Source organism: Xenopus laevis, chromosome 1L, assembly GCF_017654675.1.
Source record: "Xenopus laevis strain J_2021 chromosome 1L, Xenopus_laevis_v10.1, whole genome shotgun sequence".
NCBI classification, from domain to species: domain Eukaryota; kingdom Metazoa; phylum Chordata; class Amphibia; order Anura; family Pipidae; genus Xenopus; species Xenopus laevis.
The window spans coordinates 79,201,941-79,274,029 of NC_054371.1; the positions used below are offsets into that span (position 1 = coordinate 79,201,941).

The window sequence follows — 72,089 nt, forward strand, 5'->3', positions numbered from 1 at the left end:
GCATGAGGAAGAAGACGAATTTAAAGTGAGACGCAGAGAAGCTAAGCCCAGGCTAGCCCCTTTTTCGAGAATTCAGAAGCAGTGCCTGGGTTGTCCTAGTTACAATACTAGTTACTAATAATGACACATTGCAGGAGGTGCCATTTGTAAATGGCACTAGGTGGACAAAATATGTAGCCAAGCAGGGACTAGAAATCACACAGAAAGATTTTTTCATGCGTGTTTGGGGTTTCCAGAACAACCCCAAAAGTTTTGACTATAAAATAAACAGATTGTAACGGTCGGCACCCAACACCAGAACAGATGCCAAGCACCCTGGTCTCGGCTCGTACTTCACCAGTTAAGTGACCGCCTTTGGCCTCGGGTGGAGCCCTCGGCTTACTCAGATGCCACCTGGACTTAACGAGAGGTGCAAGGTGTAAGTTCTGGCAGGCAATGGGGCACAACTGTTTACAAGGATGCTGGAAGATAGGAAGCCACCAGGAACAGGCAGGCCGGGCCAGCACAAGCAGATAGAATAGTCGGACAGGCCAGATAGATGAGGATAGAGATCGGAGAATAGTCGGAGAACAAGCAAGGTTTCAGGATTGGAGAGAACAACGTAGTTTCAGGCAGGCAAGGTCAGGATTGGAGAGGTCAGAGTAGTTTCAGGCAGGCAAGGTCAGGATTGGAGAGGTCAGAGTTGTAAGCAGGCAGGCAAGGGTCAAACACAGCAGATCAAAACAGGAATCACAAGTAATAACACCCAGGAACAAGCTAATTGAACCTAACAATGGGCAACTTGCTGAAAACGAAATTCCCCTTAAATACTGTTTGAATTTGGCGCCATTGTCACACGCCAGCATCACTGCGCCTTTAAGAAACAAGCGCGCGCGCCTTAGAGGAAACCGGCACCAGGAAGGAAGGAGGAGCTGTGCAGCGGGCGTCCACGCCGAAGGAGCGGCGGTGGACCCCGCTGCCCACTAGACCACCAGGGTAAATCCTGACACAGATTCTATCTGCTGCGGATGACAGCTATTCAGTTAATCTCAATTTTTCTGTGAGATGCATCAACATTTTTTAACACTTCCTGCTAGTGATCTAATATCTACAAGGTTAAACACATGTAGGCTGATCTTGGTTCCATATATCTAAGTTCTATATTAATTTGACACATATTTTGTACAGTTGCAAGAGTAATTTATATGTGATTTAATGGATTATTCCTAGCAACTTTGCAATAGGACTTCATTATTTATTCTTTTGTAGTTTTTAAGTTATTTGCCTTCCTCTTCTACGTCATTCCAGCTTGCAAATGGGGGTCACTGACCCCAGCAGACAAGAAACTATTGCTCTTTGAGGCTTCAATTTCATTGTTATTGTTACATTTTCTTACTTATCTTACTATTCTGTCCCTCTCCGTTAATTATGCCAATCTTGTACTCAAACCACTGCCTGCTTGATAGAGAAAATCAGACCCTAGCAACCAGAAAGCTGCTGAAATGCAAAACTGGAGAGCGGCTTAATAAAAAGCGAAATAACTGAAAAACCATAAGAAATGAAGACCAATTGCAAATTACCTCAGAATATCACTTTCTACAACTAACTTAAAGTACCCCTTTAACCTAGATATATATGCTAGGACATGCAGCCTTACTGCATTTGTGTCTTTCTTCATTTATTCTACAGGATCTCCTGTTTCTTTCTCCCGTGCCAGATTTGTTTCAGGTCTTACAAACTACATATTTTATATAAGGACTTTACCAATGATTTAGAGAGGGAACTTGGTCTCTTCCTTTCATCTTTCTTGGATTTTTTCTTCTTAGCATGGTAACAGATGGCCATCATTCACAGGGTAGGTTCAATGGATCACATACAAAGTTTGTTTCCCTACAGAACAGAATGACAAAAGGAAAGGCGGGCATGTGCTGGAGTCTATGTAGGGGTGGGCTACCACCGGTAATAGTAACACTATTCCCCAAAAATGCCTTTAGTATTCTTCAGCAACAGGACATCAGACTGAAGAATTTGATAGCACAAGAGAACCAAACTCCTTTCAAACTATAGTATTCTTACACTAGATTGGTCAGTGGTATTCTAGCTTGTCATCTTTGCTCAGAAGCACTGCTGATTTGAATATTACTGACCATCCAGAAAAACTCACGCACTTCCAATTGCCTTCACTTCACATAAGCATATTCAGAAAATGCGTCTTGTGGGTGTATGCGGTATGGAAAAAAAAAAAATATATATATATAAACAGTGCCAGAAAAGTAATTTCCAAAACTGTTCGTAGCCCCGATAATTCACTGTTCAACTGCAAAGGAACACAATGCTTTTAGGACTACACTAAATGGACACACATAGGCAGTGTATCACTCATTGGCTTGCACTAGCAGTATTCCTTTCTCATAGAGTCATAGATCTGTTTGGGGGGGGGTAAAGGATGATAGGAAGTAATGAGTGCTATATTGGCTTTGTGGTAAGTGCCAACTTCTCTTACTGGGGTTGGCCAGTCTCTTGTGCCACCAGAACAATGGCCTCTTCCACAATTTTGAGGCCCTGTTCTACTTCTTGGTATGGGTGCAGGAAAAAATATATTTAAGACAGAGACTAAAAAATGCCTTACCCTTTAAACAAAACAGGGACTGTTTGTCCATATATTGCAATATATTTAAGCTGGCCAACTACGTCAAAGTCATCCCACATCTGGCCAGTCCTATGCTCAATTTTATCTGATTCATTAAGAATTCTATTGCTTCATTATACATTTTACAAAAGGACTTAGTTTTACCTGCAACTTATTAGCTGCTTTCAAAATAAAACTCCCAAACTTGGCTGCCCTTTTATTAGACAACAGTGGGATCACCTGACTATAGCTGGGAAGGGTGGGAGCTACAACATGGAGCTGGTCACTGCTCCTGTATAAACTATAATAAACAAGGGAAAGTTGTGCTCACCACTATTTTTTAAAACCATTAGGCGGGGAAGCAATGAGGGTGTGACCACAAAATACATATAGACAAATACAAGAGTCCTCTGCACTCAACCCATTATCAATATATTTAAGACAGGGACATTTTGTTTTATATATATATATATATATATATATATATATATGTATATATATATATATATATATATATATATATATATATATATATATATATATATATATACGTGTATATATATATATATATATATATATATACACACATACAGGGGGGCAACACATGATATGCACATTACTAGTGGGACCATACTACTTTGGAATGTAACATAAGAGTCACACAATAAAGTAGGTAGGGATAGCTATCCAGTATGTTCCTACCTTTATAGACATACTGTATATTTTATCATTAATCAAAGTCATAGATTTTCAATGTATGTAGAAATGTAAAACATAGAATTTCTCAATGTTTTGCTTCCTCTAAACTTTTTATTTAAATACTGTGTTCCCACTAACCTAAGCCGTTATGATTTTTTTGTATTCGTGGTGTCCTTCAGGATTTATGTTGATTTAAAATTCAGGCCCACATCCAAGCTTGTTATGCTGCTGGAACATATACTTTCTTATCAGAAGTAACCCATCTGTTGATAAGAATGCAGTTGCATAATAACTGTTTTCATGGAAGGATAATATCTTTTTCTGGATGTGTGCCCATTGCTACATATGTCCTCATGCAATCAGGGTTTCCGTGGACAAAGTTCAGTAAAGCTTTAAAGAGAGAAATGTACGGCAGCAGGAAAAAAACTGTCTTTATTAAATGTTTTTTTAGGGCTACACACAAACCAGCCTGGCTGCTAAATTAAATAGTAAGCTGTAATACTTCCTGCATCAGTCATGTCATATGTATGTTTCATGGATACACCATTTTATTCAACGTTATTCTGGATATGTTGGTGCTTTATTAATACTGGTTTTATTATTTATTATTATTAATAAATAATAATAATAGGTCAAAGCAGATATTGCTTGTTATGGACACTATTGTTTTACATTCACTCTGTAGAACTGGATTTAAGGATGTCCATTCACCCTGGTCATTCATTGATCACATGCACTTGTCAATGTCATCACCAGACTTTTGAACTTGAGTGAACTAAAACCATTCGGTTCTGGACAACTTGTTGCTTAGTGCAATTACTATGGACCATTGGGCGCAGTCATTTGGTTCCAGTTTGAAAACTGCTTACTGTATTGCGCAAGTGCTATTCGCATATTTGTCTTGATCAATTCATCGATTCATGTTTGTAGGACTGTAATCACATTTGAAAACCTGAATTGCTCTTTTGCATCCCATCCTATGTGAATGAGCTGTATATTTAATATATAACATTATAACCCTAAAAGTTTCAAACAAAAAAAAACCTATTTGAAAGTTCCCTGTGGGAATCTTCAATAGGTTTACTATTTTGTAATTAGCCAAAAAATAAATTTGGCATCAAATGAGCCTTGCAGCAGAATTTCATTTATAATGATGTAAGCGTGGGAGCCCGAAAGTCCAAGGAATTTGAAATGATCTAGATACAACTGAATGAAGGAATGCACGTTTTTAGTGATTGCTTAAATTAAAAGAGATTAGCAGTATAGCAAGAGGAGGCAAAATAATATATACTTTCACGCATTCTACACTGTCACAACTGCACTCTGTGTTTCTCCTTGGTGCTGGGCTGGCACATACTAATGAAAGTAAAGGATGAAAGACTGGAGGCCTTGAAATATTATTAGCAACATGTTGCACTGAATGGAAACAATAATGGAGCAAATGACTTTATAAGTGTAATTGTTTTTTGCTGGTTGAGGGGTATAGTCACACAGGAACAGTATTTAGTTTAAAGTAGATAATCTTCTATAGATTACAGATCTCAATAACAATAACAGTTTGCTATTAATGTCTCTACATTTGAGGTAAGATAACAATGATCACAAGCGAGTATGACACACGTCAATGGGATTATTTTAAGTTAGATTTCAAATTCATGAATAATTTCTACAATTGCAAAACAGGACTAAACTTTGGCATTGGATTTATGTGCTTTAATTGAATCTTAGTTAAACTAAAATGTATGTACTAAAATTATACAATTTAAATTCTAATTAAACCTTTCTAAGTCTTTCATAAAACTTTCTCCTTGATTCTACACTAGGAAATGGGTTAGAATTTATGACTTTGTATGCCTTATTTTACTACTTTGCAACAGTTATACAATGACACACCTATAGTTGTCTGCACATATATTTTACCAGTATTTTTCATTCTCTATTTCTGTGCTCATCTTGGCGGAGTAGAAGAAAACAGGTATGGGATCCATTATCCAGAAAACCCTTTATCCACCAAGTTCTGAATTACGGGAAGGCCTTATCCCTTATAACTTCATTTTGTCCAAATAATACACATTTTTAAAAATGATTGATTTTTTCTCTGTAATAATAACACAATACATTGTCCTTGATGCAAACTAAGATATCATGGGGCAGATTCACTAACCAGTGAAAATTCACCAGCGACGGCTTCGCACCCATCACTACACTTCGCAATGTTAAAATTCGCTCAGACAACGCTAATTTACTAAAATGCAAAGTTGTGTCCAGAGCGCCGAACGATGGTGAATTTTTATTATCGTTACTTTGGCAATGCGAGCAAATCAAAGTGAAGATGTGCTAGCGTTCAATTATGCCTAGCGCAACGGTGGGAAATTGTAAAGTTGGATGGACATATATGTTGCAGCAAATACATTACATTACACAAGTCTTTAATGAAGAAAATAGAGTTGTTATAATGCCCTACACATGAACCCACTGTATAGTTTATGTTCCATATGTTAGGAAATGTATGGGGGAACCCGGTTTGCAGGCTATCACTCTGAAAAAAGGAAAAGCGTTTTTTTGGGACTTAGGAAAATTTTCCACTAAAAATCTATGCACTCCAATGCACTTCGCCTGGTCTGAGCTGGCGAAGGCAAGTCTGGTGAAAGAGGTAACATTCAGTAAAATCCTCATCTTAGTCAATTTGCGGAGTAATGTCCATTCGCCAGAACGACAATTCGCCTGGCGATAGATTGTGAATGAGCGCCAGCGCCTGTCTCTTTCTCTAGCAAAGTTACGCCTGCCCATGTTAGTAAACCTGTGAAATGCCTATAAACAGTAATGCTGACGAATTGTCGCCAACGTTAGTCACTTCGCCCTTTAGTAAATCTGCCCTAATGGATCATTACTGGAGGCAACACCAGCCTATTAGGTTTATTTAATGTTTAAATGATTTTCTAGTAGACTAAAGATACAATTTATGGAAAGACCCTTTATCCGGAAAACCCCAGGTTTCGAGCATTCTGGATAACAGGTCCCATACCTGACATCCAGAAAGCTCTGGACATGGGGTTTTCCTAAAAAAGGGTCTTTCTGTAATCCGGAAAACCCCAGATCCTGAGCAGGTCCAGGCAGGTCCCATACCTGTACTACCAAGCTCAGATGGTCTATCGAGAGGCTGCAGCTTTAACTGTGAAGGAAGACAAAAAAAGAAGAAATATGAAAAAAAAATATGAACTGGTGGAACAGTTTATTCAATTGCTTTGAATCAAGGATTTGGAGAAGTTCATTTTCCATCTCACTTCATTTTCCAAATTGAACTTGTTCAGGAAAGTTCTTGCCACTGTATATTTAAGCTTACAATAACAAGTGTTGTTTTATAAAGTATGGATACTGCCAACTCGTAATTTTCAATACCTTATCAGACTAGATGTCCTTTGTTTCTTTTATCCCCAGGTTTTCTCATTACTTTGCTAAGATCCAATGGAATGTAGAAGAGAAAATCATCCCTTTGAATCGTAATAAAAGTCAGTGATGGAAAAAACATTCACAATACAAATTTTCCTTTGCACAACTTTAATATAGCTTTTGTGAATTCGGAAACTGTATAGTGACCACTTCCGACAGTAGAAGACAGATTGCACATTTTATAGTTTGCACCAGTGGGCAGTGTATATGTAATACAACTTCTTACTGAAAAATGTATGTTTGCTAAGAAAGAATATGCCAATTCAGGTGTGCTATAAAAGTGCACAATGCACATTTAATAATCACAATGCAATAACAGTCTATTGAAGAATATTACATTACATTACAAAATGCAAACTTTTAGTCTTGTTTGTGCTATTTTTTTCCCATTTACAACCTTTATTACATTTCTCCTTTCTCTAAGCAAACACACTGCACAGATAATTCTGTTTACTGTGGATACTAACATACATATTATTCTGGTTGTGCAAGGTCTGCTCAGCTTACTGTAAGGTAAACATGCCATTTTGCTAATCAGTAATCATTTCAGAGGTATACTACTGTATGGGTAGAAGACAAAAGAAAGGGACCGCTACTGCTCACCGCATGTTCCTAACCAGGTGCTCTGTCGAACAGTGTCCCCACTGCAAACATCCAATAGACTCGAAACAGGCAGACGGCACTTCTGGAATAGGTCTATTGGGGTTTTGCAGCAGTAACCCCAATAAATCTATTCCAGAAGTGCCGTCTGCCTGTTTCGAGTCTATTGTATACTACTGTATGTACTGCACATGTTTTTATGCACTATGATACTTCTTAGACATTCACTTATAAACAGATGAAGGGGAAACCAAAAGGAGAGTTTTATAATTTCACAAATGCAACCTATTTTGTTCAGCCAGAGATATGGCCTTGCTACCTAGCCACTGCGCATATAACAAACTGATTATAGAGAAGGGGGGTATATCAAGAAATATAAGTGGAGAGCTACAGGGGGGCTCATGCATATTGTAAATGAGCTTAAGCCTTTTCTTTTATTAAGTAATTAACTTAATGTTAAGATAAGCACAATTCCCAAATACCCACACAATTAGGTTTGTCTGTAATACATTTTCTAAATTGGTTTACTTTCATCCAGTAAATAAAACTCTTTTTTGATATCCCATGGCTAACAGAGCACACCACAGCACACCATGATCACTACATTCATTTTAGAGAAAAAAGGTGTTAATTATTTAAATGGAAAGACCTGGTGAGACATTTCAGTTTACAGTCTAATTTGCTCCATTTGTATGTTACACTATTTTGACGATTGTTGTACCTCCATGCTGTATTATCTTTGAAGGGATTACTTTAGACTTGACCGGACAAGTCGCAACTCCTTGCAACTCCTGGCAAAACGTGTAACACTTCCTCTCAGAGGAGCCCTCGCTAGATTGTTAGATGAAGGATTTACCACACTGACACACACACAATTGATCTTACATTAACTTGGGCACCCGTGGTTCTTGAAACAAACAGTTGATTTGGACCTAATCCAGTCTCATTGGCACAATGGTACAATAAACATTCACTTGCAAATCCCCACAATTTAATTTACTTGAGTTACACAGGCATAATGTTGGCAATAATCCAGAGGAGCTACTGTATATATAACTAATCCCCAGAGCTAGCAGATGCTTACAGTGGTTCTTTACTCCAGGAATCTCATTTTTCTCACTCTAACCACTCAAGTCCCTATTCAGGTAGGCGACCCTGCAAATTACTAACACTTTTTGTCTCCTTGTTGGAGCCTCTGGCTGCTCTACTAACTACCCTGATCCTACTGTATCTCTTTTTCTAAGGGAAAGCTATTACAGATCTTTCTTTACACTGATTCCAATTAGTGAGGTCTACCTCCACTTCAGGCTTTCCAGCACCAGTCCCCACCACCTCGAGCAAGTTGGGTCCATAGCGACTGAACACATGGGGGCAAATTCTCTAACCGGCGAAAAATTGCCAGCAACGGCTTTGCAAACCATCACAACACTTTGCCAGGTGTAAATTCATTAGGACAAAACTAATTTACTAAAGTGGAAAAGTTGCATCCAGGGCAGCGAACGCTGGCGAATTTTTCGATATCGTTACTTCGCCAACCAAATCGAAGATGAGCTAGCGTTTCCTAATTTGCATATGGCAGGAAATGATAAAGTTACATGGAAATATATGTTGCAGCAAATACATTACATTACACAAGTCCAGGGAACCTTAATAAATAAAAAAGAGTTGTTATAATGCCCTACACATGAGCCTACTGTATAGTTGATGTTCCATATGTTAGAAGATTTAGGGGGGAACCCGGTTACCCAAAAAAAAATTAAGGACCTTTGCAGGCTATCACTCTGTAAAAAGGAAAAGACGCCAGTGTTTTTTTGGGACTTTTTGCACTAAAAATTGATGAAGTCCTATGCACTCTATTGCACATCGCCTGGTCTGAGCTGTCGAATGAGGTAACGTTCAGTAAAATCCTCATCTTAGTGAATTTTCAGAGTTATGTCTGTTCGCCTGAGCGAAAATACGCCTGGCGTTAGAGTGCGAAGCAACGCTATCGTCTATCTCCTTCGCTAGCGAAGTGACGCCTGCGCCCGTTAGGAAAGTTCCGAAATGACGTCATGCTGGCGAATTTTCGCTAGCATTAGTCACTTCGCCCTTTGGGGAATCTGCCCTTTTAAAATGCTAGGGAAAACTGAAACCCTTGACCAAATACACAACTGCCAGGGAAACACTTTGACCTAGAAAGGGAAAAAGTATCTGCTCCCAACTTTAAAAAATGGCAGATCAGATGAATTTTCAGATGAGTTTGTTAGCAGGTTGGGATTGGCAGTGATCACCCAAGCATTGTTGGTGTTGGAGATTACACATATACTGTAGTCTCAGTCATACAGAGGATGCCTTTGCAGAAGCAAATAGTGATGGGTGAATTTATTCAGCAGGCATGGATTTGCAGTGAATTTATGCACTCCAAAAGACAGACGCATCAATGCACAGGAATAGACCATCCAGGTGCCACCCCTTATTAATGTTTAAAGTGTACAACCCCTGGCCAGTGGCTGCACAATAAAGTGGGCTTCTTACATCAATCAGTTTCATTTATCCCAGTTTTCCCACTAAATTAGCTAAAAGCTTGTGACTGACAACAAAGTGTTTTGTATCATGCCTTTAAATTACATTCAAGTCATGAACCCAAAGGCATTCCAATGTAAATAAGGACTTTATTCATCTAAAATCATGATGATGAAGCCAGATCCAGATTACGAATTAGCCTTGTTTTTTTTAACATTTTTAACAGTGTGCTTTTCTATTGCCAAAACAGTATACCGTAAGCATTGATAGGATTTTATATTGCATAAAAAGATGACCACTCTGCACACACACAGCTCAAAGAGGGCTTTTTGCCGTTGAATTTTATCTTTTAACCAAAGAAGTGGTAGAATTATATATTGTATATATCATGGATTTTAGTTGAATACAGACTTTACCTTTGTCAGGGAATTTTTTAGGCTGCAGTAGAAAGGTACTGGGGGTAGTAAATGTATGTGTATAGTAAAATTATATAGACACAGTCCTTAATATAACCCTATGCTAAGCTCGGTATACACATTTGCATAATGTACTGCAGTCAGAGGAGTTAGTTATAGACATAGGGCAACTTGAACACTGGAGGGCACTGATTCATCCAAGATGGATAAAATCAAGTATGCACTTGTTTTATGAAACAGTATGACAGCTCCTGCTCATGTGAAAAACACATTAAAGCAGACACATAAGCCTTGGAAGCATAACCTGGTTTTCACAATAAGGCATTTAATAAAAACAACCAAATAACTGTTTAAAGGAGAATGAAAGGTCAAAACTAAGTAAGCCTTATCAGAAAGGTCCGCCTAAATATACCAGTAAACCCTCAAAGTAGTGCTGCTCTGAGTCCTCTGTCAAAAGATACACTGCATTTTTTTCCTTCTATTGTGTACACATGGGCTTCTGTATCAGACTTCCTGCATTCATCTTACACCTCCTTGCCCCACGCATGAGCATGCTCAGTTTGCTCTTCTTCCCCCCCCCCTTCTCTGCTGTAATCTGAGCCCAGAGCTATAAGTGAGCAGGGAGAAACTCAGGCAGGAAGTGATGTCACACCAAGCTAATATGGCAGTTGCTATCCTAAACAAACAGAGAGCTTCTACAGCTTTTTACTCAGGTATGGTAAAATATTCTACAGAATAAATATAGCATTCTAGCTTGCACTATTGCAACTAATCTATTGGTAATAAAATGCCTCTGTAGCTTTCCTTCTCCTTTAAAGGTAGAATATAGCCTGCCATAAAGAAAAGGTTATTTTAATACTAAGCATTAAGGCAGCAGCCCCATGATATATAAAATACAGCCATGCAATCTGCTCCCAGTTTCCTTTAAGCTTGAACCTACATGGCCATCCTGTCTGATGTGCCTTTCTGTGTTAATGAAGAGTACAGAAGCAATGAAGGAAATCCCCAAGGTAAGTGGGGGCAGATCTCATTTTTATGCTATAATGGTATAGCCTTTTTATGGCAGACTGAAGTTGAGCTTTAAACTGATGCTATATTTTGCCATTTAAATGATGGTAACTGTGTTCAGTTTATTATCTTATCTGTAGGAAGGCTGCTTAAATGTAATAAAATCGCACTCCTTACTAACAGAAAGATTATTTAAATGGCGCATTTGTTTCAGTGTATTAACCATTTGCCACCATGCAGTAACCCATAACAGCCAATCAGCAATTAGTTTTGATTTGTCTACTGCATGAAGCATAATGAAAAGTAAATCTCTGTGTTGCTATAGGTTACTGCACGGAGCACATTTGCCCAGTGTTTTGAATCCCACTTAGTTACATGCACAGCATTCCTATAATGGTGTGTTATCTAAGCCAGTTAATACTGAGTCCATACAAAATCGACAAAAGAATGAGAAGGAAACACCCAAGATATAGCTTTACACTTGCGTTTGTGATTGATGTATAATTACCCTTATAAAGTTTACAGGAGATTCCAACAAATAGTAAAGCTCCTACTGCAATATTTTTGGCGGAAGAGATTTCTTCCATTGGCATTCCTGTATAGGCAATGATTGCCTCTGAACAAAGGACAAAGTACTTTTCCCTAGCTAGTTATTGCTTTGGCATATGGATTAATGCATCTCCTGTAGGCTGAAATGAAGTCTGAATGTAACCGACTTGTATTAGTGACCTGAGAGCTCATTTAGGCACATAAATGAGTGCAGTTGCAGAGCAAGGTCCATCAAAATCCTTTGCACAATATTATTGGCCTTCTTGCTGTTATATGTACTAGTGTGATGCACCATGTCCTGACTGCATGTCAATTTGCCACACATTTCCTAATTATACACCTCTAGAAATTAAAGAAAAGGTTGTGTCTAATTACAACAGATGCAGTTATACTGAAAATCCAAGAAGGAGAACGCTTTGCATGACTAGCATTTGCCTCCTGCATTTCTTTAGCAAACGAGACCATTAGAGTTAATATTTTACCTACTTGCTGGGTATAGCTCACTAAAGCACTCATTATGTAAACCTTTAACATGTGTTATAAAATAAAAATATAAAGACTAATGAGATTGGACCATAAAGTGCTAGTAAATTAACTTTTTTACACACCATATTATAAGAGAATAATACTGTACAAAAGTTATTCATTCTATTTTTCTGTTTTCTTCTTTATGCCTTTATTTCTGCTATTAGATAACAAACTGTATATATATATATATATATATATATATATATATATATATATATATATATATATATATATATATATATATATATATATAGAGCAGGAAACCGGCACTCACGAGAAAGAGGTCAAGCGTGCCTGGGTGCAGTCTTAGATCGATGACATCAATGTAGAAATAATGAAGATCGCACTCGCAGGTCTTAGTGCAGAAAAAGAAGTTTTATTCTGGACAGGTGCTGACGTTTCGGCTGATACAACAGCCTTTTTCAAAGTGGAAAAATCTCACAGAAACGGAAATATATACACGGTGTGGCGGGAACCAAAGAATAATTGAAACAAGTAACACCGGAGGCAGAGGAAATGACGTGTAGAAGTTCAAACAGGTGTACAAAAACATAAATCTCAAAGTAAACACAAAAAATACAAACGAACAATACAAGTAAAATAGAGTCAAAAGTCAAGCTCAGTAACAGTAAGCGAGCGTTAAGTAGAAAAAATACATATATAGACATCCATAGAAACACGATCAACGAAACACCAATCAGCACTCATACGAGTAACCTAGACTGACCCAGTATAGCAACGTGTCCGAACAGGATGGAAACTGTGTCAAAAGTAGTTACTTCGCCGGATAAAGTATCTTTAAACTAAGGCGACTATGTAGCGAACAGGATAAACAGCTCGGTCCCGACTAGGAGCAGAGTATGTATGAGAAAAAAACCGGAAAGAGAAGAATAAAGATGTGAGGACAAATACAAGGAAAGGACAGAAAGAATAAGGGTTTAAAAGCACGTAATCCAAGAAGAAAGTGTGGGAAGAGAATAAAACGTAAATATAGGGAGAGAAAATATATCAAAAATCAGATATCAAAGCCAGTGTGAATAAGAATATATATACGCTCACCCCTGTGTTCCTTTAGGAGTGGGCGAAAATGTAAGTCATAAATCAAATGGTGGAGGTGTTGCCGTATTTTAGTGGACGGAGTTCTTGAAAAAGGTCCGTGAATCAGGGGTATCAGATCAATGGTGTGGTAGTTGATCCTCTTTAATTATAGAGTCGGTGGATCGTGGGTGCCAGATCGGTCGTAAGGCAGCCGATCAGTGATCAATAGTCCAAAGTCCGGATAGATATCCCTTCAGTCTCAAGATGATCGATTAAGCAACGTACTCAACCCGTGGTCTGCCAAGGGGCTACAGTGCCCTGGAGAATCCCCGACAACCCGGACCAACTCCGATATCAGGAGAGTTGTAGATCCTTCGACATAAGCACCAATGGTGTCGCCTAGCTCAGGCGTGGGCAAACTCATCAATCAGAGGGTGAGGATGCTGTCGTATCAGAAGGTGAGGATGCTGCCGTATCGAAGTAGAAGGGGTTCCTACACAGGTCCGTGGATCGTTGGTGTCAGATCAGTCATGTGGCAGCCGATCCTGTTTCGATATAGAATCACGGGATCGTAAATACCAAATCAGTAGTGTGGCAGACCGTGGATCGTTGGTATCAGATCAGTCGTGTGGCAGCCGATCCTATTTCTTATAGAGACAAGGGATCATAAGTACCACATCAGTAGTGTGGCAGCCGATCGGGAATCAGTTGCCAGAGTACGCATGGACCTCCCTTCCGATCCGGGGTTATCGATAGTGCAGAGTGCTTTTTCCGCGATCTGACATGTTTGTCACCAGTTCATTAAGAAGCCGACATCCACTCAAGTGTATTCTGAACCCAGGAGAATCGCAGGAACTTCAACATAAGCAGTCACCGGTTGTTGCGCCTTGTAGTAGGGTGGTGCTGAACTAACCGTACACCGGGGACACCCGTCAATCCGACCCATAGTTCATCAATCGGTTAGAGGCCGTAGTTTTGTGAACGTGGATACATCGGCTTCTATTACGTTAACAAGAAAAGGCTTGCCAAAGTTCCACATGTCTGGAAACAAAATTCATTGAGATCCACAGGGGGGTGGTAAAAGACCAAAAGACCGTATCACAAGAACTAGAAACAAGGGTCACACTGGCACAATCAATAAATAAATGTACAATATACCCAAAAGGAAACGAAAAAATGTGAAAGAAAATATATATGTATATAAAAAGGAACATACATAGAGAGCCAATGAACCACACAGAAGACAGACCCCCAACGGTAACGCGATCAAGGTCACTGAAATGAAAGGTAAAGACAGGTAACATGCAGGCGATAGAAAGAACTGAGATAGTGTGAACCAAATATGATACCTACTAGTCAAGGACCAGCTGTTATGAAAGAACCATATGTTGCAAGTGCAAATTCAGAGAAGTAAAAAGAATTCCTTTACATCAGCATATATCATAAATCCATTGGCAAAAAATCTCTGGGGAACCAATCAATACGATAATATAGAAAAATATAGAAAAATATAGAAAGGAAGCGGGGGAATAATTAATCACTGGCTCACCACATTTGGGGCGTAAACCGCTAGTGTATGAACGGAGTGTAGGAAATTAGTTCATTAAGTCCATGTGGGCTGGTGGTATTGAGTTTGTGAATCCATCGCAGTTCTCGTTGGAGCAGCATCTTCTTTTACACCCTTATTCTTTCTGTGCTTTCCTTGTATTTGTCCTCACATCTTTATTCTTCTCTTTCCGGTTTTTTTCTCATACATACTCTGCTCCTAGTCGGGACCGAGCTGTTTATCCTGTTCGCTACATAGTCGCCTTAGTTTAAAGATACTTTATCCGGCGAAGTAACTACTTTTGACACAGTTTCCATCCTGTTCGGACACGTTGCTATACTGGGTCAGTCTAGGTTACTCGTATGAGTGCTGATTGGTGTTTCGTTGATCGTGTTTTCTATGGATGTCTATATATGTATTTTTTCTACTTAACGCTCGCTTACTGTTACTGAGCTTGACTTTTGACTCTATTTTACTTGTATTGTTCGTTTGTATTTTTTGTGTTTACTTTGTGTTTACACCTGTTTGAACTTCTACACGTCATTTCCTCTGCCCCCGGTGTTACTTGTTTCAATTATTCTTTGGTTCCCGCCACACTGTGTATATATTTCCGTTTCTGTGAGATTTTTCCACTTTGAAAAAGGCTGTTGTATCAGCCGAAACGTCAGCACCTGTCCAGAATAAAACTTATATATATATATATATATATATATATATATATATATATATATATATATCAAAATCCAAAGGGTAAAGGTGCACACTGGGATTTGAAATCCCCTCTTGTGATTATACCTTCTCCTATCCTGTCCTTTAAAATATTGCTGATGCTGTTTAGTTCACAAGTGCAAAATGCCATTTAACAGATCTGATATTCATTTTACATGCTGTAATAATACTGTGCTTACATTAAAATATAGTCTGCAATCATCAGACACCATCCTAACAGGTGGGTCCTGCCAAGATGAACCGACCCCCCATTACTGCTGAGGTTTAAGGGGTGATACTGGTCTTAGTAACATGATGCTAGGCATGCTCTTCAAAAAAGTAAAATAAATCCACATAAACCATAACCTTTTTTAATATTTATCAACCTCTTCTTTGTATTGGTGTTGAAGTGTAGTTGAAGGGAGATCATTACTGCACTTTTCTAGCTATGCAGAAGGCTAATCTGTATGTCTCCCTTTAATAACTGAAGCCAATCACATGGGAAGTTCTCCTTACAGAATTGATGGCTATAATCTTACATTGTGAAATATTTGTTTAATGCAAAATCTGATATTTAGCAACCTTCATGCTAGCATAGGCCAGAAAAGTATTCTGTAATTTTCAGTTTTGTATTTTATATATTCACTGATGTTGCAATATTTTTACAAAATTAAAGAACCGCTTTCCAAATATAATGTGCAACTTTGTAAAACTATGGGGTAAAAGTGCAAAGTAACAAAGATCAATTTGAACACAATGTAAGCGACTCTTTGAAGTATGAGTTCGGAGAAGGGAGGAAAAGGGCAAAAATATAATAATGCAATTAAAACCAGAGGTTTCATACTGCAGATTCTACTATTGGACAACAAGAGCAATGTAGAGTAATAGACCTGTAACATTTTTAACACAGAATACACATCTGTGCCTTTATATTTGTACTATACTCTTTATTTCATTTTTCCTTTGCTTTAGCAATAATTCTACTTGCAATATGTGCCTGCTATGGAGCAGCAGTCAGAAAGAACAACTCTTTGTATAGTGTAGTGAAGAAAGTAAGTTATAATGCAGACCTTCTAATCTGTATCCCATACTAAACTATCAAGGCATTTCAATTATAAACATCCGCTTTGAATTGAGATTAGGCAAGCAGAGCTGTTCTCAAAGCTAGAGTTCTCTGCACTGCTCTGCATACAGGGAGACAAACCTGGTAAACTGTTTAATTTGCGGAGGTGGGGGAATGTGGCTAAGGAGAGCATTAACTAAAGAAGTAGCTAGAAATGCTGTACATTAGGTTTTGGGCTTCTGTACCAGCCCAAGGAAACCACGGCCCTTTAGCAGGAAAGATATGTGTCTCCAAAGATGCCCCAGTAGCTCCTCATCTTCTTTTCTGCTGATTCACTGCACATGCTCTGTGCTGCTGTCACTTACTGAGCTTAGGGACCCACTCATAGTATACAGTACACATCAGGGCCGGATTTACATAGAGGGCACCCCCAGGCCCACTGCCGTTCGTCGCCCCTGTCCCCTCCCCTTTATTCGTGCAAATTTTCATCATCAATGGGAAAATTTAAAAAATGATTGTATCTCCAGCCCATCCCCAGTGTTTTTGAACCAATGTGGGTGTGGTTGGGCAACATGCCGCCCCCCTAAAATCCTGCCGCCCTAGGCCCGGGCCTAGGTGGCCTTTCCACAAATCCGGGCCTGGTACACATAGAATAGAAATCTTACAATTTAAGGCTGATTAGTAATTAATACAGATCATTACTACATGTCAGCACAGGAACCAGTGCAATGAGCATCAGAATTTAATAATCAGCCCTGTAGCATCAGCTTATATTACAGACAGACCTCATTTTCACTGAGCAGACACTTTTCAAAATGATGAATCCCTGTGACAAGTTTGAAGTCCTGGATCAGTGCTGCTATTGAGAAGCTGAAACTTAAGGCTGGTGCAATAAGTTCAGTATATAAAATATGGGCTTTTTAGCCATATTAATTTTTAGTGTTTAGTTCTCATTTAAAGGAGAAGTTATAATTACTATTATATGCATAATGTTAGGCACCCTAAGTGATTTTTACAGATGCACTGGCCCAGGGTATTAGGGAAGCAATAACAACATTTGCCCACCAGTGATTATAACTTTACTTCTCCTTAAGGGTCAGGGCACATGCTCAGATTCGGGAAGATTAGTCGCCCGGCGACACATCTCCACTTCTACGGGGCGACTAATCTCCCTGAACTGCCTCCCGCCGGTGATTTACATTCTAGCCGGTGGGAAGCAGTTTGGGAGCGCTTCATTTTCCGAAGCCGCCCAAAGTTTCCTCATGAAGCAACTTCGGGTGACTTCGGAAAATGAAGTTATCCGAGTGCCATCCCGCCAGTGGCCACTAACTTAATATAATGTCTAAAGCATATAGAGCAGCTTCTTTCTTGACCTTCATTTTCTGTAGCTTTTCAGCACCTGCATACTATTCACAGACTACCTAGGGGTATGGATGAAAAATGTGCTGGCCTGTAATTGCGAGGTTTTTAACACACATATGTTATAAAATGTCAGCTTTTGAGTTAGTCTCCATTAATGGTTTTTTAAAAGTAGCCTTCCATTTCTGTCCTGCATGCTGAAAATACTGTATTGCTTTTGGTTTTGTTGTTTTTTTGTAATAGCTGATTTTTCTTTTAAGTCTGTTTACTATTCATTTTACGTATTAAATTCAAAAATACTCTGTGCTTGCTAGGATAATACATTTCCAAGAGCTGCAGACAAACTATGAACATTAAAAATGCAGACCAACAGCAATTTGATTTTGAAGTCTGGCGTGCACATTACATCAATGGTTAATTTTAAGTGGAAGAACCTGATTAATCTGAGCTGGCCTGTTTGTTGCACTGATTAAATTTCTGATAAATACACGGAATGGTGTTTATTGCAGTGAATAGAGGTCATGCCTTAGTGCATGAGATTCTGGCTGGTTACATAATACTGTACATTCACAATACATACATAGTATATTTTACTGCTGCTTACTGCTCATATATAATCCAATGCAGATGTTAGTTTACAGTGAGAATTTTCTAGGTGGAGTTAACATAATACAGGGCGGTACTGGTAGGTGGTTACAATTACAACAGCTATAGATAGAGTGTAACGGTGAGCGAAGCAAGCTGTTAGCTGGGAAGAACAGACATCGAGATGGCCACTGCTGGGAAAGTAAGCAGCAAACTCTCTATTAAATATATAGATACTGTATACATGGGAAACAGATTGTAAGGGAAGCTGCAGCCAAACAGTTAACGCAGATACAGACTTCAATTAATGAAGACATTTCTCTTAATTTATCACAAAAGAAAACTATTTATCATAATTGGGTCAAACATAAGTAGTTACAAGTTTTGCACAATGCCATTGCTGACAGCTTTTTAAAGATATCAAATAAAGGAAGATAATGTTTTATTACTATTTGGCGAAGTGCAGTGTTAATCCTGAGTCTTGAGCTACGGTTAGCAAACTAAATTTAAAATGAGAAATGTGGTATTATTTATTGCTCAGTAAGACATTGTTTTATTTAGTGTAGAATTTTACAATCTGTTACCTTGTACAGTACAAAGCACTTTTCCTTTTTTTTCTGTCTCTATTTTTTTCTGTCTTGCAAGTGTAGAAATTCCATTTATCTTTTTTCACACAGTATAATGCATGCTTATGCTAATGATTCATAATCTATGTGTCAGTACCCAAATACGGGTCCCAGTGCTGTTAAAGAAGATGTATAACTAGATGCATAAATGGTTTTACACCAATTTTTAGCTTGCAAAACCAATTTCTTCCCCTAAGAAACAATGTTTTATGCCAGTATGTGCCAGTATACTTCTGTGCCATAATACACAGCATTATATTTGTGTCACAACTTAGAAGATACCTGTTTGCACATTAATGGGGACATTCTGAGAGTAAATAAACATGTAGCCAAAATGTGCATAAACGTTATATGAAACACCGAATAAAGAAGTGCAAAGCAGGGCACGCCGCTCTGTGCTCAATCAGCAAAACTTCTCCCCTGGTCTGACTGCGAATTGCACCTTGGGGTGAATAAAATGATGTGCAGTGGGGCACAGACCAGACATTTATTACATACACAGAGAAAATAGGCAGCACTCGCTTTATGCACCATTTATCAATGGGTGCACATCCATCAGGCTCCTTCCACTACTGGATCAACTTGTACTCCAATGATTATAGGCAGCACACAATTATTATAGTTAAAAAAGGCTTTATTTCCACATCATGGGCTACAGCAATCTTTCGATTCCACAATGGCTCTTTATCAAGCTTTCCATAGGGCAGGCATTAAGTACAGAGCCCCATTGCTTTTCTGCCACTCCCTGACTTGCATGTCTGAATGACAAAATTTAGGGGACTGGTAGGGACCCTACATGCACCGCTTCAAATAACTGCCTTGTTTTATTGCAAAACTACTAAAAGACCTCGGCAATTCTGCAGCAGAACAAAGTGCAAAAATTGGCACCAGTTTTCTGAACTTTGCTCACTGCCTTGGGGTCGTAACTACCCCCTTACATGTTCCTAGTAAATAACCTTCAGTGTCTCTAAATGCAAACGCTTCATCTGAAGCTTTCTAAATATTAACTTTGATGCCTGCTGCTAACTTTCCTTCCTATTTGAAGGATCTATTTCCTGCATGATACAGAGCTAATTATTAGCTAAACACTGATAATGGTTCAGTCAATCCACAGTGGGATTAATAAACAAGGCACATTAATGAAAATATAAAACAGATCTTAGCTAGTCTCAGAGCTTTTGACAAGCAAATATTTGCTTCAGCTTGAAAAATATATTGGCTCTGAGGAAAATAATTAAATTGCAACCTTTTCCACCTTGGTGCACATAACAAAATTAATTAAAACTGAGCAACTGATGCGTGCCAACCCATGTGCCTATTTACACTCTAGGGTAGTAGTTTCCAAGCGATGCAATTGCCTCCCCAGGGAGATCTGGGGCAGTGGCAGGGTAGTTCAGCATGAAGGTCCACTCAAACCCTAATCTCAAGCCTTCTGCGACTCTCAGGAACACTATTTTCAAAGTGAGTTGCACAGTCATGAAAATCTCCCTGGAAGAATCATCCTGAATCATTTATAAGGTACAAGGAGGCCAATAAATCATGCAAAGAAGCTATAAGGCAAGCTAAAATTGATATAGAAAAGGATATTGCAGCAAGCAGTAAAGAAAATCCAAAATTATTTTTTAAATATGTTAATAGTAAAAAAATTAAGCAGGAAGGGGTGGGACCCTTACTATCAGAGGGGGGTCAGCTGGTTGATGAAAACAAAATAAAAGCGCAGATTCTGAACTCATATTTTTCATTTGTCTACACAAATGAGGAACCAGTAAGTGAAGGTTTCCTTCTTAATAGTCCCAATTCTAGTAATACAACTAATGATGCATGGTTCACACATGAGGAAATTCAAAAAAAGACTAGAACATGTTAAGATTAACAAAGGTCCGGGGCCAGATGGTATTCATCCCAGGGTAATTAGCGAGCTTAGCTCTGTGATTGCCAAACCACTTTACTTAATTTTTATTAGGATTCATTGAGATCTGGCATAGTGCCGAGAGACTGGTGAATTGCAAATGTGGTGCCTCTATTCAAAAAAGGATCCCGTTCTCAGCCTCAAAACTATAGGCCAGTTAGTCTGACGTCAGTGGTAGAAAAGCTTTTCGAAGGGTTAATAAAGGATAAATACTGGACTTCATAGCAAATCATAATACTATGAGTTTGTGCCAGCATGGTTTTATGCGTAATAGAGCTTGCCAGACTAACTTAATTTCTTTTTATGAGAAGGTAAGTAGAGGCCTCGATTCTGGGATGGCAGTGGATGTAATTTACTTAGACTGTGCTAAAGCATTTGATACAGTGCCACACAAAAGGTTACTGGTTAAATTAAGGCATGTTGGCCTGGAACATAGTATTTGTACCTGGATAGAGAACTGGCTAAAAGATAGACTACAAAGAGTGGTGGTAAATGGAACATTTTCTAATTGGACCAGTGTTGTTAGTGGAGTACCGCAGGGCTCTGTACTAGGTCCCTTGCTTTTCAACTTGTTTATTAATGACCTGGAGGTGGGCATTGAAAGTACTGTTTCCATTTTTGCAGATGATACTAAATTGTGCAGAACTATAGGTTTCACGCAGGATGCTGCCATTTTGCAGAGTGATTTCTCTAAGTTGGAAAACTGGGCAGCAAACTGGAAAATGAGGATCAATGTTGATAAATGCAAGGTTATGCACTTTGGCAAAAATAATATAAATGCAAGTTATAAACTAAATGGCAGTGTGTTGGGGGTTTCCTTAAATGAGAAGGATCTAGGGGTTTTTGGGAATTATCATTCTGTGGCTACTAAAGCAAATTAAGTTCTGTCTTGCATAAAAAGGACATTAACTCAAGGGATGAAAACATAATTATGCCTCTTTATAGGTCCCTGGTAAGGCCTCATCTGGAGTATGCAGTGCAGTTTTGGACTCCAGTCCTTAAGAGGAATATAAATGAGCTGGAGAGAGTGCAGAGACGTGCAACTAAATTGGTTAGAGGGATGGAAGACTTAAATTATGTGGGTAGACTGTCAAGGTTGGGGTTGTTTTCTCTGGAAAAAAAGTCGCTTCGAGGGGACATGATTACACTTTACAAGTACATTAGAGGACATTATAGACAAATAGCAGGGGACCTTTTTACCCATATAGAGTATCACCGTACCAGAGGCCACCCCTTTAGACTAGAAGAAAAGAACTTTCATTTGAAGCAACGTAGGGGGTTCTTCACAGTCAGGACAGTGAGGTTGTGGAATGCACTGCCGGGTGATGTTGTGATGGCTGATTCGGTTAATGCCTTTAAGAATGGCTTGGATGATTTTTTGGACAGACATAATATCAAAGGCTATTGTGAAACTAAACTCTATAGTTAGTATAGATATGGGTATATATAATTTATGTGAAAGTAGGGAGGGGTGTGTATGGATGCTGGGTTTTCATTTGGAGGGGTTGAACTTGATGGACTTTGTCTTTTTTCAACCCAATTTAACTATGTAACTATGTAACTAAATAACCCCAGCTGTGCCAAGTTGGGAAATACTCACACTAATGGGCAGATTTATCAAAGGTCGAATTTCGAATTAATGTGTTTTTCTTAACTCTAATAAATTCAAATATACTTACAACTGGAATGGGAGGTTATTTAAGAAAAAACTTGAACATCTAACACTCAAACGAATATTCCTAACCCGAAAAATCAAATTTGAATCCAGTTCTCTGAAAAAAACTTGAATGTCAGGAAGGTCAATAATAATAATAACATGTTAATAAAAGGTTATTAACATCTTCAAATGGGTCACTGGACCTCTGCCATTGACTTCTACATGAAATCAGCAGGTTTTAGGTGGCGAATAGTCAAATTTGAGTTGTTCCCAGGGTCAAGGTATGATAAATCTCATATTCAAATTCGACATTGGATTATTCCCAACTCGAATTTGTGAGTTTTGACCAAAAATCTAATGTGAAAATTCAAATTCGAATTTACAATTAGAATCTTAAAAAATCTGCCCCTTATATTTAAAGGTTTTTATTGCTGTAAAAAGTATCTCAACAAAATATTAAAACTTGGTGGTAAAATATTATAACTGGTCAAGTCTCTGAATACTTTTGCAAGGTAATGTAAACATTTTGCTTTTTACAGGTGATTAAATGCAAGGCAGCTATAGCCTGGGGGCCCAAGCAACCCCTCACCATCGAGGACATTGAAGTTGCTCCACCAAAGGCTCATGAAGTTCGTGTAAAGGTAAAGATTACACATACAACAATATGACTGATTGATTATATATATATATATATATATATATATATATATATATATATATATATATATATATATATATATATATATATATATATATATACTGAACTAAACAAATTAACCCAGCACTATCATTATACAACTTTAAGGAACAATTGGATTAAAGAGAACTTATCTGAATTTGGCAAAAAGAGACACTTTTGGTTACATGGTTTGTACAAAGTATGCATAAGCTGATGTGCCCCGCCAAGGCAGTGTCCATGCATCAGTCCTACCTAAGTGAAAAAGGGTATTTTCTTTGGGAGGAGAAAGACCATACCTGCTTCTCTCTTTATTTGGCATGACCTCTTCCAAAGAAACATTCAACATTATGGGCTTTTAAGTAATCCGTAGGACTGTGTTTAGAGGGGCGGGGGTTGGGAGAGCAAGCATCAAAGGGAAAGCCACCTTCCTTTATAGAATATACAAAAACAAAAAATGCAGCTCATCCATGTGTTGCAATTAAAATCAGTCTGGTGCATGGGTGTGTGGCTTATATCATATACTGAACTAAACAAATTAACCCAGCACTATCATTATACAACTTTAAGGAACAATTGGATTAAAGAGAACTTATCTGAATTTGGCAAAAAGAGACACTTTTGGTTACATGGTTTGTACAAAGTATGCATAAGCTGATGCGCCCCGCCAAGGCAGTGCACTCACAGGTATTGCAAAGAGAAAAAAATGTGTCATTTATTGAACCGACATTTCAGAAATGAAAAAATGTTTGTGTGAAGATAAAATCAATAACAATCAATTGATATTTGAAATATGAGACAGGGGTGGAATATAGGAAATAGATACACATATAGGAATCTTCAAAACAAGTAGCTGCGTGCCAGTCCAAGTAGCTGTGTGCCAGTCCTTTTCAGCCAAATGTACCTACAGGGAACAAAGAATGATGTTTTCTTTTGAGGGATTTTACTTCTATATAACGGAAATTGCTGGTTCCATTACACATAGGGGAGGGTGCTGGCAGATAAAAATGAATGTAAACAAATTCACCTAAGACAAAATGGCAGGGTTTTCTTTCCTAAAGAAAAATAGTTTTTTTTATAGTTTAAAGGGGAAATTCCACATATAATGAGCTTTTGGTAGTATTGCTATTTCTATTCTACTCATATTTTCCCTGTGATCTTTTTTATTTTGTTGTTTTTTTCAATTATTTGACTTTTTATTCAGCCACTGCCTTACCTAAAATTTTAAATGCTGCTTTGGTGAGCAACATCAGCCAAGAAGAAATTAGATGAATCATGAGACTATATTTGTATTGCTAATACTTTTATTACTTAAGTAATTTAGCATACTTCACATTTTTCCTATTCATCCCTTAGGTTGTTAGTAGGATTCAACCAGATAACACATGTGACATTTTTTTCCACCAGCATAAAAAAACAATCTCCCCCAATCTATGTTAGTGCTGCTTGGGTGGTAGTTGCATAAGGATAGTGGTACACAGGGAGATTTGTCGTTTGAATTTGAAATACTTTGTGGGACAAATCTCCTCGAAATACTTACCTATTGGCAATTGGTAATTCGTAAATCATCAATGGTAAAACAATCACCCTACAAGTCAGCAAAAGTTGCCTTGTGATGAAACGTAGGGCAACTTCAGAAAACGCCGTCAATGGGAAAGCATTTTGGGGAGATTTGACACCCGCTGTATCGGAAATTTAAACTCGGGTGACAAATCTCCCCATGTGCCTAATTTTTGTAAAAGGAAAACATATTAGGTTGTAGAAACACACAAATTTATGTTGGAAGCATGTTCATGTCAGTAATGGTTTCCTACTCATTTGGCTTGATCCTGGATTAACAGAAGATTAATACCTCCTTACTTAATTATAAGTGAAAGAGTGATAGGATATGTACATCTGGATAACATGTTATTTTCTAATGCAGATTGTGGCAACCGGCATTTGTCGTTCTGATGACCATGTTCTAAGTGGAGCAATAAGTGACATGAAGTTCCCAGCAATTCTGGGGCATGAAGGTGCTGGTATAGTGGAAAGTGTGGGAGAGGGAGTGAAAAATATAAAACCAGGTGAGATTTATTGTACAATGACTCCAAACACATTTACAGTATATACAGTATATGTGTGTCTGTGTGTGTTCAGAAATATTGTTTAACAGATTTGAGTATTGATCGTTACTGAAACTGACCCCCTTGATGTTTTTTCTGGCTTTGAATTTGTATACCTTGCATGTCCGTATGCAATAAGAACTGTATTGATCAGGGTATTGTCAGGTCAATACACTTTTGCAGTTTCCATTCACTTTTTAGTGGTTTCTGAGATTTTCACATTTTTAGACTGCTGCTATCAGTGCCACATAGGCAGTTGGGGTCGATGACACGCTGACCTTGAAAAAGAGCTGCAATTATCTATTTAGGAACCACCAAAAATATGAATAAAATCAACACAAATTTCAAAAGTGATCATAGGGCCAGTCTAAGCCAGTGCACATCAGTTGATCGCTTTAGAGCTTCTTATATGTCCCACCGATGTGCGTTAGCCTCATTTTCACTTGATAAAACTGTTCATTATAATCATTATTTAAACAAATGTTTCACATGACAGACTGGTAATGAACTAAATACTAAAGTTTTGCTTATTTGCAGTCCACTGACTGCTGTGATTTCAGCATTCCCGAATGTTTCAGGCCATTATACTGTACAGACTGAGATATACACTATTATTATTATTATTATTATTATTATTATTATTATTGATAAAGACAATTCTAGATGTATTTTGGTTTTAACAGAAATAAATAAATACATAAAAACCTTGTGTTTTGTGTTTATAGGAGACAAAGTTATCCCACTTTTTGTTCCACAATGTGGAGAATGCAGGTCCTGCACTAATTCGAGGAGCAACCTATGTGACAAACATGAGTATGTGATTTACTGTTCTTTCTAATGCAAGCAAGAAAGTGTATACTGAAACTATAGGTACTTAAATGTCTATGTTAAACAATGAATCAATCAACTGGAATAATTGGTTGCCCTGATCAGATGTGAGGGGCTAATTTAATAATCAGCATTCAGTTCTAATCAGGGTAATAGAAATTATTAGTGATGGGCGAATAAATTCGGCAGATAGGAATTTGCAGTGAATTTCCACGTCTGCCAAAAATCAGACGTGTCAAAATAAAATTGGTGCGAGCCAAAATTATTCGGGCGCCCATTGACTTTAATGCAATAGTCCTGCGTATAAAAATTGTCACTTGCATCAAAATTATTTTGACGCCCATTGACTTCAATGCGTTTTGCCATTTCTCGCCACAGATTCGCCCATCACAAAAAATTATAAAATGTAAACAAGTTCAGTATTGGTCCCTATGAAAAACAGTATCCTACTGGAAAATTGATTTCTGCATATTTTAAAAGTGCATTTTTATTTGTCTTATACAGTATTGGACCATACATTGGACTCTTGTTGGACAAAACCAGTAGAATTACATGCAACGGGAAACCAGTTTACAATTTCTTAAGCACCAGCACCTTTACCGAATACACTGTATTGGATGAAATATGTGTGGCTAAGATTGATGACAATGCTCCTCTCGATAAAGTGTGCTTGATCGGTTGTGGATTTTCTACCGGTTACGGCTCTGCTGTGAAAACTGCTAAGGTGAGGACTTTGTTGACTGGTGCCACCTAATGGTTAACGCATATGCAGGTAATTGATAAAAATGACAGTTGATAATTATACTTATATGAATATATTTTCAAGTTTATCATCAATAAACTTCTAGCAGAATATGGGCACAACAGTAGAAAATAAGATAAAAGTGTGTCAGTTGCGAGTTGAGAGTTAAAGTGCCTGTGTCAATGGATCTAAACTCATACGATTAGATCACAATGAAAAATATTACACACCTTTAATAAAATTAATATCTATATATAAATATTTTTTCTATTTCAGGTTGAACCAGGATCCTCATGTGCTGTGTTTGGCCTGGGTGGTGTTGGTCTGTCTGTGCTTATTGGATGTAAAGTAGCAGGTGCTGCGAAAATCATTGGAGTGGATACAAACCCTGATAAGTTTGCCAAGGCGAAGGAATTAGGAGCCACTGAATGCATCAACCCAAATGATTACAAGGAACCTATCCACGAAGTGCTGGCAAAGATGTCTGATGGGGGACTAGACTATACCTTTGAATGCATCGGAAACACCAAAGTCATGGTTAGTAATGATTCTTAAATGATAGTACAGGTTCACTGAGGCATGTTATTTTAAAACAGATTTTAAGATCATAAAAAATTAAATCATTTGGATTTGCCTAGAACCAAAAATAGAAATGAGTCTGAAGGGAAAAATGTATAAAAGAGTTACAACATTAATTATATGGCTTAATTTATCATGAATTCCATGTGCACAAGTATTGGAGCCTGAAGGGGTATAACATTGCACCCTTTAGGATCTTTCCACAGAGCACTGTGCACTTTGCAATGGATTCAGTATCCGGTGCAAGGTACAAATTTCAGCATTGACGGGTGCAAGGCACTCTTGGACTTTATACCTGTTAGAAGCACAACCTGCAGCAAAAAATTGTTCCTGCCTCTTTTTATCCACATTTACATGTTCACTGGCTTAAATAGTAATGAGTATTTTTCTTTTACTATTTCACTAAATAATTTCATTTATGTTCATGTATGATTGCCTGCATTTTACTTAACATTTCGTATTTTAACACCCCTTAATACTACTAGGTCAAAAAATGTGGCTACGCGCTCTATCTTTGTGCCTTACTCAAACGAAGCACCCTGACACCCCTATATGGAACAACCATTTACTCAAAGAATTCCACAACATAGAATCCGCAGGGCCATGGTCTAGCAAAGGAATATCGACTATTGCTCACATTATTTCTGACAATTCGCTCAAGCCGTTTGTCGTACTCCAACAGGAGTTCGGAATTTCGGAATCTTCCTGGTTACTGTATGAGCAGGTTAAACACGCATTCCTTGCTGATCCCTTTAAGTTGGGTAAACCCCCCTTTTGTAGAATATTAGAGTTGCTAGACAACCAACACTTAATTTCCAACTTATACGACGTGCTGAGATTTTGTAAACATGATAGACTTAGTCCCAATCTACTTGCTATCTGGCAGCAAGATATTCCCACATTGACAGCCGAGGAATGGCAGGATGCTCTGGAAGCCCCTAGATTTGTCTCGCCAAATGCTGATCATAAAATGATTCAGAGATACATAATTCATAGAGCCTACTTCACACCGGTGCGGCTGAACAGAATGAATACACAGCATCCACCAACTTGCACCCGGTGCAGGGTAAATACCGGCTCTTTTATACACATGTTGTGGGAATGCCCCAGCCTGACTCTTTATTGGCGTGAGGTTTTCAATACTATTTCGAATGCAGTATCAGTGGAAATACGGCCCACCCCAGCACTGGCTATACTAAACATAGGCGAAAGCTTCCAATACAACAAATATCAATTGATTACAATTAGGCAAAGTCTTTTCCAGGCCCGCAGACAAATAACTATGGGATGGAAAAGTCCAGAGGCCCCGACTCACAAAGGTTGGTTGGAACAAATGAAGCTCTATATTGATAGGATGCACTATTTATTCACCAAAAGAGCCTCCTCTGAAAAATTTGACTTAATATGGGGAAACTGGCCCCCTTCCTAGTAGTTATGTAGACACGAAGAGGCTCTTTACTCTCTAAAACCCCCAATGTGAGAGGTTCCGTATCACAGACTCCCATTTTATTTGATTGATGATGTTTTATTTTGTTGTATCTGTTTCACACGTTATATGAACAATATCAGTGTGACATGCGATTGACAACAGGCTAAATTAGTTTCGCAAACTGAAGGTACCTTACAAAGTGTGTAATACCATAAATACAATGTTGGTATGTACTACTGTATGTCATGTTCAATCTTTGCAATAAAGGTTATGATGTTAACATTTCGTATTTTATTTTGTAAGAAAGGTTAAAATACTTGCTCTGTATTACAACTTATTATGCTTTATTATAATATTTATAAGTCATACTGATTTCACTGAGATTGTTCATGAGTCATATCAGCCCGTGCCCCATCTAGGGTCCTTATTACATTCACACAAAACAGTAAGTGTCATTTACTGAACCCGGGGCCCCAGGAAGGACTTGCTGTCTGAGTCTGATGTTCTTGCAGCAAGTACTGAATCAATAATCTAGCATGCAATGCAGACAGCAGCATCAGGAGGTGCAGCAACCCTACTGCAACTACTGATGCTTCCTAACTTGAGGGTGTTAAAGTTCTGCCTGGGTCTCGTAAATTAACCCAAGGGATTCATTTACCTTTCAACTTGGGAAGCCCAAAACTGAAAGTGTATTTTCTCCTGAGGAGGATAGGATGTGGGTGGGGGGAATTAGCTTTTTGTTGAAGAGGTGGGTGGGGATCACAGCCACACTTAGCCCAGGTACCCACAAACTGCCCCTATTTTCAGGGAATTGGGACCTTTCTGTCTGAAAAGCACTTTGTGGGTATTCCCCAGGTTCCTGCAGGTAACCTGTGGAATTCCACCCACCTGCCCCTCTTAGGTCAAGTGTTGGCTAATGAAGACAGCACTTGATCCGTAAGGCATACCACTGTCCCCTGTGCTCCAAAATGGCTGATTGCACCCTTTTTTTGCCCTTTGCACACTGCACCCAGCATTGTAAATGACCCCCAGTGTGTTGTGTGAATGACTGAACCAGGGTTCATTCCCTCAATATACTGTGTCTGATAAATACTAAATAGAGTAACCTATGATTGAAATTAGAGTTGGGGCTTATTCATTAACACTGGTTGACTGTGCCCTTGTGAAACTCCACTTGACCAATAAAATGGTGTCTTATTTGTTCTAAATCAAACAGAAGAAGCATTCGCACACCCTTATCACACCCAAGAAATAGTGGCTTGGTGCTCCAGGAATACAGGATTCGGCAACTTCCAGTTACAATGTTACAAAGGAGTTCACTGACACACAAGACTTACGTTTGCAGGGCAGGCCCTTGCAGTTGTATTAATGCGGAAGTGCAATGTTTCAGGGCAAACGTTGCACTTTAGCATTAATACAATTGCAAGGGCTTGCCCTGCAAACATGACTATTGTCTGCCAGTGAACTCCTTTGTAACAGTCTTAATTGTTCTACCTGCAGCTGTCTCATCTAAAATGATGGTCTGCTATGGATTTCTGCTCATGGACAGGTTTTGCCCATTGTTAGGAAATTAGTTTATATGCAGCAAATGATTGAAACTGGAAGTATACCAAAAGGCACAACGCCTGATATATCTAACTGTGTGCATGCTTCTCAGGAATCTGCTCTTCTGGCGACCCACTTTGGATGTGGGACATCAGTCATTGTTGGCTTAGCCCCAGCATCAGCCAGGGTATTAGTGGATCCAATGGAGATGCTTACAGGACGTACTTTAAAGGGAGCTTTGTTTGGAGGTAAGGGATTTTAGTTTTCTAGTCCATGCCAATATTTTTACACAGATATATAATAGAAAAAACTAGAAATCCACTGAGGATAGCTCTAGTGCATGTAAGTTTGATGGAACCATGGTACAGCATCCCAACATTGGGCCAGATATCAGTGAGAAAAAGTTATCTCACGGTTTATCATGTGAAAACTCATGGACGAGATTCATTTCAAAAACTTTTCTCCAAATTTAGTTCGAGTTTTCACCTGATAAACCGTGAGATAAGTTTTTCTGAATTGAACTGCCTCTCAAATTAAATCTCGTCCATGTGTTTTCATGTGTTAAACCTTTTTCTCACTGAATTAAATCTGGCCCGTTGTCTTTTACCCAATGCTCCAGCTTTCGTCATGAAACTATTGTGCCTTCTGCTGCCTGACAGACTGGAAATTCTTCTGCAGAGAATGGACTTATTATAATTATTAATGTTAGCTGTATGTTTGTCTATCGCAGAGAGCTGCAGAAAATATAAACTATAATGTAGTAATAATAAATAATACTGTGTGTTCTCATTGGGTTCAAAAGGATTATTAAAATCTGTAATAATCGCTTTACACCACGAGATGTCAGTGTAGATTATCATACAGTATATGCATGACAGTGAATGAATAGTAGTGATGGGCGAATTTATTCGCCAGGCGCAAATTCGCAGGGAATTCCCGCGATTCGCTGCCGGTGAATAAATTTGTGAAACCGCCGCAAAAAATTGCCTGCGTCAAAAAAAATTGGTCGGTCAAAAACGAGACGCTGGCGACGTTTCACAAATTTTTTCGCTGTTCTGCGAATTTGGCAGGAAATTCGCAAATTTTTCGGTGAAGTGAAACAACCCAAATTCGCCCATCTCTAATGAATAGCATTCTAAAAGAATGAGGTGGCAACTATAATGGGTATTTTTAATCGAGTTGTACAGAATTTGCAGGAAGAGATGTGAAATCTAAATATGCTAATTTTTGTAGCACATAAAGTTGATCTATATGCGGAGTGCTGAATACAAAAGACATTTTCTTACATTATCCATTATAGAGCATTAATAAGAGACAATTTATAAAGTTAAACAAACTGCTACTATTTCAGGCTGGAAGAGCAGGGACGATGTACCAAAACTGGTCGCTGATTTTATGGCAAAGAAGTTTGAACTTGATGGGCTGATAACTCACAGGTCAACCCTGGATAAAATCAATGAAGGGTTTGATCTCCTGCGCAAAGGGGACAGGTAGGTCATTGAAGGGATTGTTCCCCTTCCAACACTTTTTTCAGTTCAGCTGTTTTCAGATTGCTCGCCAGAAATGAATAATTTTTCCAATGACCTTCTATAATCTATTTGTGACTGCTTTTCTAATATTGAACTTTAAAGTTTCATTTTCTACCTTCTTATGGGGTCACCGACTCTGTAAACTGTTCTAAATTGATACATTAGTTGATAAATTTATCTTTGGCACTGCTGAGCAGAATCCCCGAGTTTCATGGCAAGCTAATGGAATTAAACAGGGGTATATTTTGTCTTAAAACCATATTTTTAGGGATGCACAGAATCCACTATTTCCACAAAAGATTCGGCCGAATACCGAACTGAATCATATGCAAATGCATATGCAAATTAGGGGTGGGAAGGGGAAAAGTTTTTTTACGTCCTTATTTTATGACAAAAAATTACGCAATTTCCCTCCCCACCCCTAATCTTCATATTATTTGCATATGCAATTTAGGATTAGGATTCAGCTCGGCCAGGCAGAAGGATTAGGCCAAATCTGAATCCTGCTGAAAATGGCCGAATCCTGGTCAAATCCCAAACCAAATCCTGGATTCTGTGCATCCCTATTTATTTTACACTTTTTCAAAGTTTTTTTTAATTTCTTAGACATCTGTTTAACCTAGAAACTTGGGGATTCTGCTCAGCAAGGCCAAAGATATATACATCAACTAATTTAAAAAGTATCAACTAATGTATCAGTTTAGAAAAGTTTACAGAGTCAGTGACCCCCCTCCCAGAGCTGCTTTATAAAACCAAAAGAAGGTGGAAAATGAAAGTTAAATATTAGAAAAGCAGTCACAAATATATTATAGTAGGTCATTGGAAAAGTTATTTATTTCTGGTGAACAATCTTTTTTTTATATAACTCTCTGTTATTTATAATGATTCATCTATTATCTCTTCCCTCAGCATTCGGACCATCCTGCAGATCTCACAGTGAGTTTGCAGCATTTTACCATCCAACCGTGGCCATCACATCTTCAGAGGAATCACCTTGTGGATCATGAAGATTTAAAACTAAAATACATAGCCATATACTGTATAACAATGAAAATCGAATGCATTTTATAGCTTCATTTTCTTAACAGATACATATGCTGTAAGACTTACTGTAATAACAATAAATATATCTAAATATAGCTGCTTAAATGATGCCTCTCTCTTTTATATCCATCATTGCACTTGTGCAGTAAAAGTGGCTAAAGTACCAGCATTTTCAGTCTTAAAGGGGGAGTTGTAAGCAGTGGAATTTGTAGATAATTTGCAACTGGCTTTCATTCCTCTGCAGCTTTCCAGCTTTGAATTTATATTGCTTTATGATGACTTATATTCCCTAGCAAGCATGTAATGGTTTAGAATTCAGAGTAGAAGATCCAGAAAAAACGATGTATAAAAAGGCACCCAACACAAAAAAAATAATTACAAAAAAAAATAGAATAGAAAAATCAAATCTACATACTGCAAAAATATTGAAAATGAGACATATAGGATAAATGAAAAAAGCCTAATTTTTTAGGCAATTATAAGTAAGATACGGTGTTGCTTTTACATGCTGCTAAAAATTAATATTATCTTTAAAAATAGCCCCTTTATTGGAGCTCCCTATAGATGTTCTATGGTCCCTTTCTGTGTCTCAAATGAGGGGTGGGCGTGTCGTAAAGGCCCCTGCCAGAAGCACAGTAGGAGGGGGGACAGCCAATCACAGCCCTGCAGTCACACAAGCGCAGATAGACTTCAGTTCCCTATCAGATCCTGCTAGCTGGTTCCTGTCCTAGAGTGCAGTGAGCAGAGAGCCGCTGGCTCCCCTGCAGTGACTCTAGATCAGGGGTCGCCAACCTTTGTTACCCATGAGCCACACTCATAAATAAAAAGAGTTGGGGAGCAACACAGGCATGCAAAAACTTCCTGGCAAGCCAAATAAGGGCTGTAATTGGCTATTTGGTAGTCCCTATGTGGACTGGAAGCCTACAGGTGACTCTGTTTGGCAGTACTCTTGGTTTTTATGCAACCAAAACTTGCCTGGAATTTAAAAATAAACACCTGCTTTGAGGCCACTGGGAGCAACATCCAAGGGGTTGGTGAGCAACATGTTGCTCGCGAGCTACTGGTTGGGGATCACTACTCTAGATGCTAACATGGGACCTTGTTACCAACATTTAACTTGCTATTCCCAATGATGCTTTGTATTGTGCTGAGCATGTGCATGACAGCACATAAATTCTGTGTGTAATTTATTGTCCTTTAAGGAGGGTAAATATTGTAATGTATTTAGTAGAGAACACAGTGGAGTCACTAGATGTTCCTGGTCCCCACAGCAAATTCAATGTAGCGCCCCAAAATAATGACAAGTTGGGTTATTCTACCAAAATATATTAAAATTGCTCATTAATTAGGACATTACTGGGAATTCTACACTCCTGGCCCCCCTTGCAACCTCTGTAATTATGCTCTTCTTTTTAAAAAATCACTTTCTTTGCCGGCAAGCACTCCTGGAGTCCTGACCAGATCCACAATTGGAACAGAAATTGCTGAATACCCGAAAGTCCTACCGTGCCTACAGTGCATACACTATTTGCCTTTGATCACAAGTACAAAGGGCAGCTAACAGTTTTATGCCAGCCCACGACAAAGTTCCAAACTTGTTGAATGCTTCGGACACTTGCCAGCTATGTCTAAAGTTAATATGCAGTTCAGAATATATTACCAAAATGATCAAAATCATGCATGTTCAGTTCAGACAGGTAAAAACCAAATACAATAAGGTCTGCCCAGGATAATGTGTGCATATGCACTGCAAAAAAGTGATATCCAAAATATATAAGGTTAAGGCACACTTGAGATATTGCTACAATAAGCTAAGTAGCAGAATTCAGAACAGAATTCCAAGGCACAATAAACAGATCAAGCTATTTTAGATATCAACTGCACTAACTGTAGAGATTGTTTAGTTGCTTTCATGTAAACAGTCATTTTTATTAAAAAAAAATCAAATGTTAGTTAGTTGGTGATTATATTGTCCTTTAGAACCCATCGTTTAAATCTGTAAATTAATTACTATAAAAATAGAATAGGTTATCAAATTCCTCCTTTTCATCTAGTTGTCCAAAGGGGCGATTCCCAAGCAGAAAATAAGATTTAAAATAAGCCAAAACTAAATATGCTGTATTTTATATATATAATGTATATATACGGAACTTACTGTAGCATTTACCCTAAGAACCAGGCAGTAATAAGATAATTTAGAGAAGGTCTGAGCAAAATGATAGTTTCAATACCAAGCCTTTATCTGTAAAATTTGACATTTATCTTACATACTCTGCAAGCAAGCATTTCATATTGTACTTTGGAAGGAAAAGGAAAATCGTTAAAGAACCAATAGGAAAAAAAATGAATACAAATTGCAAATTGCCTGAGAATATTACGGTGTACTGTACCCCATACTCCATGCTAATACAAATGCAGAAAGAAGTCAGGGACATACTTTGACCTGAAAATACAATGTAATACAGCTAAAATTAAAATGCATGTTGCGATCATCAGTAGAATGATAATGGACACTTTATCAGCAGTATTTCGACAAAAATTTCAACAAATTTCAACAAAAACATCCCAGAATATGAAGATACATAAGCGGTAAATCATTCTTACATTGGTATTAAAACAAATTACAATAATAAATAATATCATAAGGAAAACACACCACATTAAAATGCCTACCAAACAGTGGCCCTGGCAGTCTGATCTTCCACAAAACTTAGCAGCACTATCCTGTAGCCATCAATCTCCTAGCTCAGAGGATACACCCCTAATCCAAACTTTTACTGCTGCTAATTCACCATGTTCAGGCATAGATACTATCTGGGACCCATATTTTTTAGGTATAGCTCAAAGATTCTGCAAATGGGGGATTCTTCTGCAAATGGACTTGCCAGTGGACTGTGACTGTACTTTGGTACTGGCTGAACACACCAGCAATCTGTCACACTTCTTGCTCCGCAGTGCTGGTGTTGGACGTTGGCCAGAGAGCTCCCCTCCTGGTAGAAAGAAAATGGCACTAGGCACCTAAAGAGAGGTAGAGATAAAACAGGCAACTGAGTAGAGAAGTTTTCTCCTCTACTGTGCTTTTCCATCTTATTATTTTGCAACCATATCCCTTCTAAATGCAAATGTTTTGTGACTAATTCCTGGCACCTGATTTAAGATTATGATTTATGATTTGCGCTGCCCTTAGCAAATCAATTGTGGTGCCCCCCTACCTTTTTGGTGCCAGTAGTTGACCCATGCCCCATAATCACCTTATATAAGTATAAAATAAACTAAAATGAATGCTAAACAACCCAATACACTTGCCAGCCTTCACTGATAAAAGTTTAAATCAAAATTTATATATTCACATTTCTCTCCTTTTCTCCTCCTTAACTTCTCGAATGCATTCTTCTTTTGGTTTTTTTTTCCTCTTTTGACTACTGGTCTCTCCTTCTCTTTTCTTAGGGCATCTCTGCCCCCCACTCTCTTGCAAATGATCTGCATATCTATGTAACATGTAATACATTTCCCTTGGATTTGTTTGCAGATTTATTAGCATAATGTTTCCTAATTCCCAGTGTGGCACTCATGTGTTTTGCTCACATATGTCTGGCACAACAACAGTAACTCTACAGTGGTACCTATCAGTACAGCCAGTTGTAAATAGTCAACATGTTGATGTCAGAAAAACCTGTCTGCCCCTAACAACTGATTACTGATTTGACTCTGATTTGAGTCACCCATGTTTGTTCCAACAAAATCTGGACACTTGGTAAATCTTCAATAGCCAAGAAAGAGGCAATATGTCCCTTCTCAGTAATGAAGGTTGTATGATCTCCATTTCCAGTACCATGTAGATATGCATTAATTAATCAATGAATTATTTCAAATTAATTATCACAGAGGGGGTGAAGGATTATGGAGAGCTACTCCTGTTTTGGACAGTGAGAGACGAGGGAGATGCATTCTGGGACAGTGTGCATTGCAGTCTAGGCGTAATATGAACTAGTTGGAGGCAGTGTGGCAGGATGGAAATGTTTTGCATTTGTTATGTTCTCTGTTCAAAACCAGGCAGTAGTTACTTGGCATACTCCCAGGAAGAGCATTAATCAAAACACAAAATATTTAATTGCTGCAATATATATATATATCTATAGTGAAATCAGTCTTTGTCTTGCCTCATGTCATCTAAAGCAAATCCAAAGGCGGTGTCTATAACACTACATAGCTATGTATATCAGGAAATCACTAATTTCCCCTACAGTTGTATTTTTATTTATTACTTGCCTCTCCCTACATCCACCTGGAACAAATATCTGCCACACACCCCTCCAATAATTGGCTCACAAATTCTGCTGTTAGTAAGAGGGTTAGACTCCTACAATCTAGTACTCCTGCACTTACATGAAAGCAGTGAAAACTGCATTTACAGCTTGCACTCCACATCTTATCTCCCTGCTTGCCATTAGGAATTAAATAAATACATCCTAATTAGGAATGCAGCATGCTGCCCGTATTGTATGTTGCTTAAGGGCAGGACTACACGGCTGATTCTAGCGCGATCCGATATGCTGCTCAAAATCGCAGGCGTCACGACGGATGCGACGGAAATAAGTTAATTAATGCCAGTGTCGGTTTGTGTCACATTGTAGATGTAATGCGACACGACTGTCAGATGCAGACGCAGCATGCAGCATCCGACACGATCCGACATTTGAATTACTTACCTTATTTCCGTTGCATCCGACATGGCGCCTGCGATTTTGCGCAGCGAGTCGGAATCGGCTGTGTAGTCCTGCCCTAAGACAGGGATCCCCAACCTTTAGAACCTGTGAGCAGTAAAAGGAGTTGGGGAGCAAAACTAGCATTAAAAATGTTATTGGGTTGCCAAATTAGGGCTGTGATTGGCCATTTAGTAGCCCTTATGTGAATTGTCAACCTAAATTGAGGCTTTGTTTGGCAGTGCATTTGGTTTTTATGCAGCCAAAACTTGCCTCCAAGCCTGGAATTCAAAAATAATTGGGGTTCACTGCTCTAAGAGTTACTACAAATCAGTAGACACACATTTGTCTGTTGTGTGTGTTCAGTTTGAGGGAGCAAAAGCCAACTCGACACATAAAATAGAAAATCTGCACAGTGGTGCAAGGGAACCCTGCATATTTACCTTTACACATACATGTACTAACAGCCCATTTTAGAATAGGCAGGCTAGAACGTAGCCTTCAGCTAGAAACTCCTATTTGGCATCATGCCCTCCCACGCCTTGGTATAGTACCAAATAACTGGGCTAAACTGTGTTTATCTGTGTACAGACTGCAGCCGGGAAGCACAGACACCATGTCCACTGCTGGGAAAGTAAGCAATTAGCTTTTAACTCTTTGAATTCATGGAGATGTTGGTACATAAGAGTTTGTTTGGAGCTATAGAAGCATTTACATTATTAGTGTGGTTTGAAAGAACGTATCGATCTTATATGTGTACTGTATGTATTATTTTTTTTTGCTAGATTTATTCCCCAAAAATACAAATGGGGACATAATTTATTTCCACTAGGATTTTAATTGAATTTTAGTATCATATAGAATGTCTAATTCCTTTTTTTAAATAGTTTTTGTATTATTTGCCTTCCTCTTATTTGCCTTGCTTTCAGCAATGACCCTGGCAAGCAAACAACTATTTGGATACAAATTGCCATGCTATATCCCATTGCCCCCCCCCCAGAATTCCAGCATAACTGCAAGTGCATGATAAATTTGTATCAATATTGGCATTTGTTCTGGTAAATCTGTACAAGTAACAGCCATTGTTTTCCCCTAAATTGGAAACAAGTGGAAAGAAAGGCCCAACCTGGCTAAGTACTGTAAGATGAAATTTAAGGATGAATGCTTATAAGAACTATTTCCCAACCCCTCCTTTGGCTCACAGAGTCATGCAACCCCTCCTTCATCTTTCATTGTGAAGTAATTGGTGGAGACAGGAAGTCCCTTTGCTTTCCATAGTGGGTACAGATAAATCAAGATCACCATTTAAGAAACCGGTTGCTAAAAAGTTTTGGGGTTTTTTTGTTTGTTTTTTTAAACCTCTAACTTATTATAAGCTAAAATGCAAGCAAATAGCCCCAACATGTGTGAAACTGGGCGCCCATAGTAGACAGACCATGAGAAGAAGTAGTGATGGGCGGATTTATTCACCAAGCGTGAATTCGCAGCAAATTTCTGTGTTTCGTCGTGTGGAAATAAATTCACCGGCATCAAAGTTTTTTTGACCCCGGCAACAATTCTGACTTCGGCAACAATTCCGACAACAATTAAACGGACACCCGTTGACTATAATGCACGTCAAATGTCCCCGGCGTCGGAATTGACGCGGTAGTCAATTTTGATGCCCACAAATTTACTCCAGCGTCATAAATTCCCATTTTGCGAATTTTGTGGTGAAGACAAATTCGCAGAAGCTTAATTGCAAATAGTACTATGCATTCTTCACATTGGCAGTAGCAAGTTAAATATAATTGCAAATTGAAATTATAATTGCAAATGTGTGAAATTAAAGCTCACCACAGCAATCTTACACTTCCGAATAACAGGTCCCATACCTGTAAAATATTACTTTTGATGATTGGATTTCAGTGCAATAAAATCACATATAACAAATCATGACTTGAGTATTTTACCACAAAGAGTCCTTCAAATAAATTTGATTATTTCTTTATAGACAATTGAGTGCAAGGCAGCCGTGGTCTGGGGACCTGACCAACCCTTCAGTGTAGAGACCATTCAAGTTGCTCCTCCAAAAGCTCATGAAGTTCGTGTAAAGGTAAGAATTATTGATAACATAGGTTTCTTACTTTATTACACTGTCAGTTGTACTACTATGACTGCATTTCTTAGCATTTTCTTAGATAAGGTTTGGAGTTGTTTTTTTACTCATTTACTATCTGGGTTTAGATAAGATAGGGGCCCGGGCAGCAAAAAAATAAAGTTAAATATTAATGTATGATAATGAGTTTGGCAAAAATAGATGAATCCAAACAAAAAAAAGACAAATCACTTATGTAGTTACAAGCTTGCTGTTTTATTCTTGCCTAAGAAGGCATTTGCTCAATGCAAGCTATCCCCAAGCTTCCTAAACACCTCAGATAGCCCTCCTATTGTATTATACTGTTTAATGCATGTAACAAAGATGTTTGTGATTGATTATGCGGTTTCTATCCCAAGGGGCATATTCTGACATCATGAGGGTAAACATCTCATTGAAGCTTAAAGAAGAACTAAACCCCAACTAATGAAAAGCCCTACCCCCTACCCTCCATACTTCCCTCCTCCCTGTCCCCCCGCACAGATGTTAATATCTGTAAATGCCCCTAAGTCTTTAATTACCCCTCTATGCAGAGTCAGTGCAGCGGAGCTCACGGGGGCCATCTTTACCACTTCAGGAATCTTCAGTAAGTAACCGCTGTATCGGCACATGCACAGTTGTAGCAATATTCTGGTCCCGAATAACTGCGCATGCGCCAAAGCCACGGAAATGGCCGAAGGGTCCCGAAGATTCCCAAAGTGCTGGAAGATGGTGCCCATGAGCTCCTCTGCGCTGACTCTGCGGGGAAATTAAAGACTTAGAGGCATTTACAGGTATTAACACCTGTGCACTGATAACAGGGAGGGGGGACTATGGAGGGTAGAGGGTAGGGGTTTTCATTATTTAATCTTTTAAATATTCTAGAAGAAAAGAAAATACAAATCTGATTAAATTCCTCAAAATAGTATTTGCGGCTGTGAGAAGGTCAATATACAAATATTGCATGAATCCACCCAAGAAATCAGACAGTCTTATGTACCTTTATGATCTCTGTTCATTTGAGAGTATCAAATTTAGATTTAGAACGGCATAATATAGACGAGATTATATGAGAAAGAGGTAACCATACTTTGAAAAGGTATTCATGTTACCTTATTTTTACTACAGGTTTCATTGTCTGTATTATTGTATTCATAATGTTTTTTCATAATAATACTACCTGAATTCAACTTACACCCACTGACATGTATGATGTGTATTAAGATCTTGTTTGTTAAAATCTTGAAAAATGAAATGATTGATCAGAATATGCTTTTTTTTTTGCAGTTTTTAACCTTCACAATATAAATCTAAACATTTTTCATTCTATAATGCAGATAGTGGCATCTGGAGTTTGCCATACAGATTACCATATCATGGTTGGAGCAGTAGCTAATGTGAAGTACCCATTGATTTTGGGGCATGAAGGAGCTGGTATAGTGGAAAGTGTGGGAGAAGGAGTGAAAAAAGTAAAACCAGGTGAGACTTGCACTGAACACCAAAGAGAAATTAATTTTAGATACCACGTGGGAGCAGATTTATCAAAATGTGAGATAAGACCTCACCACAGAAAAACTCGGCCACTTTCTATTCATTCCTATGAGATTTTTAGAATTGTATTTATCAAATGGAAAACTGTAACTTTCACCCATCAGTAAATACAATTCTAAAAATCTCACAGGATTGAATAGGAAGTGGGTGAGTTTTTCTGTAGTGAGCTCATTTTGATAAATCTGCACCTAAATATATTTCAAAATGCAAAGTCGTGATTTTAAAAATTGTAAAAAGTTTTATAAAATGTATAAAATGTTATTTTAGAGGTACTGTAGGTTTTTGAAACCACAATTAATTGCCACTACTAATTTTCTCTAAAACCTTGAATGCCATGTTGGTTATTAAAATTTCAGATTATAAAAAGTACGAACAAAACAAAATGCTGACATATGCACTAAAAAATACGAAAACCTTTAGAATCTATAGAAATGTAAGTTTTTCAGACAACTACTTGCGAAAAAAATCTGAAGGTCTGAATGGCTGAAAAAAAGGTCCAGTAGGATAAAGGCATCTCACATTGACTTCTTTTGGGACCTTGACGGCTTTAACTTGACAACGTTTTGTATTAAGAGTTGTACGTGGCTATTGAACTTCATAAATCTAAAATTTTAGAGGTTTAAAAAAAAAATTCTTAAAAAAAAAAAAAAGCAAAGAGCCAATTATCCTGGTGGGATGAAACATGTGACTGGATTGTGAATTTAAATGGTTACACCCTTTTTAGGAGGGACAGAGGGATTAAAAAGGGTGGAGGAGTGGGTTTGTATGTAAAGCCTGAATTAAAGCCATGCGCTAAAGAAATAAAAATAGCTGGCACTGGTGAGGGTGTAGAATCACTCTGGGTAGAGATTACGACTGGGCAAAAGGTATCAAAAAGAATTATCATTGGTGTATGCTATAAACCACCTCGTATAAGTGTCGAGTATGAAGCCCAGCTACTCTTGCAGATACAAGCGGCTTCACAGCTGGGTCAAGTGGTTGCTATGGGTGACTTCAATTATCCAGACATTGACTGGGGTATTGGGGTTGCTAAGACAGAAAAAGCTAGTAGGTTTGTAAATATGCTGAATGACAACTTTTTATTCCAGCTCGTTCAAGAACCTACTAGGAATAACTCTCTTTTGGACCTTGTAATAACTAACAATACTGAACTCATCTCTAACATTTGTGTGGGTGAGCATTTAGGGAATAGTGATCATAACATGGTCTCCTTTGAGATGCTGTTGCAGAAGCAATTCTATAAGGGAGTAACTAAAACACTAAATTTCAGACGTGCAAACTTTGACAGTATAAGGGCATCTCTGCAACATATTAAGTGGGAAATGCTTTTCACAGGGTTAAACACAGAACAAAAATGGGAAGTCTTTAAAATGCTGCTTAATAAATATACTTGTCAGTATATTCCACTTGTAAGCAAGGAACGTTGTTGCAAAGCAAAACCTTTTTGGTTCAATAGAAGCGTTGGTGTTGAGGTGGGTAAGAAAAGACGTGCTTTTAAGGCTTTCAAGTTAGCTGGTACAGCCGAAACATTTATAAGGTACAAGGAGGCCAATAAATCATGCAAAGAAGCTATAAGGCAAGCTAAAATTGCTATAGAAAAGGATATTGCAGCAAGCAGTAAAAAAAATCCAAAATTATTTTTTAAATATGTCAATAGTAAAAAAATGAAGCAGGAAGGGGTGGGACCCTTACTATCAGAGGGGGGTCAGCTGGTTGATGAAAACAAAATAAAAGCGCAGATTCTAAACTCGTATTTTTCATCTGTCTACACAAATGAAGAACCAGTAAGTGAAGGTTTCCTTCTTAACACTCCCAATTCTAGTAATACAACTAATGATGCATGGTTCACACATGAAGAAATTCAAAAAAGACTTGAACATGTTAAGATTAACAAAGGTCCAGGGCCAGATGGTATTCATCCCAGGGTAATTAGCGATCTTAGCTCTGTGATTGCCAAACCTCTTTACTTAATTTTTCAGGATTCATTGAGATCTGGCATTGTGCCGAGAGACTGGCGAATTGCTAATGTGGTGCCTCTATTCAAAAAAGGATCCCGTTCTCAGCCTCAAAACTATAGGCCAGTTAGTCTGACGTCAGTATTAGGAAAGCTTTTCGAAGGGTTAATAAAGGATAAGATACTGGACTTCATAGCAAATCATAATACTATGAGTTTGTGCCAGCATGGTTTTATGCGTAATAGATCTTTCCAGACTAACTTAATTTCTTTTTACGAGAATGTAAGTAGAGACCTCGATTCTGGGATGGCAGTGGATGTGATTTACTTAGACTTTGCTAAAGCATTTGATACAGTGCCACACAAAAGGTTACTGGTTAAATTAAGGAATGTTGGCCTGGAACATAGTATTTGTACCTGGATAGAGAACTGGCTAAAAGATAGACTACAAAGAGTGGTGGTAAATGGAACATTTTCTAATTGGACCAGTGTTGTTAGTGGAGTACCGCAGGGCTCTGTACTAGGTCCCTTGCTTTTCAACTTGTTTATTAATGACCTGGAGGTGGGCATTGAAAGTACTGTTTCTATTTTTGCAGATGATACTAAATTGTGCAGAACTATAGGTTCCATGCAGGATGCTGCCACTTTGCAAAGTGATCTGTCTAAACTGGAAAACTGGGCAGCAAACTGGAAAATGAGGTTCAATGTTGATAAATGCAAGGTTATGCACTTTGGCAAAAATAATATAAATGCAAGTTATACACTAAATGGCAATGTGTTGGGAGTTTCCTTAAATGAAAAGGATCTAGGGGTCTTTGTAGATAACACGTTGTCTAATTCTGGGCAGTGTCATTCTGTGGCTACTAAAGCAAATAAAGTTCTGTCTTGCATAAAAAAGGGCATTAACTCAAGGGATGAAAACATAATTATGCCTCTTTATAGGTCCCTGGTAAGGCCTCATCTGGAGTATGCAGTTCAGTTTTGGACTCCAGTCCTTAAGAGGGATATAAATGAGCTGGAGAGAGTGCAGAGACGTGCAACTAAATTGGTTAGAGGGACGGAAGACTTAAATTATGAGGGTAGACTGTCAAGGTTGGGGTTGTTTTCTCTGGAAAAAAGGCGCTTGCGAGGGGACATGATTACACTTTACAAGTACATTAGAGGACATTATAGACAAATGGCAGGGGACCTTTTTACCCATAAAGTGGATCACCGTACCAGAGGCCACCCCTTTAGACTAGAAGAAAAGAACTTTCATTTGAAGCAACGTAGAGGGTTCTTCACAGTCAGGACAGTGAGGTTGTGGAATGCACTGCCGGGTGATGTTGTGATGGCTGATTCAGTTAATGCCTTTAAGAATGGCTTGGATGATTTTTTGGACAGACATAATATTAAAGGCTATTGTGATACTAAACTCTATAGTTAATATAGGTATGGGTATATAGAATTTTAATTAAAAGTAGGGAGGGGTGTGTGTATGGATGCTGGGTTTTCATTTGGAGGGGTTGAACTTGATGGACTTTGTCTTTTTTCAACCCAATTTAACTATGTAACTATGTAACTAACTATGTAACTAAACTGCAAAATGCAAAAAAGGTGCGGAAAAACAACTTTTCCAGGTTTTATTCTGCATAAAAACTGCAACAATTCTTAATCCGAAATTACTCCAGCTAAAACCTGTCAAAATCATGTAGAAGTCAATGGCAGAGGTCCCTTTTACAACTGGAAGAGCTTTCTTTGCTTCATGACTTTTGAGGTTTTCAAGTGTTTTTGTTATCACCCAACACGTTGAAAAAGTTGCAGATTTATCAATTTTTCTGCGACTTTTTCCCGTTTGTGCTTTTTTAGTTTGGTTCTTCATAAATGGCTGACATTTGCGGTTTATTTGTGGTTTCAAAAAACTCTAATATCATTACAATTCAACCTTTAATAAATGGGCCTCTATGTAAATAGGCCCCTTAGTATTCTTCATATAAAGATATAGCAACTAGTAGTCCAGCTTGTTTTCATGTACGGAGCCTATCAAGTGCTTATGTATATTAATAAGTTCATGGATCCATTAGGAAGGCTAGGAGGAAGGCTAGGAGCACAAGAAAGTACTTGTTTTCATTTAATGCATATCAGTCTTGAAGATCTTCATAAATAAGTTTGTGTTGGTCAATAAGCTGCCAGAGAACAAATAATTACAGAATTATTAAATATTTTGAAGGGTGTTTTTACTTGTACTTATCAAAATATAAATGCATAGAGACACCTTTTTATTAAAGTTAAAAACAGGTTTGCAAGCCATTTAACAGAAGAAAAGAAGAAAAACAAATCAGTGTAGAAAAAACAAAATGAAAGACTAATTGCAAATAATATAATATAAACTATAAATATAAATTATACTGTATGTTAAATTTGAACTACTCTTTTAAAGAAAGTTTTTAATTTATACTTGATCCTGCTTATTTAGAAGGAGAAAATGCTTTCATTTGTTAAACATCAATACAAGCATTTACAGTATGCAGGAGACAAAGAACCACAATCATTTGTCTAAATGACATTTAGACAGAGTATTTTGTCAATATTGTGTACATTGTTTATACAGTATGTTTTAGCAGATACTTTACTTTAATTGTTTTACATTCATGTCTTTCTCCCTAGGAGACAAAGTAATTCCTCTGTCGCTTCCCCAGTGTGGAGAATGCCAGAACTGTTTAAATCCCAAGAGCAACATATGTGAAAAATCTGAGTTAGTGTTTTCTATGTTTTTTGCTGTACATACTAGAATAGGAACACATTTTCTAAACAGCAAAACTACTGACCAAATAGCAGTGTAATAACACGTACACTTCTCCGCAATCTCCACTTCTAAGGTACTCTTGTGTTTTTCAGCCACTTTTATAAGAGACCACACTCTCATAACTTATGTGCCAGTTTAAATAGTTTATTAAAGGCAAAAAACGTACATTTCGGCTGAAAATATTATTATTATAATTATAACTATTTAAACTGGTACATAAGTCCTGAGAGTGTGGTCTCTTGCAAAAGTGGCTTGTGTGATACGATTTGTGACTTTCATTTGTTCTCTGAACTATATTTATAAATGTGTGATCTGTGAGCAGAATTATGCAAAAATAGGAAATCAAACACAAAACACTAAGGGCCAGAAACATTTTCTCATCTAACTGAATCTCTTAATTCAATTTAAAAAGTCCCCATATACTTCTATTGGGTTGTCACGTGACTGTAGAACTGAATCTGGCCCAATATATACTTTATTTTTGGGACAATGTGCCAGAGAACTATGTTCATGTATGTACCTTTAGTACCTTTACTAAAATTAAACATACAATAATATAGTCAGGCAAATGACGTTGTTTCTGTATATTTACTTTTACAGTTTTATTCTTTACTGATCATATTATGACCTACATTTAAACAGTTTTGGGAAATTTTCCGGGCTCATGTTGGACAACACCAGCAGATTTACATGCAAGGGGAAACTGATTCACAACTTTGTCAGCACCAGCACCTTTACTGAATACACTGTATTGGATGAAATATGCGTGGCTAAGATTGATGACAATGCTCCTCTCGATAAAGTGTGTTTGATTGGCTGTGCATTTTCCACTGGTTACGGTTCTGCTCTGAACACTGCTAAGGTGAGGACTTTGTAATCTGGTACAATTTCATGACTGTAGTGTATTGGTAAATTTTGCACAAAATCATTAGATCAGTTCAATATGATTTGTTCTAAATTTATCTAATAAAATTAGGCTATTTATATTCGTTGATGAATAGTAGAATTGTTATTGAACAATCTATCAAAATTGATTGATCCAGTCAATCTGGCCCCTAGTATTTTATTATGGAAAAGCCAATGGATATGTTGAGCTGTGCAAATGTGGTAGGGTTTTTTGGTTACTGTGCTCCTGTAAACAATGTTAAAGAGGTTGGTCACCTTTAAATTAACTTTTAGTATGATGAAGAGAGTGACAGTCTGAGACAATTTGCAGTTGGTTTTCATGTTTTATTATTTGTGGTTTTTGAGTAATTTAGCTTTTTATTCAGTTGCTCTCCGGCAATTTTGTCAATTTAGTTGCTTGGGTTCAAATTGCCCTAGCATTGATGCATTGATTTGGCTAAGAGACTGGAATATGAATAGGAGATCTGAATAGAAAGATGAGTAATAAAAAGAAGCAATAACAATACATTTGTAGCCTTCCAGAGCATTTTTTTTTTAGATGGGATCAGTGATCCCCATTTGAAAGCTGGAAAGATTGAGAAGAAGAAGGCAAGTAATTAAAAAAAAAACAATAAAAATAAATAATGAAGACCAATTGAAAAGTTGCTTCGAATTAGCCATTCAATAGCATATTAAACGTTATCTTAAAGGTGAACCACCCTTTTAAGGTAAGTTAGCTGGTTGGTGAGAGTTCATGAAAGTCCTTGAACTGTCTGTCATGAATGGGTGCATTTTATAAGCATGTTATAAAATTATAAATCATCACAATCTCCTCCATCATGAAAGCAAAAGATGATCTACTTAATTGAGCCCAGTGATTCCTGGGGCCTTGGGATATTTTACTACTAATTAGCAAATCATAAATATCTGAAACAAATCAAAAAAAGAATGATGGTATTGTGCTTCTTTATTATAAGCCCTACTGGACAAATACAAATGGAAAACAATTCATTCACCTCCTTCTGTCTTCTACCAATATTACAGCTCTTATTTTTGTTGTTCTTATTTTATGTATTTTTTTATGTAGACTACAAAGTTAAAGTTCACCTTCATAAGCATCTGTAGTTTCATTCGTCACAGTGTGAATATATCATCATTGTCTTAGGAATTCATTAAGGACTAAACAATGTTATACATATACTTAGCCTTTTAATTATCATAACCTTTATAATGATTACACATAGGGGCAGATTTACTAAAGGGCGAAAATTCACTAGTGACAGAAATAGACTCTATCGGTAATTTGCTTCCTTACGCCTGGCGAAGTTGCGCTCTGGCGAATGGACGTAACTATGCAAATGCACTAAGATGCACCAGACTTGCCTTCGCCGCCTCAAACCAGGCGAAGTGGAGTAGAGTAGATAGAATTTCCTCAAAAAATAGTTGGAAATTTTTCAAATTCAAATTTTCCCAAAAAACGCTGGCGACTTTTCATTTTTCAGGGTGATAGGCTGCAAAAGATCGTAAATTTTTTCTGGGGTAATCGGCTTCCCCCCTACATTTCCTAAAATATGGCACATAAACTATACACTGGGCTCATGTGTAGGGCATTATAACAACTCTATTTTATTTTATTAAGGTTTCCTGGGCTTGTGTAGTGTAATGTATTTGCTGCAACATATACGTCCATTCAACTTTAACTTCCCGCCGTATGCAAATTAGGCAACACTAGCGCAACTTCGCTTCACTTGCTGCAGTAACGCTAGCCCTAGTTCGCCTGCGTTCGGCACCCTGGGTGCAACTTCGGATTTTAGTGAATTAGCGATGTCCTGACGATGTGAGTGAAGCCGTCGCTGGCGAATCTTCAGAGGTTAGTGAATTTGCCCCATAGGGGCAGATTTATCAAAGGTCGAGGTGAATTTTTTGAATGAAAAAAATTGAATTTCAAGCTATTTTTTGTGTTCTTCGACTAGGGAATAGTCGAATAATACGAATTATCGAAAGTTATCATGTACTGTCTTTTTAAAAATTCGGCTTCGACCATTCGCCATCTAAAACCTGCCAAATTCCTGTTTTAGCCTATAGGGGACCTCCTAGATCTTACTTGGAGTCAATTGGTGGACTTTGAAAAATCAAAGTTTTTTGGGGGAAAAACTTTGAATCGAATTCGATCGAATACACTATTCCTTTGTACGATTCAAATTTAGCCGAATACTGACCTATTTGCTCGAATACTGACCTATTCGACCAAAAAAAACCTTTGATTTAATTTTGGTTGGTCTTTTTGAATCGAATTTCGACGTTTTTTCAATTCGAAATTCGACCCTTGATAAATATGCCCCTTATAGTACTGTTTCTATTTCTGCTAGATGATACTAATTGTGCAGAGCTATAAGTTCCCTGCAATATGCTTCCACACAGAGCGATTTGACTAAATTGGAAAACTGGCCAGAAAAACTGGAAAATGAGGTTCAATGTTGATAAATGCAAGGTTATGCACTTTGGCAAAAATAATATACAGTAAATGCAAGTTATACACTAAATGGCAGTGTGTTGGGAGTTTCCTTAAATGAGAAGAATCTAGAGGTTTTCAAATTCCAGGCTGTGTCATTCTAAAGTACTATCTTGCATAAAAAGGGCATTAACTCAAGGGATGAAAACATAATTATGCCTCTTTATAGGTCCCTGGTAAGGCCTCATCTGGAGTATGCAGTACAGTTTTGGAGTCCAGTCCTTAAGAGGGATATAAATGAGCTGGAGAGAGTGCAGAGACGTGCAACTAAACTGTTTAGAGGGGTGGAAGACTTAAATTATGAGGGTAGACTGTCAAGGTTGGGGTTGTTTTCTCTGGAAAAAAGGCACTTGCGAGGGGACATGATTACACTTTACAAGTACATTAGAGGACATTATAGACAAATAGCAGAGGACCTTTTTACCCATAAAGAGGATCAGCGTACCAGAGGCCACCCCTTTAGACTAGAAGAAAAGAACTTTCATTTGAAGCATCGTAGGGGGTTCTTCACAGTCAGGACAGTGAGGTTGTGGAATGCACTGCCGGGTGATGTTGTGATGGCTGATATGGTTTTTAGACAAGCATACGTGTAATATCCAAGGCTATTGTGATACTAAAATCTATAATATTTATAGATATTGGTGTGATAATCGGTATGATTGTATGTATGTATGGACTTGATGGACTTTGGTCTTTTCTCAACCCGATTTAACTATGTAACTATAGTAATTGTAAAGAGAACACGCAACATATATTTATTAATATAACATTCATTGGATTTATTGCTTGGCTTGAGTCACAACCATTACTTACCAGTTCATAGTCTGTCTTTAGTGTCACTACCACAGTAGCATACTTATTTGGATTTGTATAGTGTCCCCTGTACTCATATTCTTTAATAGGTTTATGGCTAAGATGGATTTCGGCTTAAGTCTAGTCCTACAAGCGAAACCTAATTGGGGAACAGCAAAATTAGGGTTATGGGGCTAGGAAAATACATATATGCAAGAACACTGTATCTGTCTGGCTGTGTATTCACACCACATTATTTTAATTCCTAATGAATTGTCTATGTCTACACTCTGCAGGTTGAGCCAGGATCTACATGTGCTGTGTTTGGCCTGGGTGGTGTTGGTCTGTCTGGAGTTATTGGCTGTAAGGCAGCTGGTGCTTCTAAGATCATTGGAGTGGATACAAACAGCAATAAGTTTACAGCAGCCAAAAAATTAGGAGCCACTGAATGCATTAATCCAAATGATATTAAGGAACCTGTCCATGAAGTGCTCACAAAGATGACTGGCCTGGGAGTGGACTACTCATTTGAGTTTGTGGGAGACACCAATGTCATGGTTAGTAAACACAACAAAAAGGGAACAATGCATGAACTACATGTATTATTTATGATTGCAGACACAAGCACAATTGTTGCACATGCAATTGTGCTAATTTTTACACATCGGTGGCAATTTTTGGTAACCCTCAGAATTTGTTAGCCACATTAGACAGAGAAATGTAATGTGCAAGCCATCTGTTCTGTCTGTCATAGCTTCTCCGTTACTCTATGTGAACTTTTACAACAAGAGTGATCTCCAAATCTGAAGCACTGGAAGCAAAAAAAAAAAGGAAACCATGGATATCATGGAAATGGCTCCTATTGGGAAAGGTGATGGCATATGGATGAAATGTTCATTGCAGTGGTCTCTGTTATGGAATATTAATCAAATCTAGGTTTCCCCTCCTCCAACAAAAAGGTTCTAAGGGGATACTGTTTTAGTCCAAAAACAGCTTATGGGTTTCATTTCAGACATCACAAATATACTGTTTTTTATATTTATGTGTTTGGCACAATACAAATTATTATTGTTCTCTGAACACATCCATTTCCACCAGAGCCTTAAAATTCCCTGGGGCCACTTTGTTGTTCATTGCCTAAATCCCTTTAATTGTACCCCAACTTTGAAATGAAGAAAAAAGTCATGCCCAATGGCTTGAACTACATTCTGTGTAGGAAAACTGATGAAGGTTCGCAAAGTGTTTGTGGCATAACAAACTCAACACAATTTGCCAATTGAAGTATGTGTAGATAGGTTTCTTTCCAGTCTTCGCAACATTAAGGGGACTATTTACAGTACTAACAATCAAACTTTTATTTTTTTCACGAATCTCTAACAATTTGTGGCTTTTCTATATTTTTTTAAAACTCGAAAACCATGAAAAACCCTAATACAAAACTTCACCAAGTAAAACTAGTTGAGGTCCTTTAGAAGTCATTAAGACTTTTAAGCGGTTTTCTAATTTTTTTCACTAGTAAATGAATATAATCAAAAAAAACTCAAAATTTTGAGGTATTGATATTTTTTAGTGCATCATTTTGTGGGGTATTTTTTAATTCATACTTTTTAGATTTGGATCTTTTAATAAATTCCATGGTATTCATGGTTTTAGAGAAAGTGAGTTTGTTCATGGTTTAAAAAAACACTAAAACTACTCAAATGAGACTGTTGATAGGCCTCCATGTATATTAAATCAAGGGAGTTCGCCTTTAAATGCTCTCAGATCTGAATTCCCTCTCTCTGGCGATAGAATTATAAGTGGTTACACAATCTGTTTGTCAAACAATAAAACCAACTTATAACTGTTTTCTACCCTTTTCTATTCATGTAACAGTAATTGAATCTATTTGACTACTTCATATATCATTGTTTATGCATTTCTTAGCTGTCTGCTCTTCTGTCCACCAACTTTGCATCTGGAACAACAGTTATTGTTGGCCTAGCTCATGCGACAGCAAAGATGAGCTTCGATCCAATGGTGCTGCTCTCAGGACGAACTTTGAAAGGCAGTTTACTTGGAGGTAATTTGTCAAATTGAAAATACTTTACATTTGATCAGAATTTATATATTGTGTGTAATCGACTATGGTTACTGGGTTTTCATGATGAGATCCAGGGACAGGGGTGGAGATGTGGCTTGCTACACACACGGGCACTCACCCTTAACCACACCCACTCAAGGTCACAGCCACATTATACATTTCTCCACTGAAGCTGCAATAAAATGTACATTTATACTCATATTATATATCATTACAGCACATAAAACAGAAATCCAACCAATCAATATTTCCAAGGTTCACATCCACTCACAAGTACAGTATATCATAGTACAGTGCCAACCATAGGTATGGGACAAGGCATCTTTCCCTAATTTGGATCACCATACCTTAAGTCCTCTAAAAAGTAATCTAAACCTTAAAGATACCAATTAGTATTGTTATGCCTCCAATAAGGAAAAATTTAGAAGGTAAAAATTTGATTTACACTTCAATATTAGAAAAATAGTCACACATAGAAAATAAAAAGTAATTGGACAAAGTCTTTTTTTCTGGTGAATTATCTGAAACCAACTGAACTGAAAAAAATGTTGAACAACCCCTTAAATGCCCAGAACACATTGCAGTATATACAGTATGCATTTATAATGGATTTATTTAACGTTTTAGCCCCTACATCGAACCATCATCAGGAAGCAACCCCTAGGTTTACCCTGTAGGGGATTTCCTTAGAAAATTTTAGAATGGGGAGTTTCCAGTTCCAGAGAACCTACAAAGGTTATATAGGTGGCCAAAAGAGCTCACCTTAGAGGAAAGAGGCAGCAAGGACTGTTGTGGTCCAACAAGGAGTTTAGTATGTGGGGGGTAGGATCCAAGAGGCTACAATGGATGTGCTTAGTGTGTGAAAAGAACAGTTATTCAGTGAGTTACAGTGAAACCTTAATTTAAAATTCCCTGATTCACATTTTACACCCTTTTTTTGTGGTCCCACCAATATATAATGCATAATCCTGATTTAACATTTTCCTGGATTTTATTCAATTTTGGGGTTCTGCTGTACTTCATAAGGGCCATTAGTGTAGAGTCAGGCAATTGGAGAGAACAGTCTATAAATGGGGCATTGTGTTACCTGAGACAGATTGGAAGCATACAAAAGATCCTACTCGGGAAATGTAGCAATCTGGAAAACACTGACAAACTAGTCAATTAATCATTGTAAAAGTTATATTATTGACATATATGTACAATTTGTACTACTACATTACAGGATTTAAAAGCAAAGATATCCCAAAACTGGTTTGTGATTTAATGGCAAAGAAGTTTGACCTTGATGGATTGATATCACACAAAATGCCACTTGCAAAAATCAATGAAGCGTATGATCTCCTTAACAAAGGAGAAAGGTAGGTTATTGTTAGCTACTGATGTCAGAGCAAAGCACACTTTGCGCACATTTCTCTGAATATAATAAATTGCCATATCTGTGAATAGTTACATAGTTACATAGTTAAATTGGGTTGAAAAAAAACAAAGTCCATCAAGTTCAACCCCTCTAAATGAAAACCCAGCATCCATACACACACCCCTCCATACCTTCACATAAATTCTATATACCCATATCTATACTATATATATACTATAGAGCTTAGTATCACAAAAGCCTTTGATATTATGTCTGTCCAAGAAATCATCCAAGCCATTCTTAAAGGCATTAACTGAATCAGCCATCACAACATCACCCGGCAGTGCATTCCACAACCTCACTGTCCTGACTGTGAAGAACCCCCTACGTTGCTTCAAATTAAAGTTCTCTTCTTCTAATCTAAAGGGGTGGCCTCTGGTACGGTGATCCTCTTTATGGCTAAAAAGGTCCCCTGCTATTTTTCTATAATGTCCTCTAATGTACTTGTAAAGTGTAATCATTTCCCCTCGCAAGCACCTTTTTTCAAGAGAAAACAACCTTGACAGTCTACCCTCATAATTTAAGTCTTCATCCCTCTAACCAGCTTAGTTGCACCAGGGCCGGAACTAGGGGTAGGCAGAGTAGGCACGTGCCTAGGGCGCAAAGCTGGGGGGGCGCCAGGCACGTACCTCCTCTGTCGCCTACCCCAAGTCCTGTTCCCGACTGTCTGGTTGTTAACGCGTCTTTTTCGCTTCTGCGCATGCGCGAAAACTCCATTTTGCGCATGCGCATGCGAGGCCCGCCTCTGAGTTCCAAGTCTCTGCACTCTCTCCAGCTCATTTATATCCCCCTTAAGGACTGAAGTCCAAAACTGCACTGCATACTCCAGATGAGGCCTTACCAGGGACCTATAAAGAGGCATAATTATGTTTTCATCCCTTGAGTTAATGCCCTTTTTTATGCAAGACAGAACTTTATTTGCTTTAGTAGCCACAGAATGACGCTGCCCAGAATTAGACAACTTGTTATCTACAAAAACCCCTAGATCCTAGACTAACTAATAACACTACTACCAAATAAACTTGTCCCCACCCCAAGCATTTAAGGATTCTAGTTCACCCCAGTAGCCTAATCTAGATAATTTGTAGCTGTTCTAGTATACTTACAGCATCTTGGCCTTGAGCTTCAACGTTGATTCTGTCACTTACACTTGGGTGGGGACAATATTATCCTTTAGTAGGCCACAGTACTGTTTACTGTTTGTAATCCATCTGACAGAAAAGCTCTACCTACTCAGTCATGTTGGACTGTGGGGCTGATTTACAATCGAATTTCGATTTTTTTTTCCATGTCTAAAAATTTGTGGTTTTCCTATTTTTTTTAAAAAGCTCTAAAAATTTGAGATTTATTAACTCTAATACAAGATTTTGTCAGTTAAAAGTTGTTGTGGTCCTATAGAAGTTAATGGGAGCTGTGCTGATCCTATTGGACCATTTAAAATCAGTTTGGAGGTTTTCAGATTTATTTTACTAGGAATTTTCCGAAAAACTCACATTTTTATAGGTTTAGAGGTATTAGTTCTTTTTTCAGATTGTTCAGTGTCATTTTCCATTCATACTTTTCTTATTCAGCTAAAATGTGTTCGTGTTTTTAGAGAAAGTGAGTTTAGTTGTGGTTTCAAAAACCTCTAAAACCACTAAAGTTCAGCCTTCAATAAATAGGTCTCCACGTGTATTACTGGGCTAGAGTTGGCTTGGGAATGGCATAAAAAAAGAATGTAATGGGAAGCAGGGTTTTGAGTGGCCCCTTATTCAGGTGACTATTGGCAATTGGCTATATGAACTCTCATGAAAGATAAACTATTATGTCTTTGTTTTAATTACAGCCTTCGCACCATTTTGATTATGTAATTGTCGCTGCATCAGAAGGGAGTTTGAGTGAACATCTTCAAATCAGAGAAATCAATGACCGATATTATAAAGGTTTCCCATAATACAGTAGTGATACAATATTAGTCTGCTTTCATTTGCCAATGGCTAAATAAGGAGAAATACACATTTTTAGTTTATTCATGATTCTGCCCATTTATACAATTTCTGAACTACTTAACATGTTACCTTTCACGTGAGGGTGATTTCAGTAAATACTGCATATTCCTTGATTGTCATGGTTACTAGAGAAAAGTATGGAGCAAAATGTCTTTTGAATTATTTCAAACTGAGGATTTGTCCCTACTGTTACTGAGTTGGAAAGTAAATACCTGCAGAACACTGTATATGTATTTAAGGCAACCAATTCTTGTCCCTCTAGACCAGTGGTCCCCAACCTTTTTTTCCCCATGAGCCACATTCAAATGTAAAAAAAAGTCGAAGAGCAACATAAGCATGAAAAAGTCACTGAGGGTACCAAATATGGGCTGTGATTGGCTGTTGGTAGAGCCTATGTGGTCTGGCAGCCTACAGGAGGCTCTGTTTTGTTGTACACATAGACCTTGTATTTGAGCATCACTATTCAAAACTGCAATCTGATTTACTTTTTAAATAGCTTGTCCATCTGTAATGTGCAAAAAAACAAGCATCCATAAAGTCTGCTGTTCCTTGGCACTTACTGTTCAGAGCTGTTTGGCCAATCTGGGTCATTATTTATATGTCAGTTTTAATAAAGGATGACTACAACATGTACTTGTTGCAGTGTCTTTTTGAATTTACTGCCGAATACAATCTACATTCTTTGTGTTTTTACAGCACACAAACATGGGGGGGAGGGGGGATAAAACACCCAAATATTTAATTCTACAATAAATAAACAAGTTTTAAAATTTTTTTGAAAGAAACAAAATTAGTTCATCCATTTTTTAAAACTATAAATTATTATTTATACATAGGGCTGGAAACATTTTCACCACTTTAGAAGTAGCGGTACTATGGAAAAAACGAAGGAACATTTATGTTAGATATGCAATAAACATTCATAAGGTCTGTGCTCCTGATGATTTACAGACCAACTAGGAAATTGGGAATATATAGCAACAACCTGAAATCTGTAAGTACAGGCCATGGCAGTGATAGGCCAAAAAAAAAAAAAAATATATATATATATATCTTCAGTATCCGCACTCCAACAAAGCAATTGCAGGGGTGCACGACCAAATATCAATCATAGACTCGCAATTTGGAATAAAGCATTCCAAGGCCAGCACTTCCCTTAGTAAATCCAGTGATTTTATTTTTCACACATCACAGTGCTTCCACATTTCAGTCCCTCTTGAGACCTTTTTCAAGGATAATATACAATGGGCAATAAAACTTTACATAGTGCTCACAATTCAAAATGGCGGCAAAGTGACCTCACAATACTTATAAAATTTGACCAATGGTGTCTCATCTCTTTTTATACATATATTCTGTCAGTGCATCACATAAAACATTTTAAGAACATCGTTTTCTGTATATCAAAACACTTTTTAAATTATGTGCAAAACATATTTTTTTTTAAATCATGTGCAATATACTGTTCAACCAGTAGGTATCCCCATCAGCTCAATAAAAACTATTCATAAAAACGGTGCATGTTTCTTCCTGTGAAAATAGAAAGCATAACAAAATGCTACATGATGTAACATATGTTTTTACCTCTCAGAGCTTTAACTGCTTTTACATTTCTTTCGCAACATATGTAACTCATTTAATCTATTATCTCAACAGGATGTTTTCACTAAAAGATAAGCACTCTTAAGCTGTTTCAAGTTAAAGGACCAGTAACATCAAAAAATGAAATTGTTTTAAAGTAATAAAAAATAATGCAGTGCTGACCTGCACTAGTAAAACTGCTGTGTTTGCTTCATAAACATTACTATTGTTTATATAAATAAGCTGCTGTGTAGCCATGGGGGCAGCTATTCAAAGGAGAAAAGGCTCAGCAGCAGATAGCAGATAAGCTCTGTAGAACATAATGTTATCTGTTATCTATTACTTATCCTGTGCCATATAGCCGTTTTTCAATTTCCGCCATTGCTACTCAGCAGCTTGTTTATATGAACAATAGTAGAGTTTCTAAAGCAACCACATCAGTTTTACCAGTGCAGGGCAACACTACATGGTATTTTCATTACTTTAAACCACTTTCAGTTTTTGGTGTTACCGTTCCTTTAAGAAGCAATTATATGCAGTTTGCCCATTTAGGCCTTTCGGTGCCACGCAATCCAGTTCGTGGATCCAGAAGGCCTCCCTCCGTAGCAAATCATTCTCAATATCACCCCCTCTTGGTCAGGGTCTCACTACATCAATGGGCATACACCTAAATGCTAATGTATCATGCTTACACTCAGCCCAATGCTTCGCTACCGGCTGTTGCGCTATATCCTGCTTCTTTTTGCCTTTCTTAGTTACACTCTTTCTATCTGGATCAAGGGCAGCTCGAAAGCTAGATCTGTGCATCCCTATCCTCTCCTTCAATTGCCTCACTGTCTTCCCACAGGAACACATTTTACGCATCCCCACACTGGAAAGAAGTAAAAGGTGAAGCATAGGAGGACGTGTGAGACAACGATGGTAGTTTACATCATCAAGTGCCCATGCAGATTAGTGCCCATGCGGATTAGCTGCCCTTGATCCAGATAGAAAGAGTGTAACTAAGGAGGCTGTGACCACAAAATACATATAGACAAATACAAGATTCCTCTGCACTCAACCCATTATCAATATATTTAAGACATTGAGACATTTTGTGCATACTGCTACTGAAAAATGCCTTACCCTTTAAACAAAACAGGGATTGTTTGTCCATATATTGCAATATATTTAAGCTGGCCAACTACGTCAAAGTCATCCCATATCTGGCCAGTCCTATGCTCAATTTTCATTTGATTCATTAAGAATTCTATTGCTTCATTTTACATTTTACAAAGGGATTACGTTTTACCTGCAACTTACTAGCTGCTTTCAAAGTAAAACTCCCAAACTTGGCTGCCCTTTTATTAGACACCAGTGGGATCACCTGACTATAGCTGGGAAGGGTGGGAGCTACAACATGGAGCTGGTCACTGCTCCTGTATAAACTATAACAAACAAGGGAAAGTTGTGCTCACCACTAGTTTTTAAAACCATTAGGCTATGAGCAATGAGGCTGTGACCACAAAATACATATAGACAATTACAAGAGTCCTCTGCACTCAACCCATTATCAATATATTTAAGACAGAGACATTTTGTGCATACTGCTACTGAAAAGGGTAAGGCATTTTTCAGTAGCAGTATGCAAAAAAATGTCTCTGTCTTAAATATAATTGATAATGGGTTGAGTGCAGAGGACCTCTTGTATTTGTCTATCTATATATATATATATATATATATATATATATATATATATATATATATATATATATATATATATATATATATATATATATATCTCAGTCTTGTACTAACAGTCTTGCAATTGGCAGAAATTACTAGCAAAATCCACTCTGATGAGTGTTGTAATATTTTCAAGAAAACTTTAAAAGCCCAGTTGCTTCTGACTTAATTCTACTAGATATGGCAAAAACTAAATATTTTAGAGGTTTTCAAGGTTTTTTTTTATTGTTTAAGGATCTTCTTTTTTTTTGTTTCCACTTGGGCTTTTTCTCTTCAGATCTGTTAATAGCTTTCATGGCATTTGTGGGTTTGAGAAAAAAGAGTTTATTTGAGGGTTCAAAAACCTATACACAAATTCATAAATTTTCATAAATGGGCCTCTATGATACTTTTCACAGTGTACGTTGTTTTTAAAGCCCAATGGTTTTAGATCTATTAAGGGATAATTAAAGTTTAAGCGGCTACTACTGTTGCACCATTATTAGCAGTAACAATGCTGGGTGGGGGTATTGCCTTTGCCAAGCCTCCTTGGCAATTAGCATTGAACTATCATTAATATTTTTGCCCACACCTTTACCACCAACTGATTTTATTTAAGCAGAGATAAATGTTGGCAGGATTATGTAGGTATTAAACATTTTACTCTCATGATGACAATGCAAAAAATGTATTATCATACCTCTATTTAAAAGTAGGAAATATATGCATGAATAATGTTATTTTTACCATGAATAACCATAATCCATGTAAACATAACAATATGCTGTATGCCATTCAATAAAACAATTTAAGATTAAGGTGCCCATTTACAAATGTTTATGAACATTGACCATTAATGTTGGAAGTATTCTTGCGACTTCTTGTTTTGCAATAACTGTCATTATTTATGCAAGCGTAGCAGTTAATTTTTTGTGTTATTTCAAAGAGTTGTATTTTTTGGCACTTATTTCAGCCAATTGCATAATGAGCTATAAATCGTGTGGATTTTTTGGATGTCACTGCAAATTAGTACACTAATGAATAGTTTAAATAAAGGCTTACATAAAATAGCATTTGCTAGCAAGTTATGACTATATCTTTAAATGTTATCATAGCCAATTAATTAATATAAATAAATAAATTATATATATATATATATATATATATATATATATATATATATATATATATATATATATATATATATATATATATAAAAAAAACAAAATAAGTCTCTCGCACTCCTTCGGATAATCGAGTACCAGGTGCTGCTGCCGTGACAAATATTCAGATATCCATTGGTAGAAAGCAGCGCACACTGGAATTTTTGAAAAAGTTTAATTTATTTATCAAATTTTAAAAATATTTTACATGTATCGAAGTTTCGGTCATGGTCTTGGACCGTTCTCAAGATACACCATATGTTTAAAAACAAGGTTTTATACCCTCCTTTATCTCCAAACAGGAAGTGAAATCACCAACACACATCAAACACGGACATAGGAAATGACTATCACCTTACTAAGTGCTGTTCATTCACTATTCGCAACAAAGTTGCTCATCTGTATCTACTTTTACCAATATATTAAAGAAACATAATTGCACATTTGCATCGGCTCTTCCCTTGTGTTACAGAAACAGCTCCAAGTTAGGTATTATGTGACAATCCTGATATCCTATAAAACAAAAATGCAAAACATGGCAATATCATATTAAATCTAAACATCATCTCTGGTTAAGGAAGCAAGTAAGGGACAACTGTTCATTAAGACCATTGGGCGCCATAGTATTACGTTTTTTTATCCAAAAACATTCTCTCTGCAGAAGCAATTTGGACCTATCCCCACCTCTCCGGAGGGGTGGTATATGGATACCAATATATTTAAATGTCGGTAAACGGTGTCCCTTCTCCAAAAAATGTTTAGCCACAGATTTGGTTGTACGATTGTCCCTAAACGCTGTGCTTATAGTCGAGCGGTGGGCATCCATCCGGAGCCGCAAAGTAAGATCAGTCTTTCCCACATATGAAAAAACGCACGGACAAGTGATTAGGTAAATGACATAGGTTGTAGTACAAGTAATATAGGATCTGATGGCAAATCTCCCCGTATGAGGATGTGTAAAGCTCTGATGTACAGGTGGTATATATATATACACACATACATATTTATACACTCCAAAAGTATTCTTAGTGAACAAAATAAATAAAGAGGAATGGAAATAATTCAGCTGTGTTTATTTTATGTGTAAAACAAAGGCTTACTCTGTAAAATAAAAAGTTCACCAACTATTCGCGTTTAGAAAAGTCATAATGTCCCATTTTGCTTTACTAACCTTATAACAATTGCAGGGCTGTGTTAACTGAAAAATGTTTTCAGTTGTTGTAATAGTTTATGATCTTCCCCTGATCTTTGCCAGAAATTGAACCCACTTAGACACTAAACTCTGAATTCAAAAATCACGAAAAATTCACGATTTTTTTACATAAAATCTGACTTTTAAAAAATCACAAATTTTTCTGGAATTTATTAAACCCCCGAGGATGGAAAAGTCAGAATCAGAAAATCCGGCATCTCAGACCTTTTGAGGTTGCATATAAGTCAATGGGAGAAGTCCCAATGATTTTTTGCTGGGTTTCGGGCAATACCCCAACGTTTTTAGAGTTTTCGGGTGAAAATTCAAACAAAACTTGAAAATCATGAAAATAAATTGTGAAAATCTGATTTTTTCCAGCAAAAGCAAATTTTTTGGAAAATGTAATAATAAATAAGCATAAAAAACCCAAGCGGATTTGATCTGAGTTTGTAGCAGAAAATATTGAGATAAATTCGGACTTTGATAAATAACCCTCTTGGAATCCACAAAGTATTTTTATTTAGGGTTGATAAATAAGTGTTGGGGGTCAAAAAGAATATTTCCTTTCTACTCTGTAACACCTGTTAGTCCTTACACATGAAGAACAAGAACTGGAAGTTAGGCTAAGAGAACATTAAAGAAACAGTAACACCAAAAAATTAAAGTCTTTTAAAGTAATGAAAATACTTCTAAGTAAATACTTACTAGCTGCTTTCAAAGTAAAACGCCATACTTGGCTGCCCTTTTATTAGACACCAGTGGGATCACCTGACTATAGCTGGGAGGGGTGGGAGCTACAACATGGAGCTGGTCACTGCTCCTGTATAACTATAACAAACAAGGGAAAGTTGTGCTCACCACTAATTTTTAAAACCCTTAGGCGGGGGTGCAATGAGGCTGTGACCACAAAATACATATAGACTAATACAAGAGTCCTCTGCACTCAACCCATTATCAATATATTTAAGACAGAGACATTTTGTGCATACTGCTACTGAAAAGGGTAAGGCATTTTTCAGTAGCAATATATATATAAAATATATATCTCAGTCTTGTACTAACAGTCTTGCAATTGGCAGAAATTACTAGCAAAATCCACTCTGATGAGTGTTGTAACATTTTCAAGAAAACTTTAAAAGCCCAGTTGCTTCTGACTTAATTCTACTAGATATGGCAGAAACTAAATATTTTAGAGGTTTTCAAGGTTTTTTTTTTATTGTTTAAGGATCTTCTTTTTTTTTGTTTCCACTTGGGCTTTTTCTCTTCAGATCTGTTAATAGCTTTCATGGCATTTGTGGGTTTGAGAAAAAAGAGTTTATTTGTGGGTTCAAAAACCTGTACACAAATTCATACATTTTCATAAATGGGCCTCTATGATACTTTTCACAGTGCACTTTGTTTTTAAAGCCCAATGGTTTTAGATCTATTAAGGGATAATTAAAGTTTAAGCTGCTACTACTATGTTGCACCATTATTAGCAGTAACAATGCTGGGTGGGGTATTGCCTTTGCCAAGCCTCCTTGGCAACTAGCATTGAACTATCATTAATATTTTTGCCCACACCTTTACCACCAACTGATTTTATTTAAGCAGAGATAAATGTTGGCAGGATTATGTAGGTATTAAACATTTTACTCTCATGATGACAATGCAAAAAATGTATTATCATACCTCTATTTAAAAGTAGGAAATATATGCATGAATAATGTTATTTTTACCATGAATAACCATAATCCATGTAAACATAACAATATGCTGTATGCCATTCAATAAAACAATTTAAGATTAAGGTGCCCATTTACAAATGTTTATGAACATTGACCATTAATGTTGGAAGTATTCTTGCGACTTCTTGTTTTGCAATAACTGTCATTATTTATGCAAGCGTAGCAGTTAATTTTTTGTGTTATTTCAAAGAGTTGTATTTTTTGGCACTTATTTCAGCCAATTGCATAATGTGCTATAAATCTTGTGGATTTTTTGGATGTCACTGCAAATTAGTACATTGATGAATAGTTTAAATAAAGGTTTACATAAAATAGTATTTGCTAGCAAGGTAAGACTATATCATTAAATGTTATCATAGCCAATTAATTAATATAAATAAATAAATTATATGTTTTTATATATATATATATATATATATATATATATATATAAAAACAAAATAAGTCTCTCGCACTCCTTCGGATAATCGAGTAACAGGTGCTGCTGCAGTGTCAAATATTCAGATATCCATTGGTAGAAAGCAGCGCACACTGGAAGTTTTTTAAAAAGTTTAATTTATCAAATTTTAAAAATATTTTACATGTATCGACGTTTCGGTCCTGGTCTTGGACCGTTCTCAAGATACACCATATGTTTAAAAACAAGGTTTTATACCCTCCTTTATCTCCAAACAGGAAGTGAAATCACCAACACACATCAAACACGGACATAGGAAATGACTATCACCTTACTAAGTGCTGTTCATTCACTATTCGCAACAAAGTTGCTCATCTGTATCCACTTTTACCAATATATTAAAGAAACAATTGCACATTTGTATCGGCTCTTCCCTTGTGTTACAGAAACAGCTCCAAGTTAGGTATTATGTGACAATCCTGATATCCTATAAAACAAAAATGCAAAACATGGCAAAATCATATTAAATCTAAACATCATCTCTAGTTAAGGAAGCAAGTAAGGGACAACTGTTCATTAAGACCATTGGGCGCCATAGTATTAAGTTTTTTTATCCAAAAACATTCTCTCTGCAGAAGCAATTTGGACCTATCCCCACCTCTCCGGAGGGGTGGTATATGGTCTATACCAATATATTTAAACGTCGGTAAACTGTGTCCCTTCTCCAAAAAATGTTTAGCCACAGGTTTGGTTGTACGATTGTCCCTAAACGCTGTGCTTATAGCCGAGCGGTGGGCATCCATCCGGAGCCGCAAAGTAAGATCAGTCTTTCCCACATATGAAAAAACGCACGGACAAGTGATTAGGTAAATGACATAGGTTGTAGTACAAGTAATATAGGATCTGATGGCAAATCTCCCCGTATGAGGATGTGTAAAGCTCTGATGTACAGGTGGTATATATATACACACACATACATATTTATACACTCCAAAAGTATTCTTAGTGAACAAAATAAATAAAGAGGAATGGAAATAATTCAGCTGTGTTTATTTTATGTGTAAAACAAAGGCTTACTCTGTAAAATAAAAAGTTCACCAACTATTCGCGTTTAGAAAAGTCATAATGTCCCATTTTGCTTTACTAACCTTATAACAATTGCAGGTCTGTGTTAACTGAAAAATGTTTTCAGTTGTTGTAATAGTTTATGATCTTCCCCTGTTCTTTGCCAGAAATTGACACTAGACACTAAACACTAACACTAACACTAGACACTAACACTTAGACACTAAACTCTGAATTCAAAAATCACGAAAAATTCACGATTTTTTTAAATAAAATCTGACTTTTAAAAAATCACAAATTTTTCTGGAATTTATTAAACCCCCGAGGATGGAAAAGTCAGAATCAGAAAATCCGGCATCTCAGACCTTTTGAGGTTGCATATAAGTCAATGGGAGAAGTCCCAATGATTTTTTGCTGGGTTTCGGGCAATACCCCAACGTTTTTAGAGTTTTCGGGTGAAAATTACAAAATTCAAAACTCATGAAAATAAATTGTGAAAATCTGATTTTTTACAGCAAATTTTTGGGAAAATGTAATAATAAATAAGCATAAAAAACCCAAGCGGATTTGATCTGAGTTTGTAGCAGAAAATATTGAGATAAATTCGGACTTTGATAAATAACCCTCTTGGAATCCACATATTATTTTTATTTAGGGTTGATAAACAAGTGTTGGAGGTCAAAAAGAATATTTCCTTTCTACTCTGTAACACCTGCTAGTCCTTACACATGAAGAACAAGAACTGGAAGCTAGGCTAGGAGAACATTAAAGAAACAGTAACACCAAAAAATTAAAGTCTTTTAAAGTAATGAAAATACTTCTAAGAAAGCTTCAGAGATGCTACAATAGTTTATATAAACAAGCTGCTGTGTAGCCATGGGGGCAGCCATTCAAACTGAAAAAGGAGAAAAGGCACAGGCTACATAACAGATACAGCTCTGTAGTATAAAATGGGATCCTTCAGACCCTATTTGTTTTCTACTGTGTATTCTGTGCTTGAATGGCTGCCCTCATGGCTACATGGCAGTATGTTTATATAAACTATAGTTGTGTTTCTGAAACAGTACATTATTTTGCCATTCCTTGTAAAACACTTACATTTTTTGTTGTTATTATTCCTTTAAATTGAATAAAAGGAAGAGGAGCGGGAGGGTTTACAGAGAAATAAAATCGAACAACAAGGGCTCTTACACATGGGCGGTTTTTACTGCTGAACAGAAGAAAGTGGAAGAAAGAGCCCTTAGTTTGCCTCTTTATAGGTCCCTGGTAAGGATATTTTTGAGCGGAAAGGTGTGCAGAGGTGTGCAACTATACTAGTAAAAGGAATTAAACAGTTAAACTTTGAAGAAAGACTCAAAGATTGGGTTTGTATTCTCTGGAGAAAAAGCAATTGCAAGGGGACATGATTAGAGGACATTATAGACAAAGAGTGTGGGATCTTTTTCACATAGAACAAAAGACAACCCCTTTAAACTTGAGGAACAGATTTCCATTTGAAGCAACATAAATAGCTCTTCACGGAGATTTATGTTTCAAGATCAATATTTTGTGCACATACAAGGAATGACTATGGGTCTTAAGATCATATACCAACATATCAATGACCTCTTGAAGAATATTGTATTATGCATTATTATATGCATCTGCTCTGCTTTGAAGATCGTTGAATGTATTATTGGTTCTGGGTAGATAATTTGTTGACAATTGGGAGGTGCAGCATTGGCTCTCTGGTACTTTTCCTTATGTATTAGGATACTTAGGATATAGTGCCCCACTCATCAGTGAAAAATGAATTTTTTATGAAGAAAAACAATCCAGTGTTAAGGATTTGCATCTTGGGATCATTCTGCTGAAAGAGTAACTTTCTAGTAGATATGACATTTTTAGAAAACTTAAACAAGTTATTTTGTATTACTTTACCTGTATTTTTCTAACTAACCATTCTTCCGTTTAATTTACCAAGATGCCCAGTCCCTGCAGATGAAAGGCAGCCCAACAGCATGATGCAACCAATACCATATTTCATTGTAATTATGGGTAAACCTTATCAAGAGCTCTACATAACACTGGCCTGTAAAGTAGTCTGATATAAAGGGGAGGGCAGTGGGGGTCCTGAGACAGCAGCCCCGGTGGGCCCCGGGCCCCCCAGTCCAACCCTGAGCACTGCTCAAGAGAGTGAAAAGGGCACTATTCATGTCAATATACATACATACATATATGCATATACTATGCTATTTGTTCCTGCTTGGATTCTGGATTTGTATAAACTCCCAGAAGCATTCCTCAAACTGGAACTTTGCATCCTTGTCTAACATTTATACGTGTTATATAGCAGCCCAACCTGAATGCTTATTGTGCCTTGGCATGGTACAAATAATATTTTATTGAGGATTATAGGTAAAAACATGTCTGTTCATATAAAATGACTCATTTTATAGTACAGCTGAACATGGTTAAATACTCTGTACATTTGACAGGATAATTGGAAAACCTTTAAGGCAAAAATCTATTTCCCACAAATTGAGAAAAGTACACAAGAATTGGCAACCCTCAGATATTGCTGAAGGTGCTGAATGGAGTCAAGTGGTGCACAATTAAAAGCTGTAATACACACAGTATATTAGGGGCTTATTTATAAAGAGTGAAAAAGTATTGCGGCAGTGGCACGTGGTATGTTTTGTAGCATGCTCCATTATGCAACAAAATCTTATAGATATCATAGATATCAGTGCCAATTTCTGTCACAAAAGCATTTGAATAGACCACTGGAAAATGCAGGAGAAGGTATTTTCTGACAACTTCTTTTGCATGCTGCCCACATGACTTGCCCCCAGTGCTCTGTCCTCACTCCAGTTCCAAAGAAACAGAGGGGGTAAAGAGGCAACATTGGGTAAGCAAAGTCAATGAAGACCACTAGACACTAAAAAGTACATTGTTAGGTTAAAAGTGTCCAAAACAGTATGGGGTAAGGCCATAATCAACACCTGCACTGCTTTCTCAGCACACAATCCAATAACTGAAGTAAAAAGAATGTATTGTACAGCAAAATAATAAAAGTTAATGTTTGGAGAAGCCACAATATGTTACTGGAAGGTAGTAGGTTAGAATTGGGTTAGTTACTGATATTGTCTAGTGCAATGTAATGTCCTGTATTTTCTTTTTTTACTGTAGTATACTGTTAATAAATTAATAATAAACAAATATTCCTTACCTCCAAAACATGGGGGTGAAGCACTACAGCTTGCCCCCACTCGATGTGGTGTGGTGCACAACTGTGGAAAGCACTGGAGCAGGTATAGGCCAAAATCGCTGTGGAATGTTGTTGAAACTTTTCTTACAGCAAAAAAGGAGGCGCAATGCAATATTAATGTTTTGTATACTTGGGTGGGGGGGGGCATGTCCAGTTTTTTGAGTGGTTACAAACGCATCAAGCCTCTGTATGCCTTTGTAATGGTTATGTACAATGAAAATGTTTCCTCAATACAGGAGGCAACACCTCCCAAACTTCCACCCTAGGCACAGCCTTTGGGTGCTTATATAGAACACATGGCCCTGGATATAATATAACAAATAAAATGCTGCTTTGTATTAAAGTGATTTAGCAATAATGAAGTTGTACCATGTTAGCCATAGAAAAAACTGAAAATATAGTGTAGGTGATACATGTTATTGGCTAGTTTAGTAAATTATAAAGCAAGAGCTTTTGTGACTATTTAGGTCCTTGCGTCAGGCTAATACTACTAAAACACTTTGGGAATTCTTGTAACTTGCCAAGAGGCCAAAGATATGAAGAGGAGCTTTTTGTTTCTGAGGACCCCAGTTTAACAACCAGTCTACAGTTCTTTATAACTGGGCCGTGATAATTTGCCAGTTAAAGGAAAATTGTACCCCCAAAATGAATACTTAAGCAACAGGCTATATCATATTACTTGGCATATTAAAGAATCTTACTAAACTGGAATATATATTTTAGTAAATATTGCCCTTTTACATCTCTTGTCTTGCACCACCATTTCTATTAACCATTAACAGGAAGAAGTGTGGAAGCAAAATACATAACTATGTCTTTTAATTGGCTCATGTGACATAACAATATGGTTTGTTTGTCTGCACCGTGAATTGTAGGATCCCAGGGGGTGGCCCTTATTTTTTAAATAACAATTTTCTATTTATGATTACCCATTGGCACATACTACTAAAAAGTATATTATTATGAAACTGGTTTATTTACATGAAGCAGGGTTTTACATATGAGCCATTTTTTGCAATATATTTTTATAGAGACCTACATTGTTCGGGGTGTTTAGTTTTCCTTTAAACTGAGCTGCTTGTTTTTCTGAACCAGAAATGATTCACTGTTGATTTTTTTCCAATCTAAACAAGCTATCATTTGAGTTGACCTTAAATGACTTATGTTATTGCAGTATATCTGGCAATTGGCATCTTATTCTTACTTGTAACAATTTCTTATGATGTCCCAAGAAAAAGGGGAAAAGGGGTCAAATACATTTAAGAGCTACTGCAGGTAAGGGAACCCTTATCTGGATAACCTGTTATCCAGAAAGATCAGAATTTACTAAACATATATACATTCAGCATTACATTGTTACAGCCAAGTTTATTATCTACAAGGGCTCCTTTGCCATTATGGATTTGCCTACTGCAGTCCCATTAAGGCAAGAGGTCCCCAACCTTTTTTACCCGTGAGCAACATTCAAATGTAAAATGAGTTGGGATGCAACACAAGCATAAAAAAAGTTCCTGTGGGTGCCAAATAAGGGCTGTGATTGGTTATTTGATAGCCCCTATGTGGAGGCTCTGTTTTACAGTACACCTGAATTTTGTGCAACAAAAACTTGCCTCCAAGCCAGGAATTCAAAAATAAGCACCGGCTTTGAGGCCACTGAGAGCAACATCCAAGGAGTTGGTGAGCAACATGTTGCTCGTGAGCCACTGGTTGGGGAACACTGCATTAAAGGAGAAGGAAACCCAGTCGGCACAAAATAGCTCCCCCCCTCCCCTGTGTTGCTTCCCCTCCCTCCTCCCCCCTGGCCTACCTGTCCCGCTGGGCAAATGCCCCTAACTTGTTACTTACCCTTCTGCGCAGGTCCAGTCCACGGAGTTCACAGGCACCATCTTCTTCCACGCGATCTTCTTCCTGCTTTGACCGGCGTTTTGGCGCATTCGCAGTAGATCCGTACCGGCGAAATGCTCCTACTGCGCATGCGCCAAAACGCCGGTCAAAGCAGGAAGAAGATCACGTGGAAGAAGACGGTGCCAAGATGATGCGGCAAAAGTCACAAAGTGAAATCTGAAAACTTTGTGACTTTTGGCACATGCGTAGTAGATCCGTACCAGCGAAATATTTCTACTGCGCATGCATCGGTTAAAGCAGGAAGACGATGGCGTCGGTGAACTCCATAGACTGGACCTTCCGCAGAAGGGTAAGTAACAAGTTAGGGGCATTTGCCCACCGGGACAAGTAGGCCAGGGGGGAGGAGGGAGGGGAAGTAACACAGGGGAGGGGGGAGGGTTTTTGCGCCGACTGGGTTTCCTTTTCCTTTAAGGGTATAAGTAGCTTGCAGATTTTTACATCCCAGGTGCATGATTTTACATTTATCGATGTTGAATCTCACCTGCCACCAGTTTGTCAAGATCCTACCGCAAAACTGTGTGAGTACACTGGAAGTCAGCTATGTGATGGGTCTGCATTATCTGCTTGTTGCGCCTGCCTGCCACTGCCCCTTTCCAGTCACTAAGGTACATGAGATAAGTTGTGTGATTTGAGCAAATTGTTGTTAAACAGACACAGCTTCTTGACAGTGGCTGAGGCTCTCCAGATTGAAGTGACCCAGTAATGACTGGGACACCAAGGTCTGCCACACAAAAATATTTTAGATGCAAATCACTGAGATAATCAAATTATTTTTGAACTTTGTAGTTCTGCATATACAAATAAATTCATACAGGGGTTCACATACATACAACAACATTTTACCTTTATCACTTGCATAGACAGCACCATAAAATACATACTTTTTTCAAACCAGGACATACTAATCCATAAAGACATACATTAAAACAGTTGCAGTAACATGGATATATACACTGTTCTGTTACACACTGCAGCTATTAGGGTTCATTTAACAAGCCCCATTACTGCCATATCAAATATCAACACCAGTGGGCAAAATATTCATTTAATCTACTATCTACTCATTTAAAAGCTCAAAATACTAAAAGGATGTAACCAATTTAGCAGCAGGGCTGCATGCTGTACAACTTTCATTAACTGTAGCTGGCTTAGGTGTGTTATGAAGTGTGAAATTCTGTCAGCAGCCAGCACTCCGATACTTCAGATTTAAAATTCATGCTATAAAACATATTAAAATTCCAGTGCCCAATAATTAAAGCAGAGCTTCCAACCCAGCCCAGTGAATGTAATTTTAAAGTGAAAATAATTTTCTTTATTGTACATGATCAGCAAAGCCCTATTAGGTCTAAGACCATACTTGGGGCATTGTATAGAAGAAAGAAGGACCACTGGGAATTATTCAGTGTAACTAGATAGATATGATACGCTTAAAGTGTGAAAATAATATGTCATTTAAACAAACTCAATGACCAAAGCCTAAAGAATGCACAGATTTCTGTCTTGATTTTTTAATTTAGAAACTACCCTGTTTACATTACAAATAATTTGCTCTGCAATATAAAATTGTATTCCTGAACCAACAAATGTATTTTTTTACCTGAAATATTGGTGTGTAGGCACTGTCTCAGGTAACTGTGCCTGATTCTGTGCTTTCAGAAAGTGCCAGCACTGCACAATGGAACTGCTTTCAGATAAGCCGTTTTTTCTCTTACTTCTCTTACAAATGTATTCACCAGCCATGAATTTGCGGTGAAATTGCAAATTTTGCAATGTGCGAATTTTTTCACTAATATTGGCGAAAATCGGCCGTGAAAAAAAATTGGCAACGAAAAAGACACCCATAAGAAAAAAACACCCATTGACTTTATTGCATTTGGAGAAAAAAAGTCACCATAAGAAAAAACACCATTGACTTTAAATGCATTTGGAGAAAAAAAGTCACCATAAGAAAAAACACCCATTTACTTTAATGCATTAAGACTAAAAAA

At 37.5% G+C, this 72,089-nt stretch overlaps 2 protein-coding genes across 4 annotated transcripts; both read left to right on the forward strand.

Annotated features, from left to right (window-relative positions):
* The first annotated feature begins 18,772 nt into the window (after positions 1-18,772).
* On the forward strand, positions 18,773-33,433 carry MGC83376 (protein). 2 transcript variants are annotated; one of them, NM_001092649.1, is given in 9 exon segments: positions 18,829-18,861; positions 23,391-23,492; positions 25,452-25,593; positions 26,358-26,445; positions 26,965-27,184; positions 27,479-27,739; positions 30,868-31,003; positions 32,107-32,245; positions 33,194-33,433. In NM_001092649.1, coding segments are annotated over 9 exon segments (1,137 nt in total). In that variant the 5' UTR covers positions 18,829-18,843; the 3' UTR covers positions 33,225-33,433.
* Positions 33,434-38,589: 5,156 nt separating this feature from the next.
* adh1b.L (alcohol dehydrogenase 1B (class I), beta polypeptide L homeolog) lies at positions 38,590-56,748 on the forward strand. Of its 2 annotated transcripts, XR_005967051.1 has the most exons (10): positions 38,590-38,665; positions 40,025-40,126; positions 41,485-41,626; positions 46,299-46,386; positions 47,080-47,299; positions 50,923-51,183; positions 52,553-52,688; positions 53,935-54,070; positions 55,955-56,141; positions 56,232-56,748. XR_005967051.1 is itself a non-coding variant. In XM_041590728.1 (9 exons), the coding sequence occupies exons 1-9, from the start codon at positions 38,648-38,650 to the stop codon at positions 55,977-55,979; spliced, it is 1,128 nt and encodes a 375-aa protein (XP_041446662.1). In that variant the 5' UTR covers positions 38,590-38,647; the 3' UTR covers positions 55,980-56,748. The 2 variants fall into 2 exon arrangements, 1 of the variants encoding a protein (XP_041446662.1); XM_041590728.1 differs by having other exon boundaries at positions 55,955-56,748.
* The last annotated feature ends 15,341 nt before the right edge of the window (positions 56,749-72,089 follow it).

What these genes read in the sequence shown, in the direction of transcription:
- adh1b.L (XM_041590728.1), top strand. An exon ending in CTCATGAAGTTCGTGTAAAG is followed by an intron (nt 40,127 to 41,484) that starts GTAAGAATTATT and finishes TCTATAATGCAG; the next exon opens with ATAGTGGCATCTGGAGTTTG. An exon ending in CTCCTTAACAAAGGAGAAAG is followed by an intron (nt 54,071 to 55,954) that starts GTAGGTTATTGT and finishes TTTTAATTACAG; the next exon opens with CCTTCGCACCATTTTGATTA.
- MGC83376 (XM_041580568.1), top strand. An exon ending in CTCATGAAGTTCGTGTAAAG is followed by an intron (nt 23,493 to 25,451) that starts GTAAAGATTACA and finishes TTTCTAATGCAG; the next exon opens with ATTGTGGCAACCGGCATTTG. An exon ending in TCGGAAACACCAAAGTCATG is followed by an intron (nt 27,740 to 28,266) that starts GTTAGTAATGAT and finishes TAATACTACTAG; the next exon opens with GTCAAAAAATGTGGCTACGC.